This window comes from Larus michahellis, chromosome 7 (genome assembly GCF_964199755.1).
Source record: "Larus michahellis chromosome 7, bLarMic1.1, whole genome shotgun sequence".
Taxonomy (NCBI): Eukaryota; Metazoa; Chordata; class Aves; order Charadriiformes; family Laridae; genus Larus; species Larus michahellis.
Window position 1 is genome coordinate 24137739 of NC_133902.1, and position 70717 is coordinate 24208455.

The 70717-nt window shown below is 46.7% G+C and overlaps 1 protein-coding gene across 4 annotated transcripts; it reads left to right on the forward strand.

Moving 5' to 3' along the window:
* The first annotated feature begins 20178 nt into the window (after positions 1-20178).
* On the forward strand, positions 20179-46329 carry NAB1 (NGFI-A binding protein 1). 4 transcript variants are annotated; one of them, XM_074594496.1, is made up of 8 exons: positions 20179-20497; positions 25940-26773; positions 32352-32485; positions 33501-33552; positions 39016-39126; positions 41456-41597; positions 42780-42929; positions 44052-46329. In XM_074594496.1, exons 2-8 carry the CDS (start codon positions 25955-25957, stop codon positions 44141-44143), a joined length of 1500 nt encoding a protein of 499 aa, XP_074450597.1. In that variant the 5' UTR covers positions 20179-20497; positions 25940-25954; the 3' UTR covers positions 44144-46329. The 4 variants fall into 4 exon arrangements, with proteins under 4 accessions (XP_074450597.1, XP_074450596.1, XP_074450594.1 ...); XM_074594495.1 differs by having other exon boundaries at positions 20193-20497; positions 42780-42905; XM_074594493.1 differs by lacking the exon at positions 20179-20497 and adding an exon at positions 20916-21172.
* Positions 46330-70717: the final 24388 nt, after the last annotated feature.

The following is a 70717-nucleotide window of genomic DNA, read 5'->3' on the forward strand; positions in this document are numbered from 1 at the left end:
AGACACGTACCCGGGACTTCACTGGCAGCTGAACAGCCCTCACCAGTGAGAGACAGGCATCACCTTGCAGGACCAGTTGTCTTACTGCATCCCTCCCGTGGAGAAACAGAGGACTTACCCACTGTCGTGAACTTTAAAACATGGTTCCGTATTTGATTTAAGAAGCAAATGCTGAGAGAGCCTGGGAAGGAAAGAGAACTAATGGATGAAGTCTGTCCCTGGGTCTGCTATGAGAAGCCGCAGGAGGTGGTGCAGTTTTGTAAAGAGGCTACGGGAACAATGTCTTGTGTATGGATAAGTGCATGTGTGTCTGTCTTGTGCTTTCAGCTTTACCGTCATATTAACTTGTTGTTACATTTATACAGTAGCCTCCAGTGATTGTTCTGGGATTTGACGAAGCACTCTTGGAAAAATGAATTGCTAGCAGTGTTAAACAAATGTGAAAAGATTTATTCTCTTTCCAGTGGTTCTTCAAATGAAATTTTAGCCCTGATGTGCTCAGCTACCTTCATGATTAATTTCTGTATTGTCAGAAGAGCGTGTCAAGCTCTTTTGGATCGAGGGATGCTGGCTTGTATTAAGAAGATTCTGATAATGTCTTCCAATTACTTTGTAATCACACTTTTGCGTTTGATCGGCCAGGTGTATGTTTGGTAGGCACCTCTTCTGAACCGGTCCTGTCCACGAGCCAGTAACAGGATTAAACTGGCTCAAAACCTAGTCCTTTATGTTGATGCTCTGAGCTTGAGCAGAGTAATTTGTTAATAGCCAGTTATTTTGTGGAAACCTTCTTGTGAGGCTTCACGTGAGAAAATGCTCCCCAGGAATGTTAAAGAGAGGCGATAGCCTGCCTTAGCAAAGGTATGGAGGGCAGAAGAATTCAAGGGATCTGCTACCTTAGCCCCCCAGGGTGCAGGCATTGCCCGGCACGGTGCTGAGGAGAGCCCCTGTTAGAAATGATTGTTGCTGGCTTTAACCAAGTAAATGGTGAGAAAGACGGGGCAGCCTAAGCCACTCTATCGGCATGAAGGCGCAGGAAGGACAGTCCCTCTTATAGCTCTCAGGTGCAACACAAAGGTAGCCTGTGGCTCTCTGCTACCATTCGAGCTGTTAAGGTTTTGGGTGTCTTGCTGCTTCCTATTTTCTTTTACATGCATGCCCTGGCTGTTTCACCTCAGGCTGGCTGTTACTAGCACACCCATAACCAAGCACTTCCAAACTACCTAAAACTTTTCTCCTTGCTCTTTCAGAACCTGTCCAGTCTGGGTTGTTGACCGTTTCTTTTCGCAGCCTGCCATTGCTTACCCATGCACTGCTGTACCCCTTCACCTCACGCCCACGTGAAATCCACTGGTGTGCAATTGCCGTTACCAGCAAAGTATGCCAGCTTAGCATTCATCCCCTCCCTTCCCAGCACTTCTGGCGTTTTTAAATTTCTGCTTTTCCTGCTTCCAGGCGCAGTCCTCCTTCCTTACAAAGTTTATATTCATCTCCAGACAAGGCTGCTTAATGACTTTTTTTTCCTTATCACCTCAGAATTTTTTGACTGATGCATTTTTTCCTGTGTAAATATAAACATGTGAGAGACTAAGAAATAAGTGCTACTGAATGATTAGGTAGCGATATGTGAGTGGCTTTGCTTGATTAATGGATTTACATTGTACGTTGCCAATAGGCAGCTTTCCGGTGTCTTTCCCTAAAACAAGGTAATTTGCTTAAAGGGCTGTCTTTTGTAAAATACCGATAAGCAAGAGATACTTGGTGCGTGTGTGAACGCCTAGGTAGGGAGAGCCAGGATGTACAGTCATTTTGCCCCTGCTAGTCACAGCCGCTCCTGCAGGCACTTAAGGAATGCAGGATGTGCCCCAAATAGGTCCTTACAAATACTCCCCGCTGCACTCATTTCAGCCTTTCCCGGCATTCATATTAGCTCTTGCTGACAACAATAGGATTTTTGTGACGGTGACTGCAGCAGAGTACAAATGCCTTTTTTCCCCTCTCATGCCAGCTGGAAAGCAAAGGTAAAGACTTGCTATACTGACTCAGATGAAAGGTTGAACAAGCCCGGGCTCCTATCTCTGGCAGCGGCCAGAGAAGCTTCAAGAGAGTTGAAGAACAAAACAAGCATAAAGTAATACTGTTCCCCACTCCGAGCTCACTTTGCGAGTAAGGTTTCCAGCTCTGGCATCTATTCTGACAGGATAAGAAAGAATAACTTAAAGAAATGGGGTGGCAAGGCAAGAGGTGTTCTCTTTAAAGTACTAGCAGGGTTTAATTTTCGGATCTGGTGCGAAATGCAACAGAAGTACTTGCCAAATGCCCTTGCGATGGGACTTGTCCTAGGGCTTTACAGCATTGCACCTTGCTGTCTGTGCCCTGCTGTTCTGCTTCTGCTGGAGTCGGTGAGGTTCCTCTGGTGCCGAGGCTGCTGCCCAGCCCGTGCGAAAATCCTGCTGCTTCTGACTGCAGGGCACATCTCCGGAGCGTGAAAGAGCAGGAGAGCCCTGTCCTTGCTGTTAGCAGTTAGTGAGAGCTGTAATGTCGTCTTGGGTAGTTGAGACTGGGGAAGGACAAGTTTGCTGCGCAGGGAGACAGCCTGTTTCACAGCATGGTGTCATTTAGCACAGTGACTCGTGGATTGAGACCACCTTCTGAGAGTTAGGGCCGGTCCCTGTGGTTCCTACCACTTACTCATAACCAGCCTTGTATCATACTCCTGTTTCTTCATTGTGTGGAGCCACGGTCAGTCTGGTTATAAATCTGCTAAAGGTTGTGGCATCAGTACCATGCTCCTCTGAGGGCCTGGACAGTCCCACCTCAGGATTAGGCCTCCTGAACTACGTGTATATTTACTGCAGGAAATGCGTGAGAGATGGAGGCACAAGAGTGACTCCAGGTTGAAAGCCAAAACTCTGTTTCCTTGAGATGCCAGCTTTTTTAACTGCACAGCACTCTTCTGGCCTTTCCAGTTGTATAACATGGGTATTAAAGCAAAGGGATATTTTACGTGTACATCTGTCCATTTAGATGTCAAAGGGTTAAAGTTAACTGGAGAATGAGCTTCTGAGTTGGACGTATTCTTTCACTCCTGGAGAAACCTTTCTAAACTTTTAATCTCAAAAGCAGCATCGTCAGGAAGCATCGGCTTTTCTTCTGTGCCATGAAACCTCAAGTCTGAATTCCCAGAGCTGTATTTCCAAAGGAAAGTATCTATAGGCAGGTGTTCTTTGCCAGCTGACTTGGACCTTTGGCCGTTCCTAACTCGGAGCAGGCTTCCTCGGCATAGCGACGCACCGCAGAACTGGTAAGCTGGCAAACACCATTCCCTGCTTCAAAGAAGTTACAAGCACCAAACACACCAGGGGATCCTGCCAGCTCCATAAGCCAAACAGACTGCAGTCTAAGGAGGTCAGAAACAACTTAGACACACCTGGAAACACTCATAAAGCACTTGAGCCTCATCACTTTGTTGCTCAAGGTGGCCAGCAGCTCTTCAAACATTCATACAATGTGTGAGCCAGGCAGGTGTGGCTTCAGCAGCTTGGTTGCCCAAAAAAACCTCATCAGCCTAAAATTGCACAGCTAGCACTTGTCCGTTTCTTAATTTGTTCGTATATATGTCTCTATAGCCCTTGTATAGGGAGAGGAGATCCTGACTTTTTCAGGTACCTGGATGCAGAAAGAACAGGAATAAAAACATCCATGGCTGTGCTCAAAGAGGAGGGGGGGGGACGACACACACACCAGTGCCTGCTGGCACCAGGCTGGGAGAGCCCCAGAAACATTCTTCTCCACAGATGGGTGACCACTGCCAGCGCAGCTGTAGCCCTTCCCATCTACCCTGTCCACCATCGGCAACAGCATTGTCCAGCCCAAAATGGCCATATTCTCTGAACTGATTTTGCGTGGCCATGGGTCGCCTTTAGAAGAATGCCAGTTCTTGGAGAAAGACAGGGTACTGCCATTTATTGAGAATTAGACACTTTTAAAACATCTCTAAGTGACCAAAACTTGCAATGCTCAAAGTCATTGGCCAATGTTATGTAGGCATAGACTTGTCTGTAAATGTTTCCCGTTGTTGGATTTACTTCCTAGCTGCGCATTGAAGCCAGGTGTTATGTTAGTTTCTGTTGCTGTGAGTCATAGCACCACAGCCTTGAGAGACACATGGCTATGTCCACTGAAAATGGAGGAGGAATAGCAGAAATCAGAAGGCTGTGGAAGGGTTACCTCTTGTGTGCATAAAAACTAGCAGCTGGGGGAAACAGCAGCGGGGAGATTGCACAGGAGCAATGGCCAGAGTGTTCCTCAGCCTCTTTTAGCAGAAGGGTGGAACACATTTGGGTTCGCTGCACTCCCTTTATTTGAAGGATAATTAACCACTAAACTTTGAAGTCTTACCTTCATGGCTATGTGCGGTAAGGATGCTCAGAAACGGAGTGGAGTGCTGAGACCACACCACCACTCAGGGTGCAGCTGGGACGAGCTTTCAGTGGGCATCTGCACCAGCCGCTGCCGCTCTTCTTCAGGGCGCTCATAAATAGAATTTCTTCCCTCATGAGAAATACTGGTGAGATTTAAATTGTTTTGGTGATTTTGATACACAGCAGTGGTTTTATAGATACTGTGCTGTTATTGATTTAGTAGCATGGCTGACAAACCTCACTGTGCATTGCTTGATGCTCCTCAGAAGCAGATGTTCTTTGGACACAGTTTCTTGCTCCCTGATGCCGCAATACACCATGTTCTTTCCAGTGCGAAGGCAGCATTCCTCATATGTTCTGTACTGACATCTGCAAGAAAGAAAATCTTTGGTTCCAGGCTGAAATAATTCCTCTTTTGTGGAAGCTCTTTTGGTGTACTGGGAGCAAAACATGAGGCTAGAACCAGGCCTTCCGCTTAACTGGGCTTAGAGGTGTGCTTATTAGCACTAACCACGTTTTTTAACAACCATGGGGAGGCTGAACAACACCTTGGTAAATGAGTTATTTCACATTTAAGACTTGTGCTTTTACAACTGGTAGCGTCGCATCCTGAAATTGGGCTTACTGGTGGTGTGTGGGGCATGGCACGTGCAGCTGCAGGACCATATTTGACTTTTGGTACTTTTTGTTATTGCAAGTGTCAGCGTCATGCCTGAAATGAAATGATGGTTGTAATAAAGCCAGGCAAAGGTCCTCCTGCCGTCCTCAGTACTATTATCAGCACTGCTGGAAGAGGCGTTAGAGCATCTTGAAGGAGCTACCGGGGCAGAGCAAAGGTGATGCCAGGAATAGGCAGAGTGAGGATAAGGCCATGCAGTACCACCGTGATGGGATATGAGTGAGCTGGGCCTCAGGCGTCTTGGTTCGGCTGCCAGTCGAAGCCATGAGGCTTGTCTGCAAAATTGTGAACCTCAGGCAGCTAGGAACTGTGATGTCTTGCTTACAGCTGGTATATTCCCTGCCACAGAAATGGCATTAACTCCTTTAGTGACAATTTGTAGCACAAATCCTGGATGTTTAATTGGATTTATCATGGCTATTGGGAGCATAAATGTGTTTACAGATTTGTTGTGAAAGCTTTTTTGTGTGTTTTTCTCATAGCAAGTCAACTTCCATGTGGTGCAATTATGTTCAAGATGTTCCCTGTAGCACTGGAATAATGTCAGATTATACTGTGTGTGCATGTTGTTCTTCAAAAGGGTTTTATCTGAGGCACGATGCACCCTGTCGGAAGGAGAAAGGGAGCTTAGTCTTTCATGAAGAAAGCCATGCAAAGCTTAAAACACAAGAAATTCTGTCAAATCCTCTTGTGTTATTACAGAGAAATGCTTGTCTCTGTCTACTGAAATGTGAAACTTTTTCCCCATTAACTTCCTTCCTGTTCCATCCAACTCTGCCAGAACTAAGTCCATCCGTCTGCAGCTTCCTACTTGTGTGCTGCATCCTTTTCAGCACTGAAAGGTTGAAGCAAACGCAGTGAGACATTTCAGAGACAAGACTCTGGGGGGGGGCGGGGGAGAGATTACTTTCATTTGGTTTGGAAAGTTTCTTAGTTTATGTTTGGTTTGTCATCCTGTATAGTTTGGCCTAGAAACTTGCAGCGTGTTTGATGCAGTGGTACAGGAACCCCGCGTGAAGCCCACTCACGTTGCCGGCCACGGGGGTGCCGCCGAAGGGATGCTGTGATATGGGAACCGCTGTCAGACGTCGGGGGCTCCAGCAAACGGTGCTGCGCTAGGGATGAAGCTGGCCCCTAGTGCTCCCTGTCAAACCTGTATTTTATTTTTTTTAATATTAACTTGGGTAACAATGCGATTTAACAATGCAGTTTCCTGTCTGATGGCAGTTCAGATATTAAATGTCATATCTGCCTAAAACTTTCATTCTTAACTATGACAAGTTTTCCCAGTGCTTTTCTAAAAGAGACAGTTGTGTTTCATTCCCTGCTGAATGATAGTCAGAAACCAAAATTTGTGCTGTAACCCATTATTATTGTTATTAATTGTTGTTATTAGTAAGCCTTGTAGAAGAGCTACTCGGAACAGCAGCACAACAATGCTCCCACTGTGGGAAAGGTCAGGATTTTCAGATGCCACCATTTGGAGCCTGTAACCTATTACTCTGCGTGTTGGTCGCAGGTTTTCTTTTTCAAAGTCGCAGTGAAGGACAATCTCCGGGGACATGCCTCTGCTCTTTCTTGCAACCTCTTTAGTCCGTCCCCTCCTTACAATGCCTCTCTGTCCAAGGGGAAGCTGCCGAGCCCTTTGGCTGAGGTTGGCAACGCAGTGAACAATGCAGGCATTTGAAAATTAGAAAGCTCAAAAGTCGTATTCCTGTGACCAGAGAGATGGATGGAAAGATCAAAGAAGAGGACACAAACTTGAGACGGTGTAGTGGGCTCTGGCATCTTACGAAGCAAACAGAAGACGGGCTTGGTGCCTGTGATGCACAGAGCATCACTGTTGCAACAGATAGAATATCTGTGCTGCAAAAATATGTATAGAAAGGCAGGAGGAGCTTGTAGCCATGCTTAGTCTGCCTCTCATCGAGGAGGTCCTGGCAGTTACCAGCCTTTCTGTCATAAGTGCTAATGAGGTAAGGAAGAGGGAGAAAGGACACAAGTAGATCGAAATTAAGTAGAAGGGAAAATCCATATGGCAATTGCTTCCTACAAATGGAGATGAGGCATCTCTGGCAACCAGATTTCTGGTGGCCCCTACGCAGATTCGTGCCAGCTGAGAGTCTGGCCCCAGAAACCGAGTGTGGGGCTCGGCTGAGACCAGAGTAACTGTGTATGCAAGCTTCAGGTAATATTTCTCATTGGCTTAGTAAACCTAGATCTGCAGATTTACTTTGCTGATTGAAAATCTGGCCTCAATTTAAAAAAAAAAAAAAAAAAAAAAAAAGCCTGAAGCTCTGTGCAGGTATGTAAGAATGTACCCAAGAATGTAGAAACACACCTTTGTGGGCTTAATCGGGTAGATATTTTCCAGATTTTCCAGAACAGTTTGTACATTCAGAGGAAAACCACCATTAAAAAGCACAAAGTATGCTTTACAGAAGCTCGGTGTCCAGGCCATTTTACAGAATTCAGGTTTTTACTCTGCTTCAATCTGGTTAAAAAGCCTGAAAGATGAGCCATTGCTAAGTATTTCACAAGACTTGTGAGTCATGCAAAATCCTATCACATTTTTCCCTCTGGTTGAAATCACAGAAGTTACAAATGGTAAAAGAGCTATTAAATCACAGATGAAGAATGCTGCATGATGGGTTGGTAATAATAAATAAATAAAACCCCCTAGTTTTTCTTTTAGTTTATAATTTCCTGGGCATGAATTCAAGAGGTAAGAGCAAAGTATCACAGCTCACCCTCAAAAAGGAGTGGCATGCAGCTGTATCCCTTGGAGAGTCGCTATTCCTTCTCTTGGTTTCTTTACTGCCCCAGGCAAATGGAGATTTTAATACCACTCCTTTATCTAGCACAGTTAATTTCCCCACCCTAGACCAGCTCAACTTCTCTGGCAAGTATGTTGGGGGATGGTGGACCCAAGCTTTCATCTGCTTCCAAGTCTTCTGCTAACAAAATTACCCATTTGGGATCCCACAGAACCTGCTCCGTGCCTGGAGCGATCCAAGCAGGCAGGTAGGAGGTGACACTGCGTCCGTATACTCTGCTCTACCAGTGCTGCTACTTCTGTAGTGTTAGGATACCTGTATCCCCTGGATATTTTTATTACGAGAATAAATCCTGCCTGGAACTACCGCTGAGATCTGCGGGTAAGTGCTGGGCTGGCCTCTCAACTTTTGTTTTTTGTATTCTTATGCCACTGTAATTGTTAAAATTCTTCTCCTTTTATTTTCTTTTCCCTGAAACGCTGTGGTTGGGCTTCCCAGATGTTGTATTCTTAGTTGGTCAGAATTTCTAAAGACCAAGAAGGAACTGAAGGAAAGCACTAGGCAGGGGGTCTTACGTGACCATAAACCATAATCAGAGGAAAAGTCTCACTTTCTATTTCAGTCACTGTTTTTGGAGCATGTATTGGAGGTCAGAAATTACTTTTGGCACAAATAAAAGTAAATTCAAATAATAGGGAAAATATTTGCCATTTTTGCCAGTATTTGTTGAAAAAACTGAGGGGAAACAGTTATTTTTCATTGCTTACGTGGTTGAAATCTGTATGATTAGACTGGTTTTTAGCTGAGGGAAAATAGTGTAGTTCAGCGACTTTGCTTATGGCAGAGAGGGGAATAGTTCTGCTTCTCAGCAAACCTGAAACCTTCTTGCTATTAAGTAGATTTCTAATGGCTTCTCCTTGCTCCTTTCTTCAAGTTCACATTTTCACACAGTTTTTTCTTTCCCACAGTTACTTCATCCTCTCTCTAAGCAGTTCTTGCTGGAGAAAAAAAGAATGCAAAGAAAAGAAACGAAACTCAAATCACCGTAAGGTAGAACTGCTCACAGTGTTTAAGTGACAACCCTCAGAGCTAGCTCATTGCCACCAGCCGTACGATGGACAGCAGGAAACCCCAAACCCTGCTCCTCAGTTACGCGGCAGGGAGAAAGCAGCGCTCACCACGCGTGGCTGACAGGGTCCTCTTCTAGCATCTTGTAGCGGTTGATCTAGAGCCTAATCCACTTCTCTGTGCAACGTAAGGGGAGATGGTTAGCGGCAACCTTTGGGCATTCAGCTTCTTCCTTACTCCCCACCACTGTGTAGGATCTGCCATCTGATATTCCCTTTAGCAGTATGTGTGAAAGGTCACCAACACCCCTGAAACATCCTTCCATGTAAAATTAAACGTGTCCTCCTTTCAGATGGTTGCAAAATGCCACACATTGTAATGAACTGAGATACTAATTTATTGTAAAATATCCTTTGTGTATGTTAAGTTAATGACCTAGGTCTTGCCAATGCTAAAAATAAGTCTCAATATAGAAAAGGCTTATGGAATGGGCAAAATTGCTCATTTCCACAAAAAAAAAAAAATCATCTGTTGTCAAAACATGTATCCTGTAACATCTGTAGCTCTCTGTTTCTTGTGGAGTAACACCAGACCTACTTACCCCTGCTCCTGCAGGTTTAGTGAGCGATTGTAATGTCTTTGTGTAGTGAGGATGCTGAAGTAAGACTTCTGAAAGCATATACAAAGATGTATTTATTTAAAAAAAAAAAAATCAACTCGAGGTAAATACCCTGGCATGAAAAATTTTAATCCAAATGATTAAAGTTAGCAAGATCAAAGCACCTCAAAACAGGGTTTCATGACAGGAAATGTTAGGTAAGAGATGAAGCTCTCAGCCCTGCTAGTACTCATCACCTTAAGATGGATCAGCACCCTAAGAAGATCATATATTGTTCTGTCTCTGAAAAGCTGACAGCTAATTATGAAAACAAAAAGGCCTGTACGGCGATTATTGGAGTGAACCTTGCAGCTATCCACATATTACTCAAAGGTGACCATGTCTTTTCTGCTTTGTTTCTTAGCAAACCCCTTGGAAGAGGTTCTGCATGTATTTTAGTTGTGTTCGATACCTGTATGTGACCTTTCCCACCAATGTCAAACTCGCACAGAGGAAAGCAAGCTGCAGGCTTTGCTTTTGTCTGTCTGTTGCTAAAGCCTGTATTGGCCACCAGCTCCTTTCTGACAGATCACAAGGTTAGTCTTTGTTCCAGTTCATCCAGCTGTCACTGCTGCTCTCAGGCACCGCCACCTGGGTCATATAGCAGTGGAGGATCAATTTTGCTGCTCTACCTCACGGCAGCATCCAGAAGAAGAAAGAAGAAGAAAATGGTGGGACTCCTTACTCTAGATCCAGTGGAGGTAGCCACAAGAGTGGTCACAGCTGTCAGAGCCAGTGATACTGTGATGGGTGCTTCCAGCTGTCTCGGGGGGGTTTGCCTCAACAGAGGCGTGAGGTGACCAGCCGCCTTTGTGGATTAGAGGAAGAAAAGTTGTGGTTTATTTGTGTGTGTCAGTAGCACCGGGATATCCCAAGCATGGGCCCAAACCCCATTGTGCTGGATCCCGTTGACAAGACAACCCCAGTTTTAGGAGATGGGAGTCTGCTGTGTGGATACTGGCAGGTAGAGATGGCGGGAATCAGTTTGATGAAAAAACAGAGTTTAGCACAACAAAACAAAGTCCCCCTTTCCCAAGCAGAGTGGCTTGTTTGTAGGCATTATGGCAAGACTGCCTTAAAAGACAGCCAGATGCCTGTTTTATACCTTTGGACAGATGTTTTGCCACATGAAGAGCACTCTCTCTGAAATGCAAAGCGTCCGTTTCCTGGTTATTGTGCAGTGGGTTTTCCCTGTGCTGGCTTGTCACCATGGCACTGGACTGGGAAAGCTGCAGATCAAAAGCTTTACGGAGCTGTATGGCTGAGACGGTTCTGCTTTCATCATCCATTAAAAAACCAATCTAAATGGAAGATGAGAACCTGCCTGCTTTAGGTTCGTATGCAAGTCATTATAGGACCAGGCAACAGCAGGGTACTTTCTCAAAGATGAGTAGGTTGGGCCTCTTCAGGAAATCTGCAGCAAACAGGTCATTCAGAAATAACTTTTTGAGGCTATGGAAAGTGGGTGAAAAGAAATGGCTACTGAAAAGGAGAAAACGCCGATGAAAGGGAGTCTTTTATCTGATATCAGAAGCTGTTGGCTTTCATTCTGATCCTGTTGTTTTTGCTGTATGTGGCTTTTAGAGTGCCCTTAAATTGTCTTAAAAGGTTATTACTTTTCCAGTGGCATTAGAAAAGCTGAAATGATATTTGCAATGAGGGTAAGTTACTCTCTTGAGGTTTTGGCACCCACAGCTCCAGATTAACTGGAAATGTAGGCATTTAGTAAATCTGAAAATCAGTGCCTCTTAGCCCTACGTGCTCCGGAGAAGCCAACGTAAGTTTTGTCGGTAGGACCACAGCAGAAACACAGTATATACCACAAAAGGGGCATATATCTGGAAAAATTAAGCCATCCAGAATGAATGCCAGCTCATAGGGTGGTGGCCTCTCTTCTTTTTGTCCAGACTATCTCATCTGTGGAAGTCAGAGATGCCCTGCTGTTGGTTGCATTGATGGGAACAGCTAGGACTTCCCTTCCTGGTATTAGTTTTGGCTGACCAGAGATGTAATTCTTACAAGTTTCTGTAACTTAAAATGGCCTCAGGTTTCTAGTTCCCAAAAATAAAAGAGCTCCATTCAAGGTCTGAAGTAGATTAAAGCAATGACTGCTAATCCAGAACTGGTTCTTGAGATGCTCCATGAGTAGGGAGGTGGCTTCAACCGCAACGAGGCGAAAGGCCAGGTAGGACCTGGCAATCAAATACCATGGCAGGGGACAAAAGGATAATACCAGTGAGGTATGTGTACTTAGGTACGCCCATATGTACAGCTGTATCTCCATTACACAGAAATGTTCCCTGCCTTGCCAGCAGTTACTATCTCACTGTTTTCCTTACAGAAAGAAAATCCTTGACAGACTTGAAGTGATGAGTAATGACTCCGCTCTCTTCCATTCCAGCTGCCACACAGGCATGTACGTTGATCCCCTGTTGGGCCAGCAAATTTGAACATCTTAACCTTTTCTGGTTGTCCCACGTCTGCCCTATCACTTACCGGTTGCTCCCTGTTGCAGTATGGCAGGGTCTTCTCTCAACAGACACTACGATTGTTTTTACAAGAAGAAAGGAAATACTCTACTGAAAAACAGCAGTATATGTCTAGGGAAAGTGTCAGCACTTAAACCCGAGTCTTGCTTTTCCCTCTGAGTTGTCATTGCTGGATCCTCTGCCCTTCCTTACAAGTGGGTTTGAGGAGGTGGTTGTTTTGGCTGGAATTGGAGAGGCACAGGTGGTACCACCAGCTGTAAATTGGAGGAGGCACTTCCTGATTATGACCACTGCCTACACGCAGATCATTGCCAAGAGAGGAGCTGGAAGGCGCAGAAGCCTTCTCCTTACTTGGAAAAAAGGCCTGGAGGATAATCTTCACTCCCCTCTCCCGCAGGCTTTCACCTGTAGGCTTCGGGCTTCTTTGCAAGCACTTGGCTTCCCAAAATGCTGTGACGTGAATAATCCTCAGCCATCATTGAGACATGGATAAACTGAGGCATCGAGTATTTAAATTCATGCACCTGACATTTAGGCACTTGGGTCCATATAAAGGCACCGGGAGCTCTGGAGATGCAAACGCATGGCGCATTTGAAAGGCAGCTTACTTCTTAAAGGACTTCAACGTGGATTTAGATCCCTGCTTAACCATGGCAAAATAAGTGGTGAATGAGTAACTCCTTGATCTTTTCGAGGTCAAGATTTTGCCCTCTGGCTTTTAACCCTTGTGGCGAGAGGCTTGTGCCAAGCTGCAGAGCGAGCACATGCCAGGGTCTCCTGTGAGCAGTTTGGGATGTTGCTCTTGGGGAGGGTGTTTTTGGAGAGCACTGCTGGCCACCTGTGTAGGCAGGACCATCCTGGTCTGGACTGCAAGCACACACCGCCATTTGCAGTTAGGTATTTTTATTGCCAGGTTACAATTTTTTTTAATTATTGTCTGGTGCTCATGTCTCCACCTTCACATAATGAAGGCCTCTGCTGCTGGTCCTGACTTGCCTTGTCTTCAGGAAGTTTGGGGTGCTGTGTCTCCTTGTTTGCTGAAAGCCCTTTTCTTGGTCCCTCTTTTGGCCCATTGCCGCCTCACCATCTTGGTTTTCATCTTGTCTTCTAAAAGCAGGTCCACTGCACAGCGAGCGAGGGAGAGGCGTCGGAGGATTAACCCACCACCGCGTGCTCCTCGCCCACGCACACGAGGAGAGAGCCAGATTAAAAGATTAAAGTTACAAACTGAAAACCCCCTCGGGCTACTGATGAGATCTGAGCGGCTGGCTGCGAAGCCAAACTCCCACTCCGGAGGTGCAGTGCTGCGCGCGCTGTCGCTCACACCGGAGCTGCCGGCTCCCTCCATCCCTTCCTGCTGACAGCTCCGGCTATTTTTACAGACCAAGAATTAAATAATAAACTAGTTTTGCCCTGAAGGAGGGACCTGAGCAATACTCAGCAATACCTGGGGGCTCAGGGGGATGTTTTTATGCTCACCCTCATTGCATTCCTGAGACTGTGGGGTTTGCAGCCTCCACTGGTGCCTGGTTTGCCAGTGATGCAGCCACTGGATCACCTTGGTTGGGATGAGAGCCAGGGCTGGTGATCGGCAGCCACTGATGGTGGCAACGATGTGACACAGGGAGGGTTGCAAGTCCTTTGGTGCTTTTCCGCCGCTCCAGAGAGGTCTCATACAAGCCTCACCCTATCAAACCTACTGCTAGATATGCCCGCAGTTTTATATCCCTTTCTGATGCTTATTACTGTATTTTCTTTCTTCCCCTCCCCCCCGGGCCCCGTATCTGCAGTAGGACTGGGCAAAGAATGGCCTTTTTGGCTTTTATGGCTGAAAGGCAGAGAAGTAAAACTGTCCCAAACCACAATACTATTTCTCTGCCTGTGTCTGTAGGTATGATACAAAATGAAATGAAATTATTTTTACTTGACCAAAGCAGTGAGTCTGAGCCAAGATGATGATTCCATTTAATACTTGGCATGCTGAGCTCTCAAAAGTAATTTTTCCCCTTTTTTTTTTGTTGCTGTTGTTTTTAAGTTTTGGGGTGCTTTTTATCAGAAACAGACCATTTGAAAACAAAAAGTTCACCTCTGCTATTTTGAAAATGTTAAAATGGTGTATTTTGACATCTCAGAAGTTCCTCCTCCTCCCTGTACTTTTCAGATGAATCTTTTTGTCAGACAGAGACACAGACTGAACCTGCGAAGATGTTCAGTTCCTCCAGGGCTCCATGTTTCATCACATTTCCCAGCTATCGGCTGGGATTTTGCCCAGCTCTTCCCAAGTGCTTAGGTGACACCAGAGTGGAATGAGCACCCGTACCTTGTCGCCCTTGCAAGAAACAGTGTGGTGGTGCGTGTGGTGGCCAGGCAAGCAGTTGATAGTTCGACTATCAACGGCCCTTTGTGCAGCCCTTCCCACCTTCAGCTGTAGAAGCCTGCATTGCTCGGGTCTCTGCCCCAGGGGAGGACAGCAGCAGGACCTGTGTTTCCCGAAGGATTGAAATGGGCACGGCTCAAATACCACACAGGCACAAGTCTAAAGTGGCGTGGTTTCCAGGTTCGTCCCTGTTTTGATGAAGACTAAATGAGAAGTTTCAGCAAAGCGTTGTTTTATGAATGGTAAGCTTACACAGGTCTTTGTCGGTGATGAATCTGTATCCTTGAACAGATTATAATTAGTGTACTATCTTATTTACATAGAATTGATCTAATTCAGATGACTAGATGAAATTCTTTGATCTTCAGGGTACAAGAGGTGAGACTATGATCACTTTAAACAGTTGCTCCTGGCCATAAAATCTACTCATTTGAAAATCAATAGAAAGATATCACTTGCAGCGTTGATGAGATAATTTCCTCTGCTACTCAGCCCTGACCCTGTTCTCCTGGTTCTCACCCTCCTGTCAAGTTTAAATGTCTTTTTTTTTCTTGAAGTTCCACTCCACCCAATCCTGCACAGCTCTCTGTGGCGGGGTGTGGGGGACACCGTCCTTTTCATTTGAAGCCACTTTCTGATTTACGTGCACCTGGCACGCACTCTTCTTCAGAACTCTTTTCCTGACCATGCATTCAGTCAGGTGTTGGAGCTGCCAAAAATACACCCCGCTCCATATTTGTTCTGCGTTGCGTTGGATGAATGTATAGGTATAGCGTGGTGGAGACTGTAAACTGTCTAGGGCATGGTCTCCAACAAGTGCTGTCGTCTGTTCAGCAAGTCCTGGCCGTTGCACAACGGTATGAATATTTATGATGCTAAATAATAATCCTTGCCTCTGCGCCAGCACTCTCCTTCAGCAGATCTAGAATCGCTTCACTGAGGAAGCAGTCAAATCATTATCCTAATTTCCAGGTGGGGAAACTGAGGTACTGGAAGGTGAAATAACTTGTCTGACACCAGCAAAGGAGATCTAGAAGGGGAGTGCAGCCCTCTCTGGCCCCAGCTACAAGGGCCTAGCCACTAGACCCTGCAGCCTCTTGGATGACAGCTAATAAAAATCCATGTTTATGCAATGCATTTTTGTTTTCTTCATTAACAGCAAACAATTTGAGTGTTTTCTTCACAGGCATTAATAACCTCCCTGAGAAATACGTTTCAACATGCATTTTCAGCAGCACTCCTGCATGTGTTGTGCCCCAGTTAGCCGCGGTGACCTGCGAGGAGGAGGCAGACCGGGACGACGGGGAGAGGCGGCACCTTCGTCCCCGTGCCCCACTCCTCCTCCTCCGCCACCCCTCCGCTCCTCCGGTGGCAGTCGGAGAGGCTGGGGACCGACCACGGAGATGTTCTATGTGGAGCTCCTCGGGGAGCTGTACCAGCTGCTGTGTTGGCAGCCTTAGAGCTGCCTCTGGGTCTGACTTGCCGTCTTGTCTCCTTGAATATAATTGCTTGCTGCTAATTTATTTTTTTTTTCTTTCCCTTTGGTTCTGTGGCACTCGTACCCTACTCAGATTCCTCGTCAATCTTGCAATCTGGGGCGTCTGAGGAAATAGAGAACTGATCATCTGCACATTTCTTCTGTATATTATGAAAGTGTCCCCATGCCATGTGTGATTCCAATCTTTTTTTTTTTGTTTAATCAGACAGAACATCAAGGTGTCAGACTGTACTGGCGAGGTCTGCGCGCTGAGCCGGGAAGGAAGGAGCCACTTCTGCAGACATAGTCCCTGCTCCCAGCTCCATAGAGGTGACGGCACCTCCGTCGCTTCCCCCTTTCTAACCCTGTGCTTTACCTCCCCATGCCCCGTACGGCTCAGCCTTGCAAATTTTCTGTGGCAGAGCATGTTCTCTCTCTTGCAGAGCCCGCTGGGGCAGGGCTGCTTGAACAGCTGTTCAGAACAAGGGGAGTCCTTGAGGAGCTGCAGAACGTGTCTGCCTGGAAACCTGCGTGTGCCGTGGATGAGCCCATTTCTCATTCTTTGGAGGTCTTGAGGAACCAAATCACTTCATGGAAGTGGCTAGAATTTTAAGCAGAGGCTTTTTTCTCACTTCTCTGTATAAATGATACCCACCCGGGTACCTTGGGACGGTGACAGAAAAAGCACTTATAGAAGGTTGGGTGGGTTTATTTGGGTGTAAGTACGTGTGCTCTTTGTTTGTGACACTGAATGTTCATCACAAGCTTTTCAGCACTCTGTAGGGCCTGTGTCATGAAGATGATCAGACTAGATAGTCCTCACGCTAGGTAAAGGTCTTAACATTTGGCATTTATTCCCTAGCTTGTAAGCATTTTAGGAAAGACAGACGGTCTGAAATAGAGGTTGTCTTCTGAGCTGAAGTTCTACTACCTCCATGACTGGATCCACCTGATTTATTTACTTTCTTGGCGTTACAATTTCTTGCTTTCACCTGCCCACTCTCGGTGCACTACAAGCATTTCAAACCCAGAACTCTCTCCATCCCGCCCTTCCCCTCTGTGCACGGCAGACGCCTCCTGAAGGAGACTTTTACCTCCAGATGTCAGGACATTTGGGAGAAGGACCGTCCTCTGCGGGCTGTAAGCGGAAGCAGTACCTGGGCAGGAAAGTATTTGAATTTTAATGATAGGACAGTGCTAAAAAACACTGTAAAAACACTTCCTTGCTTTTTGCTGGGGAAGTCTCAATTTGTCTCATCGGCTGCCTCTGGCTTTTTGCCCGGCGTTCTCAGATCTATTGGTGAAGGGAGACAGCAGAGCGCGTTTGTCCTATTCCTCTTCCCCAGCACCAGATGCCAGACTGGAGCAGATATGCCACCGTCCCTGGTCTGAGCACGCACTGCAGAGGGGGCTACAGTCTACTCACCCCTCTCCTACGTCTGCCCTGACACATTCAGTAGCCCCGCACAGGGCTGAGTTACACCTCGGTCCCCGGCAGCTGCCGGAAGCTCAGCATCTCTGCACATCCATTCGAACGCTCCCGAGGAAGCGCCGTTAGTCTCTCTAGGATGGGCACGCACAGTTCCAGGTGTGCAGGATCTCTGGCCGAGTCCCAGCACGGGATCACACTGGGTGGACTTTCAGAGGTGTCCTGGGAACTTCTTTCGAGAGAAGGCATTTGCGTCGAGCAGCCCTGGCGAAAATTTGACTTCCCATCCTGATGTGCACCGTCCCTGCTCCTTTTCCCCGTAGGAGCAGCTGCATTTCTGTTGCACAGGATGCATGGTATATCAGGCATTTAGGACAAAAAGTCTATAGAAGTGTGATTCTAATAATATTTTACAGCTTTAATTACCATGATTGTAGTGCCTAGAGGCGTATGCAAAAACATTTTGAGTGGGAGGAGAGAAGGCAGCGCTGTGAACATTTTTGTGGTTTTGCTGGGCAATGCGCAATTGAGTTTTCTCATGGGAACCACAGCATGCCAGGGAGAAAAGCTGCCTCTACCTCCTCGTCTGCTCCGTCGGGATACTGGCTCACACCCCAAAGCCGAGGAGACAACCACAGTTGCTTCGGTTTCAGGCAAGAGCTGGGCTGACCATGCCTTTGCTTTGCAGAGGGGCTCCAGGTGCAGACGCTACCCATTTTCTGCCGGCAACGGGTGTTTTTTCCTTGGGCGACACCCCCTCCTGTACCCTCAGCGGCCGTTTCGCCCGCGGGGTGATTTCAGGATTGGGCAACTGCTGATTTGTGGCATCGATTTGCCAGCAGCCTCAAGAGCAGCGCGCCTGTTTCTGGGTCAGCGTACGCAACACGGACGGAGCCCCCCACTCCCACCAGCTGCCCACCCGTCCCTGCCATCCACGGGGAGGGCACAAGGGGACGGATAGAGGGGTCCTCCAGCGCCCACCGCGCCGCCCTCCAGCACCCTTCCCCACAGCAGGCTGCACGGCACTGTCACTTCGCGCGAGGCCTACTGACAATCTTGACTAAAAAATAGGAAAATACCCCATGCAGGAAGGCAAGTTTTTAGAGTTTAGGTGTTGCAAAATAAAAATGACGTGAAATAAAGATGCCTGCATTTCCCTAGCTACAGAATGCGGTCCTGCATCTTCAGAAAACTTTTTTTTAACCTGCACTCCTGGATCATATATTAATTTTCAGATGTATTTATGTAGTTTCTGTGACAGTGATTTGCCACAGGTTCATCACTGAGATGCTACAAAGCTGGGAGCCTTCTATTTGAAAAACTGGAAGAGTAATTTGATTTTATCTGGACGTGGCCACCAAAGAGCCAGCCCACGACTCGGCTTCCCGGCCGGCCGGTCCCAGCTCAGAGGAACAGCCACGAGGTACAATGCAGCCTTCTGCTACCCACCGTATTGACGGGAAGGCAACGAAACCTGAGCGGAAACCCTGAGTGATAAGGATTCCTGGCTACGGGAAGAGTCGGACATTGGCTACAAGCCAAGCGTATTTTATTGAGGCTCATTTTCCTCACTAATTTTTTCATCCGTTTTCTATTGTTACCTGCACTAAACAGAATTTACATTATTAAAACCTCTTATTTTAATCAACTCTCCATCAGTTAAATAAATACATGGTATCATTTCTCCTCACTTGACTTGACACTTGGTATTTTGTACAGACTTAAAAAAAAAATACGAAGAAACTCTAATGAAATCCCAGTATCTTAAAAAAGGGGCATTTGTTTTGACCCTAGCCTGGACAAGACTCCTGTGAGGAGCAACAATTCCATTTCCCGCGGCCACGTTACATTTCGTATGTTGAGTTTTTAAGAAGAAAAATCTGCCACTGGGTTATCAAATGGCCAATGGTGATTAGCTCGTGAAGCTGTGGATGGAGATCCTCGACATCGCCACCTCAAGTACCCCGAGCTGCCACCAGCAGCTGGCATCATGGCTACACCCCGGAGGAACAAAAGGCGGCCAAAAAGGAAGATCAGCTTTATTTCTGCTCGGTGTTTTGAGTTCTGCCACGCATGTCACGGGCTGCGGTGTACCGTCACCTCCCGTGCCGGGGTCTCTCGCCAGCTCTAAGGATGTCCTTCCTGCCGGCGGCGCTCGGCGGGGCGGTGGGAGCAGGGGGGCAGCTCTCCAGGCGCGGGGAGGCCCAAGACCATCAGGCGGTAACACCAAACGACGGCCACGGAGCCGTTCCCACGCACCTCCCGCTTGGATAACGGCTGCACCCATTGCCGGGGCAGGCGCGGGGCAGGGAGGGGGAGGAGGACGTGGATGAGGAAGGCGCCGCTCGCCCCGGAGAGGTGATGCGTGCTGCCCCGCAACCTGGGCGATGGGTGACTCAGGCCGGCGAGTCTTCTCCTGGCCGGTCCCCTGCCCAGCCGGCTGGAAGGTGTCACCCGCTCCACGCCGCCCAGATCCCGCTGCTTCCGCCGGCGGGGCGTCACCCAGCCTGTCCCCGGAGGGTGCCCCGGTCGGCGGGGCGGGGCGGGGCGGGGCGGGGCGGCCGCGGCGGGGCGCGCTGCCGGTGCGGCGGGGAAGCGGGGGGGGAGCGGGAGGGGAGCGGGAGGGGGGCGGCCCCCGCCGGGCGCTGCGTCAGGCGGCGGCCGCGCGTGGGCGGGCGGCGGCAGCGCGCGCGGGATCTCCCCATGTGACCGCGCGGGAGGGGGCGGTGTGTGCGCGGGGCGGGGGCCGGCGGCGGGGACGGGGCACCGGGGGGGTGGGGGGGCGGGGGCGGCGCTAGGCCGCTCCCTCCCGCTCCCCCGCCCGCCCGCTCGGCCTCCGCGCACGGCAGGCGCGGCCGCGACGAGGCGAGCTGCGCGGGGTGGCCCGCCTGGCCTCCCCCACCCCCCCGCTCCTCGCCCCCCGCCTCGGCGGCAGCAGCGAGGCGGTGGCGGGGACCGGCTCGCCCACCCGCCCCGTCGATGGGAAAGGAGGAGCCTGGGCCGGCGGCGCGCAGGCGGGGGGGGCGCTGGCAGGAACTTCGGCGGGGCTGAGTCTGCGGAGCCGGGACGGCATCGAGGGAAGCCCCGGGCGGCCGGTGGCGACGGCAGCCTACTGCAGAGTACGTGCGGGACGGGACGGGGCCGCGGGGGCTGGGGCAGCCCGGAGCCGGCCCCGGGGGGGACGGCCGGAAGGAGCGGGCGGGGGGTGCGTGGGTGATTCCCGGAGAAATCCGGCGCGGGGGGGGCGCGGGGGGCGGAAAGTACAGCAACGTCCCTGCCGTCTCCGCTGCTGCGGTGCGGGGGCGGCGGGGAGGGACGGGACGGGCGGGACGGGACGGGACGGGACCGGGCGGGGGCGGCGCCCCGCCGGCGGGCTGCCGGCCCAGCGCAGGGGTACCGGGGCGGGAGTGGGGGAGCGGCGCTGTGGTACCGGCCGCCCCCCCTCCATCCCCCGGCTTTGCAGTGCGGTGCCCCTCCGCGGCCTCCCCCCCAGCGCAGTGGTTCACCCCCTCCTTCCGCCCCGCGGCCGTTGGCGGGACGTGAGGGCTGTCCGGGGCCGGTGGCTCCAGGCGCCGCCGGCCGGCCCGGGCCGGGGGGAGACCGCCCCGCCTGTCCGCCGCCCGGGAACCCGTGTAGCCGTTACGGAGGAGCGGCCGCCGGGGAAGCTTCGGGGCCCCAGCTCGGGGGTGTTCCTGTCAGCGGGCTTGGCGGCTGCCCCCCCGCCCCCGCGTCGGCTCTCTTCCGCGGCCTGCCCGGGGCCGGCGGCGGCCGTGTCGCGGCGGGCATGCCGGGCGGTAGGTAACCCTCCCCGGGCCGCGCTCGGGTGGGACGCTCGCACCGATCGGGTGGGAGTCGTGAAGTATTTGGGCTCTTTTTTCTTTTTTTTTTTTTTTTTTTCCAGCCCTTACACGGGTTTGTGGGGGGTTTTTTTGCACGTTTCAAGTTTCTTATTAGTTGAGGTGAGATATGCATCTGTATTTGAATGTGAAGCTCACTTAATAGATTGTATTTTGGCACATCTCGGAGCTAGACAAGAGTTTTTAATTTGTGAAGTCTCGCTTCTGCAGCTACATGTAATTTTCTTCTCCTGCTAAAAGTCCTTTGGAAACGCTGCAAAAATGTAATGAATATGCAAAGCAGCCAAGCTCTCAAATCCAAATCCGGTTTGTCTTCAGAGACTTTTCAAAACGCCCAAAGTGATCAAGATATATTATGAAATAATCACTTTTTCCTAAAATACAGGAATGTGATGTTTCGCACTTTCTCCTTGTGCGTATTCCTAATTTAATTGGTGACAGCTCAAATATAATTCACCTGAAATAAAAATCTCTAAAAATCGGTTTAGGGTTGCTCAATTGCTCTTACTTCTAGTGCAGCCTTAAAAAGCAGGAAAACTGCTAGCGAAGTCGTTGCCCCACGCTTACATCCCCCAACTCCCGCGTTTTCCTTCTCCCAATCCCTCACCCACGCCCACCACCTGCTCGCTGCAGCCGTGTATCTTCCTGCCACCTCCGGGAAACGTGCCGCTCCGAACTCGGACCAGGCAGAATGGGGAGAAACGTTTGTTTTCCCCTGCTTAAAGATGTTGAGCTGGGCTGCTGCCGCCGCTGGTTGTCTTGATAGAGGGAGCCAGTTGCAGGAATAGGTTGCGATTCCTGCACTGATTGTTTACAAATACTTGGTAGTGCTCTGTGGTGTCTCTGTGGTTGTTGTTTTGCTTTTTTCCAGGAGTTATGTTTGTGGTCAGAATTAAGGTGACATCCCGCGTTTGGAGAGGAGGGCATGGCGTGTGGGGTGGGAGGCTGTGGATGTGGATGAGGTAATGTGGAAGATGAGAACGCGTGGCTGTGGGTTGCAAAGGCTGAGTGAAAAATCTAACTTGTGATTGCCGGGTTCTTCTGTGGCCATAACAGCATGCAACCTTGCATGTATTTTAAACAGCTTTTGTCTGTGGCGGGGAATTTCCTAGCTTCTTTGTTCATTCTATATGTGTAAAATGTAAAAGACAGCTGCTTTTCCCTTTGTGTTCCCACACTCCTTACGGGTATGGACGATGAGCAAAGAAAGGGGAGAAGCAGCAGCTCAACTGCCATCGCTGTGTTCATTTATTGCTGCAGACCTTCCCATGCCAGCTTCACATGCCTGCCTTTTGCCATAAAAGGGTTTGCAGCTGGCCGTACCTTAGAAGATCTACTTGCTTGCTCCTAAGGCAGCAGATCATTCTGGTGAGCTTCTTAGGGTTTGCCAGAGGACGTTACCAGGCTGTTACTCCTGAACCGGGTTTGTTTGGGATCACAGATCAGAAAGCCTAAAGCTCACTGAGCAGGCTGTAGAAGAGGGGGAACACACGCGGTGCCCCAGCATTTTACCCGAGGTGCTCTCCCTGGTGAGGAGCATACTCAAGTCTCCTGGCTGTGAGCTCGCCCCGCGTCTTCTTGTTGCGTAATCACTTCTCGTGCTCACCCGTTGCCCCAAAAGTACAGCCCCAGCTGCACTAAATGAGAACAGCAGTGATGGAAAGCAGTACTTTATGTCTCTTAGATGCAATTTAAAGGTCACCTGAAAGATGTGTGGTGCTGAGACTTGAGTGGGTGTGCTTAGCACGGCTTTGCCGTAGCTGGATAGGTAAGCAAAGCTAGGCAGCAACAGCAATGCCATGTGTCCTTTGGGTTAATGGTCTCTTCTCATGCTGGCAGTGCTGCGCTGCTTTCTCAGCAAGCCTTGTTTGTTGCTTGTCCTCCTCTTAAGCCTCATCTTACTCCTCCAGGTTGACTAGCTTACCTGCTGTCCCGGCTTTGTGGGCTGTGAGCTGAGCCGAACCAGTGGAGTGGGCTGGTAGTGTCTGGAAAAGCAACATAGCTGGTGGCGTGGCGAGGCTGTCTCGGGGAGGGGAGGTAGCCTTCCCCTTGTAAAAGTTTAGAAATACTTGGGATGTCGTTGAGGTGAGTGCGGAACAAACTCGGTCTAACGAGAGGAGAAAAGAGGTCAAAAGGAGAAGTGTTTGGAAATGTAATGCAGAAATTGGTGGCAATCTTAAATGGAAAATTCGCGTGGCCCTCTCAGGAGTTGCTGTACTAAATTTGGAAAACAGAATTTGTCTTTAAAGTACAAAACAAAGGGGTTTCAGTCTTGCTTTAAATGCAAATCTCAACGCAGTCTGAACTGTGGACTCGCTACTGACGCCTCCATAGTACATATTAATCCAGTTTTATCTGTCATGAGGAGATTTGTTGATTAGAAGCCTCTAGGTAAAGGCTGCTCATGGACTGTTGCTGCTCTTCCAGCCTGTGGGCTGGAAAAATGAGCTCCATGCCTTGCCTGCAGCTCTTGGGCTGTGTGTAATTTCGCTGCCACCATCCTCCCTGGATTCAATTTAGCTCTCTGCACAAAGTCCATTTATGTAGATTTATGTAGATTTTGTGCCAAGATGGATGACTCTCGGAGCAAACGGGTATTCTTCTAACAGTTATGTAAGTTAATTTGTGGTATTGATGGTAGAAAGTCAGCATCATTTGAAATGGGAGGGTAGGAACAGTTTACTGAAATGCCACTAAACCATAAGCTGTTAGTTTTGTTTGTCTTGTCAAAGTTTGTATGGAACGGGAGGATTTTTCTAAGAACGTCTGTGAAGTAATGACAGTTTTTAAAATACTGAATTATGTCCTGTTTTCAGGATTACCTTAAGTGAGTGATTTTCCTCATTTTCCTTTCATTTCCACATCTTTGAGTGTAGATAGTAATTAATTGTTTTTTTGCAACTATTATTTTTGAAAGCTAAAATGTATTTCTAAAATAAATAGCTCTTAAATGTTTCCAGTTTGACCCTGAGTTCCGAAGTGTGCAGTTTATTAGCTCTTGAGCTCACCAGCCGCTCCTTGAGGTGGCTGCTCAGATCTAAACGGCTTTTGCTGTCCATTCTGTTTTACAAATACCAGTGTACAAAGAATGATACGTGCAGCTGGTGGTTTGGGGTTTTTTGTACTTTTGTGGTGTTTTTTTTCCGGGGCTTTTCTTCCTGAAGAGACCGGCTGTAGGTATTCTGTTCCTGTTGCACTTATTTTTGTAAGGGTGGCCTCCTAATTTTATTTTTCTCTAGTAGAGTTTAATCAAAGTTTTTTAGCAAAAGCCTGATCTTTCAGATGCCCCCTGAACAGAAGTTGAGTTCTGTTTGTTACACCTGTACATTTATTTTGAATCGCTGAAGAAAAAGCGCATATTATAAAAAAAAAAAAAAAAAAAAAAAAAAGCCAAAGTGCAAATTGTAAAAATAGTTTCTGCTTTAGTTTTACTTTTGATTATCAGTCTCCCAATGCCCCTAAGCATACATACATTCTTGCATTGGAGTTTTGGGGGGAGGGGGGTTGCACGTTATTAAAATAGTTTCCCCTCAATGTGTGCAAATCGTTCTGTCAGTGCTGATTTTTAGGTTTCTACTGCGCGTTTTTTAAAGTACAATGTGATGGTAGAGCTAGAGTAATGTTAGCAGACCAGCTCCATGTTTTAGTTCTGTTGCTTTCCCAACCAACCGTAAATTACATGCTTTAGACCTTATTGATTGGTGGTTTAGCGTAATACTGGAAATTACTCGCTTGTAGTTGTGAAAGCCATCGTAGAGTGAAGAGGTATGTGTGATCTTAGAATTCTCTGAAGAGTTTGTTATTTGCAGGCTAACTGGGGATAACGGGTTTTATGAAGTTGAAACTCGTGCAAATGTTTTTTCTGCAGCCATAAGGGTAGAACACTGCTGCAGTTTGTCTGTTGGGAGCCCTTACAGCGCAATTGCTGCATTGCTGAATAGTATTTCATGGCGTAAGTATCAATGACACGCAGGCCTGTTAGCAAATGCAGCAGGCAGGTGAATTCAAAGTAATGTTTTTAAACTATATGTGTTGGAATCCATCAGTATTTTTGCTTTGTCTGTGGATATTGCTGCCATAATTAAGATCAGCAGAGACACTAGATCCTTTTTCTGTGAAATGGGGGGAAACTGTAGAAGTACTTGGTTCTGAAACACCATTTTGCTGATCCAGCTTCATTAATCCTCTGGGGTTCTGTGAAGCACTTTTCCTTGCTTTCCTTTTACAGCCCTCCACACTGCTATGGGGGAAACGATTTGGAATTAAGGAAAATCGAAACTGATGAGCTTTTTTTCTTCAGGGGATCACGTATTCAGTAATTCTTAGGAGTGTTTTGTGATCATTTTGATCTGAAGACATAAAAGAGAGTCAAGTAGAAGCAGTGAGCAATATTGAATGACATTCTTGGGAACAAACATGAAGTGAGAATGCTGAAAACAAGCTGGCTTCATGTTTGAATCATCTTTTTTGTAGGTGCATCGCAACTATCTGCTGATTTGTTTTTTCACAAATGTTTCCATTAAGTTAACTAGTAAAAAACCAGAGCTATTGCCCCTTTTTTCATTTCCATACGTGCTGTTATAATGAGAGAAAGGAATCCTGTCCTCTGAGTTGACAGCCTTACAGAAGGATTGGCGGTGGGGGGAATGCCTCTGGATGTCGGCGTTCTCATGCTCATCTTCTCTCTGTTTTTACTCCTTGCAGGTTCTGTCATCCGTGATGGCGTCAGCTCTACCCAGAACCCTTGGGGAATTGCAGCTGTATCGAATACTACAAAAAGCAAATCTCTTATTCTACTTCGATGCCTTTATTCAGCAGGGTGGTGATGATGTCCAGCAGCTCTGTGAAGCAGGTGAAGAGGAGTTTTTGGAGATAATGGCTCTCGTAGGCATGGCTAGCAAGCCCCTTCATGTCCGAAGGCTGCAGAAGGCTTTGAGGGACTGGGTCACAAACCCTGGTCTTTTTAACCAGCCTCTCACCTCCTTACCGGTCAGCAGCATTCCAATATATAAGCTGCCGGAAGGGTCTCCTGCGTGGCTGGGGATATCCTGCAGCAGTTATGAAAGGAACAGTAGCACCAGAGAGCCTCACCTGAAGATTCCAAAATGCGCTGCCACGACGTGCGTGCAAAGCGTGGGCGCAAGCAAATCCGATGTGGTGGGGAACTTATCGCTGCAGAGCGGCAGCGAACCGAGACTCTGGCAAGGACACCACACCACAGAGAGCGAACACAGCCTTTCCCCGGCTGACCTCGGCTCTCCGGCTTCACCAAAGGAAAACAGTGAGACCCTGGATGCCGCTGCTGCTCTGTCAGTTGCTGAATGTGTAGAACGTATGGTTCCCTCCCTGCCCAAAAGTGACTCCAATGAAGTCAAGGAGTTACTGAAAACAAATAAGAAACTGGCAAAGATGATTGGTCACATCTTTGAGATGAGTGATGAGGACCCTCACAAAGAGGAGGAGATCAGGAAGTACAGTGCAATATATGGCAGATTTGACTCGAAAAGAAAGGATGGCAAGCATCTCACCCTCCACGAGGTAATATACCTTGAGCGACAGTGTGCTTCCTCCCCTAGTCCTACACCTTTTATGAGATGTTGTTCACAGGGTACACTTTTTGTACGGGCAGTTCTCAGCGGGTGACGAGAGTTGTGTGTTTTACAGGAGCTATAGGCAGTCCTGCCCTGGGATGGAAATCTTGGGTGCAGTAGAAGTACCCTTTCCTGGGTGGGTGCGTGCATGTGTGCGCTGATGACTTCAACTTGGCGTCATCAGACTGCTCGGTCACTGGTGTGGCCTGTCAGACAGAGGGTTTAAACAGTTTTGTTCTGAAACAGCAAACCAGTGTTGAACTGAGTGTGGCCCTTGGGATTTTAGGTATTCGGCACTTTTTTAAAGCGGTACTGTCTTGGTGCTCCTTTGCAGCTTTGAGAGTAGTCAGATTGTTTGGAAGATTAGTAACTAAAATTGCTTGTGTCTGGTAACAGGATCACCTGGCTTGGTTACTGCCCTCTGCTGTCTTCCCTCTCCTCCAGACCCTGCTGTGTAGCTTGTGCCCTCGAGGTAAAAAGGATTCTGCTGATGAGGTCTCTAAACCCAGTGGGGTGGGATTTTTTTTTTGTGTGCGTGAATTGGGATGAAGCCTGATTATACAACCTGCGGGGTTTTTTGGACACAGTAGTCTTAAGCCGGTCAAGTGAAGTGCAGACTATGTGAGGAGGAAGGGAAAGGACCCTCTCTGGTATAGGTGGGTGGCTGTAATTTGAAGGTTAGTCCTTTAATACCTGCGTAGCATCTGTTCCCTCTTGTCCTTAAAAGTCCACGCGGGCCTCCTTTGCCTCTCTTCTGGCATTCTTGAGGCTCACACTGCGTATGTTGTAACGCAATAGGTGTGTCTGTGTGGGGAATAGTTCCCTAGTGCCAAAGTACAGTACAAGAGGAGAACAAAATTCAAAGCAGTGCCAAAACGCTGTTGATATGAATGCTGCATCAGCATTTTCACAGTTAACAGTGATTGCAAAATTTCAGTTGGATTTAAAATTTGGCATGTAAGGCTTAGCTCCCAAAAGGAAAGGCAATGTTTATATTACAGGAGTGCCAAAAAGACTGTACTGGCTTTAGCCTTTTTTCGCTTCAAGAAGAAGTTTTGTAGGTGTGTGATCCATAGCATAAGACTAGGTTCTCTTTATGGTTCTGAGCAGAAGGGCAGAAGAAATCAAGGCGTGTTTCTTTACATTTTTGTTTATGTATTTACATTTATAAGGCAACTGCACACCACCAGCAGTTACTTCACTAGGGCTTTTACTACAGACTGGGGAGATGCTTCCAAGGGAACTTGTTAGTAGTCAGCCGCATTTGTACCGCAGAGTTTTAGTTGTGCAGCTTTCACTTATGTGCTTTGTGGCTTTATGTTGAACACTTATAATCTATGAATTCATCCAGTGTGCAAGAACAGATCTCATCCTACTCTCCTGACCTTGCGGAAGTCTCTCCCGTAACAGAACAAGTTGCGTATGAGATGGAGGGCTTTTGCAGTCTCTTATATGGGGTAGCGGCTGCAGAAAATAGGCTGAAATCTGGGCAGACTTCTCAAAGGACAATTTCTTGGCATCTAGCAGTGTAATGGGAAGTGGGTGCCAGGGCCAGCTGTTGTCAGGTGTGTGGTAACCTCACGAGCAGCTCTACAAAGCTGGAAGAGTGAATAGTGGGGTGGTAGTTTGAAGGAGCAGTGTAGCAAAGAACTGGAAGAAAGGATGACTGCTCTGCCGCCTTTATTTTTTTTAGTACTGCACTACAGATCTTTACTACATCATTGTAAAACCATGTTTAAAAATGGAATGAGAGCATGGTTTGGCTTTAGGAAATATTTCTATCGCTATTATGATTAAGGGCACAAGATCAAAGGAGTATGTGGTTGACTTATGCCTCACTTACGCATATGGGGCCTCGCAGAACTTGATGGGAACTGCACTCATGCAAACAAGAAGAATTTGCTCATAATTGGTTTACTGTTTGCTTAAAGAGGCCGGATTTTACAAAGTTTTGTCTTGAATGGTTTTCTCTCCGTTTTCATTTTAAAGCAGAAAATATACAAATAGTAGCAATGAGAGCATTTTTTTTGTTTAAAATCTGCTAAACCAGAGTTTGCCTTTTGTAAGCTGAACTTCAGTGGATTTCTGTTTTTGATGGCTTAAACAATTTGCTGCTCAGAAGGAAGGACCTTAAACAACCAGGGAGGTAAGTTTCTGCTTGTCCAGAGACTGTGTTTCTGCACGTGTTACTACATTCCAAGGCTGTCATTCTGCCTCGCAGTTCAAGGTTTCTCCTTGCAGCTGGCAAGGAGCAGCTGAATAAACTTCACTGAATTTAAAAAGCTTAAGTAGGGGTTAGCTTCTTAATGTAAAGATCAGGGTATCTGTCTCCTCTAGCAGAGTGGAGCTGCATGCAAATTAAACTCAAACTTGATGGAATTATTTGGTGGCGAATCAGTGAGAATGTTCTCTGTTTCAGTACGAACACTGGAGGGTCTCAGAGGGCCTGAGCAGCCATTAGAGACCAGTGAGAGCTGTAGACACTGAGCTGGTTTGGAAGCCTGTGCTATTGGTAGGAGTATTTGCATAGGGCACTGATCTAGCATAAAATCTGATGCGGAATCTTTCCAAGATGTTTCAGAACTAATAAGTGTACCGTCCTTAATCCATCCTATTGTCTCGATATGACACAGCTTTTCAAGCATGGAGGGCGCTTTATGTTTAAAGTTGGACTGGAGGAGGGATGAGTACAAGGCATGCCCTTGAACTTGGTGACCCAGGCATGTTTGAGTCAGATTTGTAACTTGCGTGTTAATATTTCAGTGCTTGCCTCGGTACCTATAAAACTGAAAAAAATCCTGTTTAATCGTCTGAGAAACAGGAATAAGAAAGGCAAGTGATAAATTCTGTCTAGCTTGGTCTTTTCCTTTTCTTTTGCTGACTCACCAAAACAGTAGGGCTTGGTATTTAATTATGTTTTTTTTAGTGGGGGAATCTATGAACCCCATCAGATGGGAATATACCCGTGCTTCTTCGTAGAGCCGGTATGGTTATGTGCTGCTCCGTGTCATTAAGGCTTCCAGCAAACAGAATCTTTATTTTTAGGCATGCAAAATGCTTTCTATCTCTAGTATTATGCCTCCTGAAAAAGGCAGGAAGCCATGATGCACTTCAATTCAGTAAGTCTGGATGTGACCTGAAAGAAGAAACTAGGAAAAACAAACAAACAAACATTTGGCTTTTCTCATATATTAGGATAAACAGCATTTGCCTATAACTACCCAAAGCATTTTCAGTCATTTCAGCTCTTTGCAACCTTTCAACACTTTATTGAGGGATTAAAAAAGCATCTTGAATTATTTTGTAACTATTAGCCATATTATTCATCCTCAGCAAAGTAATAGCTATCACTGTTACAGAACTTAATGCCTGCTTTGGATGGTAATTCTTCTCATCAGTGTTGTATTAATCTTTTTTTTTTTTTGTATCTACTTTTTTCCCTGTGTTTTTTTATGAAAAGATAGGACCAGTTGTTCTACAATGTCTGTCTCAGGGGTAATAGTTTGTTATTTTTGTACATTGTTTTGTAGGAACATAGTAACCTAGAGATGTTTCACAGATTAAACCTAAACTTTCCACCCTTGTACATCTGATCTCTCTGAGATTTTTATTTTTTTTTTTTTGGTCTGTATAGAGACTAAAGGATCAAGCAACATCCCAAGTTTGCCTGTTAAAGACATGTTTGCACTCTGATTAGTATTCAGGTATTGCAGGAAATGCCGTACTCAGATCAGAGGCTTTTATGCTAAACACAGGAAAAAATGCTTGTGAAATATTAGGAACAGCAGGTCTGTGTGAGGTTTTACTAGAAATACTCCATGGGCACAGGCCACTGAGAGAATCTCAGCTCTTCTGATACATGTTTTTGTTTTTTCAACCTCCCTGGAGAACAAGTGTCACATTGGGCAAAATATAATTTTTTTTTTTCTAATTTGGATGTCATCAAGCACTGTGGCGAAGGACAGCATGGTTGCCTGTTGTTCATGTCTTATGCATCCTTCAGGGATGGAGCGTGCTGGGTTTTGGGTGAGGTGCTGGCCTCCGTGATTTAATTCACAGGTGACGTTCTGCAGGGTGGTAGACAGTGGGGTAAAGCAGCAAGTTTCTTTGTCTTCTCCCAAGAGATGCTGTTTAACTGCAGACCTGCTGGTCTGTCCTCAGCTTCACCTTCCCTCCACTTCCATGAAAAGTGCTTCTTGTAAGAGCAGTGTTTTTGGTGTCTGAGGCCACGCGTGTGTGGTCCTGCCCATCCTCAGCCGCATAACCTCGTGTGCTGAACCACGGCTGTTCTTTGCACTTGCCAGATCAAGGTTTGTGCCATGTCGGCCCATCATGAATATGCTGACTGTGCTTTGAAAACCTAGCTGCTTGGTAATATTCACTAGCCCGAGATGGATACAGAACATACTGTTGACGGTAGTAGCAAAGCTTAGGTTGTGCTCCTTTGCGAGAAGCCAAGCCCATTCAAAGCAGCTTAATTTCCAGAAATAAAGAGTAGAAGAGTTGTGGGCACTTGGGAAAAATACCAAAAATACCTGTAGTGTTCAGTTGGCCTCTTGCTGTTACGCCTCATTACAAATGCTGGCTGTTCTTCAGCTGAGGAAGAAGTGAAAACGTCTCTTCAGCCCCTGCTTACTGTGGAAGGAGCGGGGAATCTTCTCTCCAGCGCCTCGGTTTCAGTGTCTCTCATTGCATTAATATTTTTGTTGTTGGTCCACACTGTTGACCATAGGTTTTTCAGACAGTGCTATTGTTAAGCTGGTATAATTCATGACAGTATCACCACTTCCTACGGGCTTCTGAAGAGCATTGTGAAACCGTTTTGAGCCTTAACTTTAAAGTGTTTTTTTTCCTCTCTTTATGAAACTATTGCCAGCAGCAGAGGCACTAGAAATGTGTCCTGGCAGGCTGAGGAAAACATCCTTGTTGCAAGTTACATTTGATTCATGTCTGAAGATAGTCTTCACAAACATGAGGGTGAGAAACACAGCTAAAAAAAGTTTAATCGTTTCTTAAACCATCACCTTCTACAGAATTTATGCTGCATTCACCAGGGAAAGCCATCTGTACCCACACTGTCAGGGTTTTTTTGTGGGTTTGTGTTTGGTTGTTTTTTTTTTTTTCCCCCTGAGTCCTGGGCATATTGCGTTTATAAAAATAGTATTCCCTGTAAACCAGGCTTTGGGAGCCAAACACTGTGAACCTTCAGAGCTACTGTTTTATACTGAGATTTAATTAATGCTGGGATAAGGCACAAGCAGCGCACACTGAGACAGTCTTACAATAATGTTTTACTTTAAAGGACAGTAAATGCACCAACTACATTTATATCTTTTCTCAGAGGCTTACCTGGCTTGGTAAGGGTATAAAAGAGAAGAAACCCTCCAGGGTTTAGTATACAATTATAGGTAATTTTACTTGCCATTGACATTTTTTTATTATTTCAGAAGAACAGGTACTTTTATGAGCACAACGGGTGAAAGTATACAAAACCATAAATCCCTGTTTTTGTGTTTAATTTGCAGCTAACAGTTAATGAAGCAGCCGCTCAGCTGTGTGTAAAAGATAACGCGTTGTTGACCAGGAGAGATGAACTCTTCGCACTAGCTCGGCAAATCTCTCGAGAAGTTACATACAAGTATACTTACAGGACCACCAAGTAAGATTTTAATTAACTCAAAGGACGTTTACTTTCAGGGAGCTAATCAGTCTGATAGCATTTCTTTTGAAGCACTAGAGACGCTTCCTTCTTGCTCTTTAGCTAGCAAAGTGCTCTTCTGAGGAGGGTAGGAAAATGCCATTTAAGTCGTGAAGCTTTTAAACTGCTAAGATTTAGCTGTCTTGAATTACCTTTTTATTTCCTCTCTAGTTTTCCAGATTTTGTGATGATAGTGCTCGTTGAGAGACATCTGAGAGGCTGGCGATTTCAAGTATTTAAGGCATTTGTGTATTTCAAGTTAATGTAAATAGGCAGAGTAGCCAAAGTTGCTTGATGTATCAATTATTTTTTTTCCAAACACAGATTTGGCTTGTTAGTTTCCAGAGAATGAAAAAGACAAGATCATAGGGAGTGACTTACAAACTTGCTCTAAAAGAACTGAAGCTAGTCCTAATTTTTGCTGTTACTGTTCTGTTAAATTAACTGCCCTTGTGAAAAAGTGACGAAGGCTTAACAGCTTTTAAAGACAATTAAAACATTACTGTGAATACATATGATTGAAAGTCTTGATACTTTCTATATATTGTTCTTAAACGTTAACTCCCTGATATGTGTAATACAGTATCCTTTCAAAATACATTTTCTTACACTTCTAGGAGCTTTTTATGGTTTTCCCTTGCTCCCCTTTCTTCCATAGTGATTAATGTAAATACACATCCGTTCTGGGTAAGCAATGCCAAAGGCATTTCTGTAATTTTCTGTGCTCAGGTAGCTTTGCTTTCTGTTAGGAAGAAAAGTGCATGAGTTTCTCGACACCTTTGAAAAGGACACAAGGCCCTTATATTCCTCTATATTTGAGTGACATTTACTGCCAAGTCCAAGTGAATTGAAGGCTTTTTCTGTGTATCTCACTTGTTCTTGCTTGATTAATTTTTCAATCATGTTTTTCATGATTATTTCTGATGGTCAGGGTTAATGTGTTGTTTACTGATAGTGTATGTGTCTTCTCTTCTAGATCTAAATGTGGAGAAAGGGATGAGCTGTCACCAAAGAGAATCAAGATAGAGGTACAGTAATGTGACTTCTGTATTTTGACCTATGCATGCTAAAATTCGCTTTTGTTTTGAAGGGATCTGTGTTAAGGAAATTTGTCAAAAAAACATCTGACAGACAGTTGATGGGTGTGAGAGAGAGAGGGGGAGAACATCACCACCGTCTCTGCAAATGTCTTCTGCTTGATGGAGAAACCTGTAGGAACAAGGGTAAAGAGTAGGATTTACTTCATGGTAAAGTTACTGTCAGGGTTTTGCACTCTTGAGTAGGAGGGAGAGGAGTGGGACTTACTGACTTCCTGTAGTGGAATAAGCTCAACTGCTGTAGCATGTCTTTCCGTAAGGCCTCCTGCTTTTAAGTCAGTGTGGGGTAGGGTTTTCTTAATTTGCTAGAGTCTGCTTTTGATCATGTCCAGAATCCAGAGTTCTGGGTAAGGATTGATAGCAGAATACTAGCCATCTCTGACTATGCTATAAATTATAAAACTGATCACATTGAAAAGTTAAAAGCTGACAAATTGTTGTGCCTGTAGATATTAATTTACAGGTTTTGTAACTATTTTTCTGTAAAAAGCACATGTATACATGGCTAATGTATACACCTGTGCAAGGTGTTGCTTAGGGAGATGCTGGGAGTTTCTTGTTAGGAGCAGTTTCTCCTAAGAAGAAGCTCCTAACACGTTCTTCAGTTACCACTGCTGGAAAGTAAATTTGAGGCCTTTTAATAAAAAAAAAAATAAAAAATAATTAAGTATGTATACCTATATATATAGGAATAGCAGATCCTCCTTTTTAATTTATTTTTTAAACAAGTTACTGTTTCGTGGGTATCTAATTCATCCTTAATGTTGTGAAGTTTTTTTATTGTACTTTTTATTCCAAAAGATGTAGGTTAAATAGGCATTAGAAGGTAAGCTAGGCCTGAGCTAGATTTGTATTTGACACGGCTATGTAATATATTCTTTAACTGTAGAGGAAAGTTGCAACGTATTCTGGAATGCTTTTCTCATACGTAACTCATTCTGTGATAAATGATGCACTAAATGCAAGGCTTTCATTTTTTTTTGGTAGTGTGAGACTTTGTTACCTGTACAAAGGCTTTTCCTGTGAAGCAAACCCCAGTGTGAGCCGCTAGTTTTGAAAAGGCACTTATGAATAGCTGTAGAGGAGTTATTTTAATTTTTTTTATTTATTAAGTTCCATCAGTCTGTGTACAGTTGTAGTTTGAGTTTACGTAATATAAAATAAATAAAATAAAACATACATGTGCACTTTTTACTGGTAGCCTTGGTGATAAGTCAGTAAGGATTTGCTTTGACCGATTCTGGTTCTTCGATCCACAAAAAAGAGCAGGGAAAAGCTATGTTAAATGGTTGTGTCCACCTTCACCATTATCTGCCTTGACCAACGCGTTGCAGGATGGTTGCTTGAGTCTCCCCTCTTTTGTCCAGCGTAGTCCTAATTTATAAGAGCTGTTGGGGAGCTGCCGCTCCTCTGCTTGAAATAGTTCACTGACTAATATATTAGATTTCAGCATTAGGAAGTTTTTCCTTCGTTCAGTAATAATTGACGATGAGCAAGTATCTAAAATGACACACTACAAGGGAGGTGCTTTTTTCCACAGGATCTTCATTGAAGGAAGAAGTAAAATTAAAATCCTGAAAAATACAGGCTGAAACATCGTGTTTTGGAGAGCAGGAAATTTGGGCAGCTTTAGGGAATGTGCATTCACTCATTTTCTGTGTGGTGAAATCTTGAGAGTCTGGAAGACCTGCTTTCTGTAGGCACTGTTTAGTTCAGTAATTCTGAGAGCGGATGTTCACTTGGTTTTCTTTTTATCTAAAATTACCAGTCATATTTTAAAATGCTTGTGAAAATTTCATGTCCTAACTGTAAAAATTAGTATTTCATAAATATGACTTTTTTCCACAATAAGAAATTTTAAAAAAATAGCTTAATGAAATAATTCATTTGATAGCATTATTAATTTTGAAATGAACAGTGTTGTTATCAGCATAAATGTCTTTTTCCATACAAATTTGGGAGTCTTCTAAGGAGTAAACCATTACTTCAGTGCATTATAATTCTGAGGTACACTGTAAATCATGGACTTTTCTTCAAAGATACTAAAAAAGGATGCTGTACTACACAGTACATCACTTCTACATGTAGTGTTTTTGGTTCTTGGGGCTTGCATTTTGCAAAAAAAAAAAAAAAGTCTTAGTAGTACATTTGGGGATTTTGGGGGGGTGGTAAGTTTGTTTTTAGAAAGGTGGAGGTAAAAATGAAAATGGTAGCAAATGCTGCAGATTTTTTTTCTGTTCCGGATAAGAATTCCTTTTCCTATTTTTAAGGTTGTAATGCTTAATTGTGGCTCTCTTAGCTCACCATCGTGCTAATACCATGCAGAGCATCTGAACATGGGTGATTTTTTTTGTTGTTGTTGTAACTAGCTCTGTCTTTTTCGTTTTTCTTTCCTTTTTTTTTTTTTTCTTTTGGTAAAGGTCATTTTGCCTTTCTGTTTTAAGGCTGAACTCTGTATTTTGATTCACCATTCCTTTACCCATTAGTCATTAATGTCTCTGCAAAGCGTGGTCTAAAATACTAGTGCTTGAATTTGGAAAGTCTTCACACCCTGTGTGCATCGTGTAAAAGATTACTTAAAAAAAAAAAAAGGATGAGTTAATTTCCTGATATGTAATAACACTTAAAAAAACCTCCAGAGAGACTCTGAAGGTCATCCCTGAGCAGAGCTGTGTGTGCAAGCTGCACCATTGCCGGGTTACAGCCACCATTGTAAATTTATCCTCTTCGTGAATATGAAACTCACACAGGCATTACAAAGAAACAATATGCCATGAATTACATCAAATTACCTGTAAAAGCCTTTCTCTTCCCCTGTGAGCTCTCCCCCTCTTATTCGTAGAGTGGGTGGGCGAGCTGTGGGAGTGAAGTGTGGAGCGGAGAAGGGAAAAAATTCCAGGCAAATGACAGACTAAAGGCGTGGAGGCAGTGAAAAAGGGAATGGAGTGAATTGGGATTTGGAAGCAGATTATAAAAAAGGGGTTATCGTTCCTAAATCTGCACTGGACAAAGAGCAGCACAGGAGAATGGGGATGGAAATGGCTTATCCTCCTGCCGAGCAGGGATCCCTCCTGCCTAGGTGTTGCAGGGCGGGGGGACCCCTTATTTTGTCATCTTCCGTGACTCAGTACCGGCATCGCTCAAAGCGATGAGCTGTTGTGGCACCAGCTTAGAAAGCAAAACAAGTCACAGGTATATCACGCAGAAGTTGTGGAGGGAGAGGCTGTGTTGGGGTTGATGAGGTTCCCCTTCAGAGTCGCTTCGAACAGCCAAGACAGCAAAGACAGAGTTTTAAAAATATTCTTGCCGTCTGTGGTATAAAGGACAGTTGAACAAGAGGGATGGGGAGAGCTTGCAAAAGCTGGTTTCACAAAGCGCAGTGGGAGTCGGGGGCACAGGCAGGGAGGCCTGAGTGGAGGCTGGGAGGAAGCGTCTTCCCTCAGTGCCGGTACAGGTGGAGGGAGAGGAGAGAAAAGGCCCACCTCCACCATTGCTGAGGGGGTTGTAAAGAAAACCAGTGCAAGTGTAGGATTTGTGTTTTTTCACAAAAACAGCAAAAGCAGTAGAAGCTACTGTTTGCATAGGAAAAATGTCATTAGAGGGAGCAAAAAAGCACATGTGGGACTGAGAACATCTGCTGCACGAAGCTGCTTGAAAAACAACCGAGCAGCAGCGTGGCAAAACAAAAATGCTGCGCTGCACGCAGCAGGCTCTTCTGACCGCAGAGGGAGAAGGAGCTGCCGGGCAAACCTGGTCCTGCCTGGCCCAGCGGCTCCTCCTCAGCCCTCACCGAAGGGGCAGGGGGGAGGAGAACGGCCGGCAGCGGGGAAGGGCTCGGGGAAGGTGATCCAGAGCTGCATCGTCATCCGAGAGGTGTCTGTGTGACTGACGGGTGACAGTCAAGGCAAGAGGCAGCAGCGGGCAGCTGGCCCCGCTTTTGGGAAACAGCCTTTGGTTTTGTATTGGCAAGTGATCAGAGATGCGTTGTAAAGAGCTGTGTTACCTGTTATGTTGCAAAAATAGAATCCTGAGTGATAGGTTTTTGTGTATTCAGTTTCTCATCTTCCTACATATAATCAGGTCTTCCAGACAAATTCAGGTCTAACTATGAAAATGGTCAGGGCTTGTGGAAGTGTGCTGCAAAGCCTTTGTTTCTAGAGGATGAGGTTTTGTGGCAATTTACCTGGTTATGAAATTTTGCATGTGTTTTTCCCTGAGGGAGTATGTTGGGTGGATAAAAGTAATATGCAGTGTTTGGACATATTTTTTCCTGAGCACAAAGAATAGCTTTATTGGCATTATGTTGCACTAAGGGTCTGGCCACCTGACGCGGGTCTGACCATCTCCCTGCGGGCAGCCTGCCAGGGGCATGGAGCTTGTAAGTCCTTCCCCTGTGGTTTTTCTGAAAGATCACTTTTCTTGTTCTTGGGCTGTAATTTGTCCAGCTATTATCGAAAATGTTATTTACATGCACGTGCTTCTAGAATCCACAAGGAAAATATACCTCATTTGGTGTACTTTTGGTACCTGGGTCTACGGATCCTCAGTGACAGATGTCACTGTTTTCAGGTTTGGGGTCTGTCTTAAGATCTCTGGCTGCTTCTCATGTTTAAACAGTCACCTATACTGTGCTTTTGTAAACATTTCTGGGTGTTCCTCTATTTTACATGAGCTTTCCTTTTATAATGCCAAGCAGGATAAATTTCTCATCTTGAACCTTTGCTTCGATGATTAATTTATTTTAATGGAGTCTGGCAGGCTTTCACAGGAACTTTATTTGCTTTACATATGCAAGCTGCAAAAGAGATTTGCATGTCATAAGCATTTGAGACTGAAAGACTTATTGAATCATTATTTCCCATAGTATATAAAGTCTTTGCTACCCTGCTTTTAAAATAGTGATATTTCATTTTGTGATACTAGCATAGGTACTGTGTGAAATACATTGAATTTCGGGAGGCTTTGCTTGGTTTCTCACGGTTAGTATATCCAGCTGCCGTACCTTATTCTCAACTACATATAGACTTGATTTTTGAGGATCTCTAAAGCTGCTGTAATGAGTGACAGAAACCATGGGCCTGAATCTGCCTGGCAAGGCTGACTGTAAACTAGTTTAATGTCAGTGACAACAGTAGTCTGGATTCACCTGAAACTGTGAGAGAGGAGATGTGATTGTGTTTGCCGTTTTAGATATACAGCAGTTGTTGTAGAGGGGCTGTGTGTGTTTTATGTGCAAACTTAAATGAAGTGGATAGCATGAACGTGTAAATTGCAGTCCAGAATTTTCACAGAAGTTCAGGAATGTGTTTTTGGTTTTTTGAGTATACAGAGAGGGTAAAGAAAAAACCAATAATATATCTCTCTTGGTGTTTGGTTTCTTCTTATGCTCAATAGGATGGTTATCCTGATTTCCAGGACACAGTCCAGACACTCTATCAGCAAGACAAAATGCCACTCGCTTTGGCTAAAGGAAAGAGTGAAGACCCAACAGCTCTTAATTCCCAGGTAAATCAACTACACTACACTGTGAATAATAGAGGCCATGTCTTTGTACGTTGATTTGGAGGTATTGTTTTGATGGCTGAAGTAATTACTGTCAATTTTCAAAGGCTACCTAGCTTAGCTGTGATTGCATCACTCTTAATTTGGGTTTACCTTCAGAAACTATTCTGATACAGTGCTACAGCTTTACCCTTGTTAGTTCCAAGGAGGTAAGATCAAGTGTAGTAAGCTTGAAAATACGTGATTGCCTGTTGGGAGCAAGTAGGGTACTATTGGTACAGTATGTGCTGTGTTACTTGTGTTATTAGCTATAAATGGAAAGTTCAAGTTACTGAGTCTACTGAGAAATAGAGTAGGCGATCTTGGAGTCCTCAGTTCTGACGTTTCTTGTAAGAAGAAAGGCCAATATATTTAGGAAATAGTGAGCCTCTGGATCTGAGAGGAGAAATCGCCTTTCTAAATAACATCTAGCCTGGTGGAAGTGCAGTATTTTCAAGTATCCAGAAAGCTTTTTATAAATGAAGACAGGTTTCCGATTATTTCTTTGTCTTTTCTGTACTGTGTCCCAGCCTTGAGGCAAAATACGTATCTCCTACTGCCAGTTGATGTCAAGGAGGGATTTTATGCTAAGTTGTAACAAGTTTTATTTTGTATAGCTGGTTTGGGCAAACGTAATCACTGAATTTTCATGTAAGATTACATTTTGGAGTTACACTCGTGTTTTCTGAGACTAGATGTGTTACCCTGTCTCTTACCTTCTATTGCAAAGTAATGTACAGTCATACAATCTGTTCATTGTGATATATCAAAAAGCAATTGTGCTACGTGTTCTGATGTCACACAGTGATTAAATGAACTTAATTTTTGCAAGCTTATTTTCGTCTTGTATACGCTTTAAAGTTTTCTTTGGTCGCTGCTACATAGCAATGAACTAGAGATTTATTTTAAGCTTAAATGCATCTGCAACTCTACAGGTTTTTCTGTGATGAGAAGCGTCATTGCAGTTTAAAATTTATCCCAGTTAAATAACAGTGACTTAGAAATGTTTTATTCTTTTAGAAATTTATTTTACAGTTCAAAAGGTCTAACAGGAGTGACAGAGTAGCAAAGTTAAAGCACACTTGAAAGTAAACTATTTGAAAATAGTTTCTTTTTTCACCTACCTCCCAAGACCAAGCTTGAGCTATCAGTGTTCTTCTGCAGAACCTGATGAGCTCTAAGCCAGAGTAAGTAAATACTGGTCGTGTCATTACCCTGCTGCCAGGGTCATCGCTGTGCTGGAGAACCTCAGACTTTGCTGGTCTCTTGTGTTGTCATTGCATTTGTAAATTGTTAAACTATGCTGAGTAAGCAGACTTTGGTGGGAAGTCAGGGCTTTCATCCTCTCCCAAGAAAAGTTACGTCCTCTGCAATTAATAGGCCTCAGTACTAGTTGAAACAATTCCATCATTACCAGAAAGAGAAATGAATTTTTTCCTATCAGTCGCAGCTGTTAAGTTCGTACACTTTCTGTTCTTATGCTCACTGTGGCTTTTCTAAATCAACTTTCTTGACTTGTGATTTTCTTTTTAGTTTTGCAAGATGCTTATTTACATTCTCAAGAACAAGATTATATTGAAAGTTAGAATTCTCTTGGCATTAAAGTCAATGACAAACATTAAGACGCCATTTCCTCCCACGTTGCACTGCATTGTTTAGTTTCACTCTCTAGAGGTGTATAGGTCTTGTTCTTCTTCTAGACAGACGTTTCACACCTTTATCCCCCACAAACATACTGTCATCCTACACGTTCAGAATGGCAGATTTTTAAGCTTGTGTAGTGCTGTTTCCTAAAATAAAGATTCCAAGATGTCTGGTGAAATCTTGGCATAAGTTTTTAGCAGATGTTGCCATTGCTCTTGGAATACTTTGTGAAGACATGTATTTGAACAGAACTAACTGGATAATTAAGACATTATTTTTTTGCTTTTCTTGATATTCTCTTCACATAACCTGCAGTCCTAAAGTGCAGAAAGTGTTTTTTGTGTGTTTTTGAAGCAGATAATTTAATGTTGCATTTCTGCGTGGATGAACTACAGCAGCTTGCATTTTAAGTATTCTTGAGTGACTCAGATGTACAGTATGAAAATCTTCATGGGTGCAAAAATATTTTGTTTGCTTGATGGTTTTGAAGAAACTGTAAAGCACACATCTGTACATATGAGTCAACAAAAACCTATATCTAGGCTTTTAGTCTTTTTGATTTGATATTGTTTTTTTCCCTGTGTTTTGACTCACTATATGTATGTATATATAGAGAAGGTTGTTTTGGTTTTTTTTGCTTTATTTGCAGTCAGAAAAGGTGATGGCAAAACAGATGGAGTTTCTTTGCAACCAGGCTGCATTAGAGAGACGTCTTTCCACAGGGTGTTACAGACAAAACTCAGAAGAGCACAGCCCCAATGGCATGTCATTAGATAATGCTGACGGACAAGGTACGGTAGCTCCCAGGCATGGCGTTGCCGCTTAGCGAATGCATTTGATATTATGCAACCTTTGTCAATGGTGTTATTTATCTAGTGTAGAACACTGAGCACTGAATGGACAAGACAAGATCTCTGCCCTGGAGTGCTTGCAGTCTAAATAGTGCAATCAGATGTACAGTCAGGTTACTCGTAATGCACCTGGGCAAACTGCTTTCCCTATGGATAACGTGAGAGGGAAGAGGTAGGGTGCGCTGCTATTGTTGAGGGCAGAACTTGGCTCTAGCTTTATTCTAAGTTTTGAAAATAGCGCAGAATGTTGCATTTTGTTTGTGTTCTTGCTCTGTGGAAATCGAAAGTAAAGCAGGTAATGTAGTTGGTACCCCTTTTTGTGTACCTGTTTGTGCAGTCTCAGAACAAAACCTGAGGAGCTAGCTATGTAAATTACTTAGAACTAAGCAGATTCTAATGATGTTCTTAGTAGCTTGTTGTTCTTCAAAAAGCTTACAGTTTTGTGGTTATCTCTTTGATTTACCAACTGGCTATTCCTTAGCTTGAATTAATTTTAGGAGTGTTTGTTTTGCTTCTGTTGGGTTTTCTTTTTTTTACTGTTGTGAAATGAGACAAAATGTTACAAACATGAGAAATACAAACAGAAGTTCTTTTATCTGTTTTTTAAGAGCTAGTTTGTTTAAGGAGGGGGGAAGACAAGCAGTGGAGGGAGAAATGAACGGAATTGATATAACTAAGCATTAAAACGTAGGTTTTCATTTGTGTGTAGCAATGTGTCATTTGTGTCAAGCAATGTAGTACACAAGTACACAGGAAGAATTAGGTGTGCGGATTCAGCTCTTCTTGATAGTGCAAGTTGCTTTTACACTACTTATCCATTCTGCAGTGGGAGTGTGAATTTTTAGGATCTCAAAGGGTTTTTTGATCAGAATAAGAGAGATTTTTTACTTTTTTTTTTTTTTTATCTGGCTGTGTCCCTTTCTCGCAGTGCCTGTGGAACAGTCTGCAAAGCAGCATATTTACATAAGCCTTGTTTTGCCAGAAGTCTTTCCTGAGCAGCTGGAATTTAGGATATGCTTTTGCTGATAGAATTAGTATGTCTTTAAGTCTCTACCTGTTGTTTTTTTTTTTAATATTGTTTTGCTTTTAATGCATCAATGTTTTGCTGTGAATAACTTGCAGGTGAAAGACCGCTGAATCTCCGAATGTCAAATCTGCCAAGTAGGCAGTTGCAGCACATTTCACTTGATGGAGAGCAGCATGTTGGAAAACCTCTGTGCAGTGATTTGATCCGGCTTTACCCCAGTGGTGAGGCAAAGTCCCAGTCCTCGGGTTAGTCCTGTCCATTGTAAATTACCCACCATTTCTTAAAAAGCCTGTGATGAACCTTACTGATACATGATGTCTCTGAGTGAAGAAGCCAGTAGCTCAGCCTGGCATGCTTCCTGTGTAACCTTTAAATCAAGGCTTTAGACAAAACTTTGAGGAGTGTTACTGGCTAATCTAGAATCAGATTGAATATTAATTGGGGAAAGCTTAAAGGATACAGTAACTAGGGTTCGATAAGCAAGTTCTGGCATGTGTCTGTCTTCAGAGAGCAGTATTGAACCGAACTAGTGCTGTCGTTATAATGCAGTTTAATTATAATGTGGCTTCACTCTGTATAAAGGAACCAGGCTTTTTTTTTTTTATAAAAAAACTTGTTATTCTGGTTTATAAGGACCTAGCACTGTTCTGTTCCGTGAACAAAATTGTGCAGTAAGTATTTTGAACTGGGTTTCCCTTTCACTGACTTCTGCTCACTGGCAGACTTGTCATTTACCTCTGGCTGGCATCAGGAGACACTCATTCTAAGTTTGATAGAAGACAGCAAGAATTCCTTTGTGAAATCTGTATGGCTGGTTAAAGTTTAATACTTGGCACACTGAGATAAAGCCAGAAATTCTTGAGACTTTTGCAACTTTAGGAATAATAAAATCCTACCCGAGTTTGGAATATGCAATGGAAAAGAGGTTATTAGAAAGAAAAGATGGAAAAGCAGTTGTCTTGAAGACCGGGCAGAATCTTGCATCTTCCCCTTTGGTATATTGCAGTCTTAGCTCACCTTTTTTGCAGTTTGTCCCGGTGATAATTCACGTAGTGAAATTTCTAGTTGGGGATTTTTACCAGTTCCCTTTCAAAATGCAAGTGAAGAGTGCATCTCTACAAGGCCCCGCTCCCGGGGCGAATTGAAGCAAATCAGTGGTGATTACTCTGTCATCGCTGCAATGTAACTCAGGTGGTTTTAACCCAGCTGGGTTCAAGCCCAGTAGGAGAAGGCAGAATTTATCGCTTCAACTGTTAGTATCCATATGCTTCGTGGACCTTTTTCTTGAATTAAGAACAGAATATATTTGTTTCCAAGCAGTGGTTTTAACGTCTTTTTTTCTTTGTTTCTTTCTTTTTTTAATGCAGAAGGCCTCGGTATTTTAAAGGATTTTCCTCATTCGGCTTTTAACAATGTAGAAAGGAAGGTCATAAAAACAGAACCTGAAGACACAAGATAGTCATTCTGCTCTGGAAAACCGTGTCATAGTAAAGAATGAAACTTCACAAGAGAAAAAAAACCAGCCTTAATAACCAGTGTTGCCTCATTCAAATAAGAGATTTCAATAGCCAAAGCCTAAGAACTGGTACAGTAATCTGTGGAAACATGAAAGCAAGAGACACTGCAAACTAAAACAGTAATACAGGTGGATAAACATTCCTGTAAAAGTGGTTTTATAACGTGGGAAGATTCACAAATTAATATTGTGGGTCTTCATTATTTAAGAATGTATTATGTATTTGTATAACTTATCAAAGTAAATCTAGATGTCGGGACGTGTATTGAGTCCAGTAGATGTGGCTACAGTTCATTTTACTTGAAATTTCAGTGTCTACTTTAAGTGTACCTAGCGTACATATGGTTGTTAAACGTTTGAATTGAAAATCCTTGGAGAATTAGAAATGCGAACCTCGTGACACAATTAACAGCAAGTTTGCAACAATATTTGTAGAAAAAAAGAAAAATGCATAAAATATTTCATGGTTTAAAATGTTATGTGGATATAGCATTTGATAGACCTAGACCCTGATTCTGTATTATAGCGGACGTACTTGACACTTAACTGTTGTTACATCACTTGCAATGGTTTCAGCAGCCTTTGTGTAACACACTCACAGCGTAATACCTACCTACAGTTCAGGAGTGTGGAAAATGCCAGGTGGAGTATGGAAGAGTCCATGTGACTGGCTGCCATTCCGTTGGGAAAAACTATGGGTTTATATACTGTACAACTGCTAAACACTCATTTGGTAGGAAACCCGAGAGACCGAGTAGCATGGACAGGGCTGCAAAAATTGTGATTCAGACCATTATGACTTTTTTAGACTTCTCTGTGGATCTTTTTTAGGAGAAAAAAAAAAAATGCATCCTAGGTGTGGCAAAGATGAAATATGATGCAGGATTTATGCATCGGTGTAAAAGGTTGCACTTGATATCCAGAAACCGTAAGATCTTTTGGAGGAGAGAGGCAAGGAGTTACGTCTTTAACATGTGACTCCTTATTAAGTGCTGTCCAGCCCACGTGATTCTATGAATATACCGTATACTGCATACAGTATGCCAATACGTTTCTTTATATATGTGATTAATTAACATCTGTATTCTTTATTTATTTGACAGTTTTTATTTTTTGTACATTTTCACTTTTGCAGATGTCATTTTTATCTAAGGAGAAGTAGTTGGCATATAACTTTGGAATTTACCCTGGTGTGTTTGTGTGCATCCATTTTTCCTCTGCGCAACTCCCTCAATACGAGTTGCTTCCCTGCGGCCAAAATAGTTATATGCCTCAGTTTCTGAATACAATTTTTGCCTATGACGTGTTCTGGAGGGGAAAGGGAGGGCTGAAGAAAGTAAGTTACCATGCCCGTGGGTAAACTTCCACATTCAGGTGTGCACTTCGTGTCTGCAGTTCGCTCTGTGTCATAGGTGTGTATTAACGATTCAGTCACAGTCTACGTTGTACTGAAACGGTCAGCAAAATGTGAGCTCAAATGTCTACACTGCAGTCTCTTATCACTGTAAACGTATCTAATTATTTTATCACTTTTGATTTGTGGAACAAAGCTTTATAGTAGAAACACCAGTAAACAACTTTTTATACTATTAAAATGTTTGGTTTTTTTAAAAAAAATGTTTCTTGAACTGTATGGTACTGTTTCACTTACTGAAGTATCTTACTTTAAGCAATGGAGTTCGCAGCTTTGCTGTTAGAAATAAGAGATTGAATGTGTAGTTATATTTCCTCTTTCCTGTTGTGTGAGCTAGTACTACGGATAAGATGTTTCTTCAGTTTGTAACGTTAGCCAGTGCCCTGGTTAGTACCTGAGCAGCTTTCACGAGACGCGTATGGAACTTGTTAAAGGACAGCTTAAGGTTTGAACTGTACAGCTTGAGTGACAGAAGGTGCCAAGCAACGAGGCTTTAGAGATGCAGGAAATGTTCTGTTATTTCAACATCTGGCACGAGCAAAAGTTGTGCGTGGATCGCAGAAGAAGCTCGTAAGCTTGCTGGTCTCTTCGATTGAAGTGAGAGGAAGGAAAAAGAACTTGCGAAGCAGCACGCTCTTTCAGTTGAGTCCAGAATTTATTTTGTAAACACTAATGTATTAAATTTGCTATAAATTAAAGGTATATAACAGTTATATTTTTGAGTTGTAAATACAGTACTTTGTGTCACCACCAGTTGGTTATCTCTAGAATGATATTTCAGTTTATAGTCCAACAGGCCATTTCAGTCTCAATAAGCTGGAAGCAATTTTTTTTACTGGTTTGCAGCTGTACGATTATTATTTTTTTTTCTTTTTTACCTGGGCCGGGGGGGGGGGGAAGGTGGGAGGTACATTCCGAGATTGCACATACATTTGGTAATCGCAAATATTCAAGCATTGGTCTTTCCGTGACAAAGGTCTGGGTGGACTGCAAGTTGGCTAGCCTCTGGAGGCGCAGGTGAAGGCTTGCCCTCGTCTGCTCTGGAAGGGTTGCTAGATTCAGGGTACTCTGGATCAAAGGCCAGCCCTGCACATGATGCCTGTTCTTATTCACATGTTTATATTGTTGCTTACAAAATAAAATTCACCGTGAGAACTCTTCGGTTTCCCCGGGGTTTTTCCTTCTTTTTTTTTTTATTTTTTTTTTTTTATTTATTGTGTTTTCTAAAAGCAGATGTTAATTTTCTGGGTATAAGGGAGGAGAGGGAGTAGCGTGAACTGCAGCCCTCACTGGAGGAAGCCTTTTCCTGCTCTTGCGGTTGAATCCGTGTTGATGGGTGGCCTTGGTACATGCGCAGCCTGCGGGGCTTCAGTGGGCCGAGGCAAAGAGGGAGGAACTAAAGCCCCGGCAGGGCCTGCAGCATGGCTCTCTTATTCAGTGCCCTCTTGCTTTTGCGCGTGCTCATACTTGCACGAGAATCCGCACAAAGCGGCTCTGCTGGGAGGCGATACCGGGCAGTCACAAGTGGTCTTTGGGAACTGAGGAGACAAAGCATCGCTGCCCAGCCCTATGGCTGCCCTCAGCAGTTGTCTTTGGTGATCCACCGTGTTCTAATGTGCTTTCTAAATGGTGGCCCACATCTCCATGGTCAAGTGCTGAAGTGGTGTTGGAGGACAGAAACTGAATGGGAGGTGGGGTATAAAAAGCGAAGAGGAACAAACCAGGGAGCAAAAATATCAAAGAGAAGTTGGGGGGAACCCCGCCAAAAACCTTCAAGAATGGCCAGGCTGCGGAGATGACGTAGAAGTCAGGCATGATGCAAAGCAGAGGGGAGAATCCACTCAGCCCGATGGGATCAGAGCAGGCTCCCGCCCCACTGCCTTCTCCCAGCCCAGAGGAGATTAAAACACGGGAAATGGGAACCAATGGCGTAATGTTTGCTGGGTCTTGTCTGCACTTCCAGTGTGATCTTCCCCTGTTCTGGGAGAGGAAACGGGAGGAGGAAGGAAGGTGCTGGGCACCGTTGGCTTGAAGGTGCAAGGAGGGAGCAGAACATGGCACAAGTTATTTATTGCACACGAGTATAAATGGAAAACCTTTAGATACTTGGGGTTTTTTTAACTTGATCTAGGCTAAGGAGCGACTGACTAAAGTTCAGTAAAAGCAGAGCGATGCTGGACGGGCATGGTCCTACCAGGGCCCGCAGTGCGCCAGGCCCACTGGATTGTGTCTCATCAAGGTGCTGTGGAGCCCAACGCTTCGAGCGGGGAAGCACTGTTGGATTAAACAGCTGTTACAGAAGGGTCATGAAGGTTAATTTGAAATTTCAGGAGGTGTCTGTTTTCTCATACAGTCAAAAAAACTGGGTGTTGTTTAAATTTTTATTGCTGGCTACCTGCCTAAAGCTCCTGTGTCTTTTTTTCTAAATCAGCAGTTTATATGAGGGTCAGCGGGGAACCCGCTTGTGGCCGTGCCTTTCCTCCTGGCGATGGCTTTGCCCGTGACAACAGCTGCAGAACTCATTTCCTCCACGTTTTCTTTTTAAAATACAGAAAACTCGCACACAAACACCAGTTTCAGACATGGTGATGAAACGTCTTCCAGCGGCCCCTAGTTAAAGCGCAAACGCTCATTACTGCAGTAATTGGGCTTTGGTAAGGCTTTGGCTGGGATCTGGGCTCCTGAGGCGGTGGGGAGAGCACACCGTGCTCGGGGCCCCCAGCTCCGCTCCTTCCCTTGAGCGCAGAGGGATTTTCCAGCTGAAAAATCGGCAGCGTCCTGAGCACCTTCATGCTGGCCGCGGGTGGGCTGGGCTGTGGTTTCGGGGTGCCGGCTGGCAGGAGCGGGGGTGTCCGCTCCCCCAGCTATGCCTCCACCCAGGCTAGGAGGGGTCGGGCTGTGGAGCTCGCTGGCTGTCTCCTTAAGGAGGAAAATGAGGAGAAATGCCGTGAGGCTCTTTTCTGCTGTACAGAAGGGTTGAAAAGATGTTGTGCTGCAGTGATTCAGTGGGGAAAGGATAAATCCCTCACATACACCTACGCACCACCACGAGAAAGAACTCCGTGGGCAGAGAAGGAGCAGAACATGAAATATGAATTTCCTCGAGCTGCTCAGGAGGGATGGCTTTCCAGAGCCCTTCCTCCATTGGCTCTGCACTCCCTCTGCCCGGCTGCCCAGCTGTGCCCGGATGAAGGTCTGCCTGTGCCCAGGGAAGGCCCCCAGGCAGCCCCATCGCTTGCACCTGCAGCTTTGGTGGAGGGCAAGCTCCCTTCTCACGTGGTTTTGGGCTGCAGTTCCCACCCAAGGAGATGGGTCAAGGCTGGCCGCCCATCCCTGCACAAGCTGGCAGCTCCAGCAGGCAGCAGCCCCGGGGCTGAGGGAGGCGGTGGAGGTGGCCCCCGCTATGGAAAAGCTTGGAAAGCCCTAACGTAGCCTACTGCCAAGTCTTTGTGTCATCAGGTGGTGCCCCAGACAAAACCAGGTGGTTTTGTTTTGGGTCATCAGGTGGTGCTCACTCCAAAAACACCCCTCCCGGCCCAGTCCATGGTACTCCTGACTCCCTGTCCTTTGGGTAAGTCCACAAAGAATACCGCTCTTGGGTGGAGGGGTTGCTTGGGGCTGAAAAGGTTGGAGTGGAGATGCTGAAAAGGTTGATGAGTGCTTTTGCCCACTGAACAAAATATTTGGAGGTCTTCAAAGCGTGTCGGTCTGTGACGTGAACCATCTGTGACGGCCTCTGGCAGAGCGGGGCCGTGCAGAGCCTGGAGCACGTGTGGAGTCCCCCAGAGGAGCTGCCGTAGTGAAGGCAGTCGCTGCTGGTTCACGTAGGTTTAGTTTACATTGCACGGTTCTTACTCGATTTTGTTTGCTTTCTTAAATATTTTATATTACTTCTCAGTAAGTTGGAATTCCTCCTGTATCTTTAGAGCATGTGTGTATGCAGTTAATTTCCTGTTACCTTGGGGATTTCAGGCAGCTTCGTTCTCAGAGCTATTTAGAAAATTATTTAATCACCTTGGAAAATCCTATGTAGCCAAAAAATCCTGTGTTTACTTATTACTCGGTTGTAAATTGGAGGTGCAAAACATAGCAGTACTGGGTTGTAAAACTGCACATAAGCCTCCATTGAAATCCAGTGCCAAAAGTAAAAAAAAAAAAAAAAAAAAAAAAAAGAAAGTTAACTCTTTGCATGCACTGACACAAATGCAAATGAATTTTTCTCATCACAAGGTTGGGCAGGAATTTCCAAGATTTCTGCGGAGCCGAGTAACCCCAGAGGTTCAGGGTAGCTCATCGGTGACACCGAGTCAGGACGTGATCGTATTTACGTGTTTTGAAACCCCGTAATGACTCACCCGTATGCCATTAAAAGTTTGCGCTTCATAAATGTGTGTTTGGCTGCTGAAAAGGGGCAGCGTCAAACACCCACGGGCTCTCGGGAAGGCAGCCCTTCCTCCCACCCTTGCCTCCGACGGGCAGGCAGGGTACGGGGGCACGGGCACCGGGATGCCGCAGGGCAGGGGGGTGCAGGCACTGGGATGCCACTGGGCGGTGGGTGCTGCCTGTGCCCTTGGCCCATCTCCTGCTTATCCCCAAAAGGGGATTTGCGTGGACATGAAACCGCTGCCCAAGGGGCCCTTGGGTTCAGCATGTGAAGGTTCAGCGTCGCCGTGCTGTAAAAAGAAGCGCGAGGTGGTGCCCCCCCTAAACACAGAAATGCCAGGGGACACTCTTTACGTTGCACAATGACGGGTTAAAGCCACTGGTCTCTGTGCTTTGCGGCACAGTTTGCTTGACCCCGTGCGTGTGTAAGAACCACCTTGTTTATAAGGAACAAAATCCATCTTTTTCCCTGTACACAACACAAACCTCCCCAGGTGGCTGGTGAGCCCCCAGCTGATTCCGGGAGGGGACACGGTCCCAGCCTGGGGGTGACGTTGCCGAGGGCTCTGGCTGGTTTTGGGGAGTGGTGTGGGCAGCCTCGGGGTCCGCCTGGCGCTCGCTCAGGAGCTCCTGCCTCGCCGCCGCGCAGAGCTGAGCTCAGCAGCATCCTTCCGTATCTCCCCTCCCTGGCTCGCTTCCAGCCTCTCCCGCGTGCGCCCGGTTATTACTGTAGCATCCAGCATGTTTTACTTCATATTCATCTCTTTTGCACATACCGGCCCACTCACATATTAGATCTGAATCTCTTTTTTTTTTTTTTCTTCCTTTTTTTTTTTTTTTTTTTTTTTTTTTTTTTTGCTTGTTGCTCGGCAAAGCGGTGAGGCACGACACGCCGCCTGTTGTGACACATCCTGACAGGTCTCGGCGGCACGGCGCGGTACGGCACGGAGCAGCCGTCTCCGCGGCGCCCAGGCTGCCTCACCGGCCGGACCCACCAGCTCCCGGCAGCAGGCCACCTTTGGGGAAGTGGAGGATGTTGGATGCTGTGGATGGTGATGGCACCAAAGGCGTCTTGGCTTTTGATACACACCTCTTGCCAAAGCAGGGAGAAAGGCATGGAAAACCGCAGCCGTTTGGTACGCCCAAAGCCGTGCTGTCGTCTTCGTAGATAATATTCTGGCTTTTCTTTCTCATGGGGGATGGTGGCCACGTTAGCTGAAGATGACTCTGTAGGGCTGGCTGGGGCCGCGTAGGATTCCTTGCTGTATTGCTAGCTTTGAAAGGGGAAATGCTAGAAACAGCATTGAGTACACGGTTTTCAAATGATTTTGGTGAGTTAAGCGTGTGGCCCATTTTAAAGGGCTATCACTGCACATCTCAAGAAGATAGGAAAAGCTTTTAAAGCTTGATAGCAACGATGAATTGCAAATGGCAGGGAGAGCGGATGGTATCTTCTGGCGGAGGGGCTGTGGTGGTGGCTGGGGAAGGCAGTCCCGGCGCACGCCTTCAGCAGGGGTGGCATCTCTCCAGCTGGGTTTTTCTCTTTTTTGTATCTTCTGAAAACTTGTTTTTCTAGTTGCTGATTTTCCTTTTCTGGAGTGACCTACTCAAAAGGCCAAAAAGTACTTCTGCTGGCTGGTGGAGTCTGGGTTTTATTTAAATTTGTAGAGGAAAAAGTTGATATTCAAAGTGGCCATTTTAAAGTATGCATCCATTGCGGGAGAGGTTAGGAAAAAATTCTTCACAGAAAGAGTGGTCAGATGCTGGAATAGGCTGCCCAGGGAGGTGGTGGAGTCACCATCCCTGAATGTGTTTAAGACTCGTTTAGATGTGGTGTTAGCGGATATGGTGTAGGGGAGAACTTTGTAGAGTGGGGTTGGCGGTTGGACTCACTGATCCCAAGGGTCTTTTCCAACCTAAGTGATTCTATGATTCTATGTCTGATGTCTCTGTAGATGTTGTAATTATGAGATAAAGAAGTCATATCAGTGCTTGAAACCCAAGTTTAAATCTCATCCTCATGCAAACCATCTTCTCTCAGTGTCCGAAACAATCCGCTGGGTGTCCATGGAGCGGGGTCCCGCCTCATTTCCCAAAGGCTGTTCATTTCTTCCCTCAAACAGAGATTAGCAGACTTGAAGATGAGCGGACACCGTGCAAATTGCCTCGCTGCCTCCCTGCTTACCTGGAGCCATTTAATTTTGCCTTTGCTGTACCGAGCACTGGCTGGATGATGCTGGGTCTCCAGGTGGACACTTGTTGCGGGGTCTTTGGGGTTTTTTTCTAGCCATTTCCATGCATTTGGGGGAAATCAAAGAGGTTTGATGTGAACTCCACAGCTGAGACGGAGCCAGCGAAGAAGGTGGCGAGCCTGCATTTGGTGCAGGGAGGAAAAAAAGCCCTGCAAACCAAACTGAAAGGCTTTTAATTAAAACAAAAGATTAGATCAACGAAGTATTACAACAGGTGGTTAAATCCTGCGGCTAAACAGCCTGTGCTTTGTTCTCCCAGTCTGATGCATGAAGAGAAACTTTCTACAGGGCAAAGAAGGGATCCTGAATACATGGCATTAAAAGTTTATTACTGGTAACACGGCAAAATTGCCCCCCCCCTTTCACAGGGAGAAAGCAGAGACATGTAAATGCGCGGCTTACATTGACAGGGCCTCCTGAGTGATGTCAAAAGTTTGCATTCCCATGGGATGGAAAGGGACTGATGGGGTTTGCTCTTCGCTGCGGCTGTGCGAGGGGCTGCCGGCGCCCCGCTTGCTCCCAAGGGCCGCGCCGCTGGCAGGGGAGAGCGGGGACACGGGTCCCTTGTGGCCGGTGCCTGGCTGGCGGTGAGGCACAGCCTCCCGCCCCGCCGCTGTACGCCCTGTTCGTTACGCCGCTGTGAAGTTACTTCGCTCCTCACGGGCTGCGGTATTTGCAAAGCGCTTTGAACTATGGTGAGGGCTTCTGGGCAGTTCTGCAGCCACCCTGGGGAAGAGGTAGGATGTGTCACCTGCTGCTGCTTACCTGGCTCCCCACCCCACGCCGTGCTGCGAAACTCCCTACCAGGGATGCCTTGTTCTTTGGGGAGGAGCTACACCTTGATTTTCAGAACTGTTGAGCAATATTTCGAGTCTCCTGCTCTTGGACACTTAGACTCATACAGCTAGAGGGAGATGATGGTGAGAAGCCGTGTGCACCCAACAGCGCGTGCATCCAGTCATCCAACACCCACACAGGCATCCCCTACAGCTCGTGGCTTTTTAAAGCTCAAGGCGAGAAGTCTCCTGGATCATGCTGGGCAACACGGTCTGCATGACAGGAGACACCCGGGCCACCAGCACGCTTCCCCTTGATTGTGCCGGTAGGTTGGCTCCCTACCAAAGAACCTGTCTGGAGCGTGTCCTCCCTGCTCCAGAGCTGCTGCAGGTCGCCCCTGTGGCTCAGGGCGAGGGCAGGTGATGCGCGGGGTGTTGGCAGCTCCAGGGGATGAAGTCGGTGCGATGGGGACGTGCCCTCGCTGCAGGCGAGCAGCGCAGACAAGCCCAAAGGCATTCCCAGCCCGGCTTGTGAGTCCTTCTCCAGTGGTGCCTGAGCATCTTAGGCTACGGTCCTTCCATCCCTCAGTCCTTCCCTGAGGACTCAGGGAAACGGGTGAATGTTGTGTTTGCTCTTACAACCACAAATGATACCATGAAAAAGAATTACTGTTCAGAACAGTTATAATTTTCCTTCGAATTAAGGCTGGAGGTGTAGTGAGGTGGGGGGGAAGAAAAAAGAGACCCACGACCAAACTGTTTTGGTTGCTTGCTTGCTTTGCTCTACAGTCCGTGTCCAACAGAATTTGGGGGAACATTTATCTTCCTGAAAGACAACCTTTCATCAGACAAAAGCCCAACCCAAAACCCTCTTATAAATGTTCCAGAGGGAGGAATTGGATTAGTTATGGCCTGGGCACAGGGGGAAAAAAAAGAATCAGAGCTATCATCTGGTGCTTTTAAAGCATCTGCTAAGCCACCATTTTAGGAGGCAGGTAAGTATAGTAGGTCCCAGAGGAGGGATGCTGCTCTCCCATCGAGTGGGTACCAGCAGGCAGAGCCCCAGCTCGGAGCAGAGCTGACGGAGCAGGAGCCCCAAGAAGTGGTGCTGTGCCGAGGCTCGGCGCCGCCTGCTATTTTTCGCGGGATGAGGAAAACGCCTGACCCGGGGGCTCCTTCCCCCCGGGAGAGGACAGATGGTCTCCCGGTGAAGGCGTGGGACTGGGAATCGGGAGCTCTGGATGCCTTTCCTGGCTACATCAGAAACTTGCTATGTGGCACCACCTACTTATGTGCCCACGTTTCCTCCTCCTCCTTCCCCCTCGCTCACTGCTTTTTCCAGACCTTTCACCTCACTGCTCGAATGTGGGTTTTTTTTCTTTCACAGGGTGCTTTTTGCAGACTCAAAAGCCTCCCAGCATGCTGTCACCAGTACCTGGACCAGACGCCCACTCCTGCCCAGGCTCCTCCCCTCTCCTCGCTCTTCCCATCAATCTCTGCCTTCCCCTCAGAGAAATGCTGCCGTTCAACGTCTCCTCCAGATACCGCTTGTGGCCAGAACTTCTCCTTGCTCTACTTTTGGAGCACGGCTATGGGTTTTGCCGCACGTGGTGCGCTCGGAGGCTGGGGCGATTGGGATGCCGAGGGCAGAGCCGGCACCGGGCGCGGAGGCAGGTGGGCAGCGGGCAGGGTTCAGCCCCCGTGCCGTCAAGGCTGCTGGCAGGAGTGTCGTGATATCGGTGGATGTGACTCACAGCAGAGCAGCCTGACTCAGCTTACGGCTTTTTTGCTCTGGATGGACGAAAACCTTCAGAGCCGGGTGCTGCTCCTCCTCTTGGGTGCGTTTGTCCCGAGGCTCTGGGGTTCGCTGTAATTTGCTGCTTCGGGGTGATGCTCTCCGTTTTTGGCTAGAAGCGTGTGCTTCATGGAGCAGACACTGCCTAGCTAATAAGCTCAGTGCACGCTTTCTTACTCCCCAAAGATGATCGGTGTGACATGACACTCTGCCTCCCCTTCCCAAGGGCTCCTTCCAAAGGCGTCACTTTCCGTGCTCCATCCAGGCTGCGGCTGTCAATGTCCATTGATTTTAAGTGACTAATCCCAACATTGAGGTTATTTATTGCTGCCTCAAAAGGATGAGACGCCTGCTCCAAAGCAAAAACATCTACAAGATTTCTCAAGCCAGGTCCAGGCTGGGTTGCCCAGCGCATGTTGCTGCTCCCGGTCACCCAGGGGATGGATCAAGGTGACGAGCCATGGTTAGCAGTGCCAAAACGTCAGCAGTGTGAAACCCTTCTGGGGAATCTTTCACAGTTGCTGTTACTGCTTGCCACCCAGAACGAGCACTGGGGACCGTTTGAGGCTCCATTGGAGGCACAAACAGCATTTCAAAGCTGCTCCTGCTCCAGACGAGACTTGGAGCTCCCTCCTGCTCCAACCCATCTTCACACGGCTCATGTCCCTCCACAAGCTCTGTTCCGGCAGCCCCATCCCTTCAGGTCCCACTCGGTCGGTTTCTACCTTGGGAACATGCAATGGTGACTCCATGTCTTCAAATCCTGGTGGATGCCTCCCCTCGATAGACTGAGCGTAGCTCTGCTCGGGCACAGCAGCCACCCATTTAATTCAGGGCTTTTCATGATGAACTGTGGGGATGCAACAGCCACCGTAGCCCTTGCCTTCAGCAAGGCTTTTGGTGGGCTCCTAGTTGATAGCCTCACAAATGAGTTGAGAGGATGTCTCCTGGATGCAAACGCCCAGAAGGGCTGCAAAGGCCAGAGGTCCACATCCAAGTAGGAGTGTGCTTAAAGAGGAGACCGGAGGCATTTCCTAGGACCACCCATCCTTCCTCCAAAACACAAGGGTAAGGACAACTAGCTCATCTAGTCTGCAGAGAAAAGCTGGGAACGAGGGAGAGGAGTGACGCCTGCAGGATAAGGGGATGCCGGCGTATAAACCCTGAACCTACAGCTCGAAGCTGTAATTTTTCAGGAGCGACCAGCGGTGCCGAGCACGGGGTCCCGACGCTGGCGGCGTCCCCACTTGCTGCGGAAGAGCACGTAGAGCAGAGCAGCTTGTGAAAGTGCGGCAGAGCAAAAGGTGAACCGCAGGACTGGTTGAAAATATCTCTACTTTTCATAACCCAATAACATGTCTTGCATGTAAATTAGGTGTTTGATGTGTTCCCACCACCATCAGCAGGATTTTTATCTGCCTGCAAGAAAGGGAGCTGGGTAAGGACCTTGTGTTACTGAATAATCCTGTGAGAGAGGAGAATATAAGAACTAATTAAATTAAATCTTATTTAATACTTGGCTCAGGGTTAGGATGGTGATAAAAGAAGAGAAATTGTTTCCTTGTTGTAATATGGTAGAGCGTTAATTAAAAAAAAAAAAAAGCCCCAAATTGTGATGCCAAGTTGCATTAATATCCAGCTGTTGTGCTTTGCCTCTGCTGAAAGGGTCCTTTAAAATATATGGCTTTAAGTTTGCATAAATAAAAGCAACGGTCAAGGCTGAGGGGTGGCAATCAAAAGGGAAAGCAGAGAGGCTCTGCAGTACAGGGGCAGGAGGCGAGGTTTCTCAAGGAGCTTGGCTCTCCAGAAGAGAACACAAACCCGAGGTCCTCCCCACCTCTCCTGCTGCAGCCTCCAGCGAGGAAGCACGCCGGCACAGTGGAGATGGCGGGGCTTCTTCTTTCCCTACCCAGCAAAAGAGATGGCCAATCAAGCTGATGAGAAATACAAGGGAATATGACTTCATCCCTAAGCTTGTAATTTTGTAATCCAAAAACGAAGGATTCTAAAATGTCTTTTGACCTTCTTAAAAATTTATTTTATGAAATTCACATCAAAATATTTTATTTTGATATTTTTATAAAAATATTTTATTTTATTTTGATGGTTTAATCATAAATTTAAGGAAGAATCTTAGGTTATTTGTCTTCAAACCTCCTCGATGAAACTGAAATGTGCCTTCAAAATAATCTGGTTTTACTAAATCTGCATATATATTTTTTTCACATGGAGATCTGCTGGTTCAGAAGGAATTCAGCAAATCTGTGTGCTAGCACATTGCTAAACAAATTAGTCTTTCACAGAAGTAATTTGAAGGTGATGTTTTGGAAAAGCAGTAAGTGACAGAGGTATAAAGCTCATCAGATTTCAGAGTTCTTATGAAATGTCACAAAGGAAAATAATCTATAGCTGCTGAATGAGAACAAACCCAAATATTTTCAGTTTTCCATGAATTGGAATTTTGGAAGAATCAATTTTTTTAGAACTTTGAGGAAAATTTGTTTGCGCGACTCAAAATGATGTTAGTGCATAGGGATGTTTTGCCATTCCAACACGTCGTGTCACAGCTGGGAAGGCAGCGCGTTACGTGGCTTACAACCACTGACACATCATAATATGACACAAGAGCTTCAACAGTTATTATTTTTTTTAATTAAGAGTGGTTTGGGCTCGATACTGATTAAACTACCTTGCCTTTGTTTCCAGATGAAAGTGTCTCTTGTTCGTGTTGGAACAAAACGGTTTGACAGCTTTGCTAGGGCACAAACAGGAGCCACTTTGATCTAGAACAAAGAAAAGATGTCTCAAATAGTACCAGATAACAGCTGCTCTTTGTGATTGTAATGGAAAATAAAATGAGAATATTTCAACTATTCTCCTTGTCATAATATGACATGATACAATAACTACTTCTGACATGTAATCTAATAGGTAAAAATAATATTATTAGGTGGGAACTCCATAAAATAAGAATGATATTTTTTTTTAATGAGGAATCCTTCATTTATAAAGTGTCAATTTTCATCAATACGCATGTTTCGTCAACAGTTGAATTCTGTTGCGAGTGCCTTTGCGATGGAAAATTCTTGGTTTGGCCAAAGATTAAGAAACGGCTCTCACTAGCTTGGAGTCCTTGGTGCGCAGCCGCCTGGGATACAGAGATGTTCTTGCAGATGTGCCCCGTGTCAGGGGACAATGTAAGAGCTCCGCTCGGCTGGGACTAGGAGGGGGATGCTGATGTCCATTAAAAAGTGGGGAAGCTGCAGGTTTTCTTCCCAAGAGAGACTTACTTGTTCAGTCTTTTTCCGAAACTGCATGCAAACATCCTCTGGGGTCTTAATTTATGGCTTTGTGGTCTTAATTTACGCCTTTGTGGTCTTAATTTAGAGCTTTGACTGATGTCTCTCCATGCTGAAGAAAGCTGTTATAGGAGGGGGGGTTTCCTTAGCCCGCTGGAGTTGGGCTCTCGCTTTCCTCACTCCAAACCCAAAGATTCCTGGTTGCCAACAGCCGTGGCCTCGTGTAGCCACCACGCATTGAACGTCCCCCCTTGTCCCCTCACAGGCTCCCGGGGCAGGCAGGGACCCGACGTGGCCCTTCCCTGTCCCCTGCAGCCTGGCCATCGGCACGCTCGGTTGCAGAGCCAGGACCAGAGAAGCTTCCTGGGATCTGGGGGAAGACTCAAAAGCCACAGTCTGCTCCCAACAGCAGGTGAAGTCAGCTGAAACTTCAGGAGCTGTCAGTGGGGTTTCTGGCCAGTCTTGGCCTCGGGTGCTCCAGTGAGGAGCAGCGAATAAAACCTTAATTATTTTGTGTATGTAAATTGTCTCCCGAAACAGGCGTTTGGCAACCCTAATGGTTTTCTGCATGCCGGGGTGTAGCCAGGCACTAAAATAAGTCAGTCTGTAGGAGGAATGGGAGGTGGGAGATAGGGAAAACTCTTTTTATATTACTCTCCTTGCTATATTAAGAGGCATCGTTCCCTTTCCTGGCTCGAGAAAAAGCTCTCCCTCGGCTTGCAGACATTCCCTCATCCTGGTTTAACTGCTCAGAAACCAGGATTTAAAAATCCTCATTTTTGGCATCATCCCCTGTATCCCTGTGACCCGTGGGGACGTGAGGAGGTCTCAGCTAAATCCAGCCGCAGGGCAAGGCCGTGGTGGTGCCGTTAGCGGGTGCCGGGGCTTGGCGTCTGCCCCACGTCCCATCTCGGCGGCCACTTGCAGACAGAGAGAACCTGAGGCGCTGGACGCTGTGGAGAGGTCCTGCTCCTCCCAGAGAAGGGTGTGATGGCCCAGAGGGACCTCTTGCTTCTTGCTTTCCTTTTTTTTTTTCCTTTTCTTCCCCTCCTCCTCAAAGCTTGCAGCTGGGTGTTGCTAGGGGTGAGGCTGCTGGGGCGGGGTGGATAACGTTGGACGTGCGTGTTTTAAATAATGGCGCCGAGCCCGGAGTTTTTGTTGTTTTTTTTTTTTTTGGATGGGTGCCACCGTACTATTGTGGAAATCCAGAGAAATAAATAGCAAATAAGTGACTCCGACTCTTTGCTTGGTGTCTCTGCTCACGGCTAGTTACTCCTTATAGCTGTACTGCATCCCGTAACTATGACGATTTGCAACCCCTTCGAGCAGCCCTATCGCACCCGTCCTTGGAAACGAATCAATAAGCTGTTTAATCTGCGACACCCTCACATACAGAGAGAGGTCTATCTGCTCAGTTTACCCGACTTCTCTACCTCGCCGGGAGCCTGTTGTGCTGCTGGAAGCTGACACGAGCGAGGAGGAACCGAGAGCAGGCTGTTTTCTTCCCGAAGCGAGTGGGAGTAGGCAGCGGGCGACGCTGTGCCCCCGCTCGTCGCTGCTGTTGTTTTCCACCCGAGAGAGGGGGAAGAGACGCAGACATCACGAAAGCTGGATCGCACTAAACCGCTGCTTCTCCCCCACCCCCTGCCAAAGCCTAAACCCATCCCAATCCATCAAGCTGCTCAGAGTAGTAATTAATGAGTGTACATCGTTCCCAAATAGAAAAGCTCAGGTGAAAAGCGGAGCAGGGAAAGGCGACAGCCGACAGCCCCAGGTGCCCGCCAGGAGCCCGGCGTGTCCGGCAAGGCCAGCCAGGGGAAGGCCGGCCGGGGGCCAGGGACCCCTGTGCTCCTCACCATGGAGGAGATGTCCAGGAGCAGAGGCTGTGCCCAGGGCCAGGGGATGCTCAATAACCCACACCACCCCCCCAAGCCATTCCACTGCGTGTAAAGATGTGTTGTTGTTTTTCCACAAAGCCTAAATATTGAGTTGCAGTGGAGGTGACGGTACCTTTTATTTCACCAGGGTTTAGGATAAAAAGCAAGTCAGGGGAGTGATTCCACAGAGGCGTATGCATATTTATTCACCCTACTCAGAAGCGTAGATGTTTGTGGGATACAGCCTTAACACAGCATCTGAAAATACACTGCTTGTCTAGCTATTGCTACCAACATCTACCCGTAACAATAGCATCATCATTTCTACACAAATCTACCTCAAGAGAGAAAACGCAGAGGAGACCCCGCAGTAAAGACTGCCCGGCTCATGAGCCAGCAGCTCCACTGGAGCAAAACTCTGCATCCCAAACCCACTCCCCTTTCCCTCAGAAATGCAAAGGGAGTAAATTGTGAGGGTTGGGGGGGCTCTGTGGTTTGGCCTCATACCGAGACATGGCGGGGGTCCCCGCCTCTCTGTTTTTGGTAGAGGTAGGGATGTCGTTCAAATGACCGGGCTGTGAGGAGGAGGAGGGAATGGGATGCTCTGACTCTTCCGCATGGGAGTGATTGCTCTTTTCTGGGGCTGTCTACTACGACACGTCACACCTAGGGCCAGTAGACAGCTAGTCCCTGTAAAATGATGGCAACTTTCAGGAGTGCAGGAAACACATCAAAGAGTTTCTATCGAGACCAACTTGATAATGGCAAGTTAACTTTGTAAAATGGGGCTTTTCCAATGAGCTGATTCCTCAGTGGTGGTTAGAGAATTTTTCCCTTTGTTCGCATTGTGTAAACACTGATTTACTCAGGCGTATTTTATAGCCTAATATAGCATTCTATCGAGTTTGAATACTAATTCCAGAAATGATCCATTTCTGTTGTCGGAGGAAAACCCCACCAATTTTCCACCATAGGGACTGTGTCTACCTTGTGCTTGGTGTAAGAACGAGCTGTCCAATAGAGCCTCCAATGCTGGGAGACAGCTGATCCGGTATTTTTCAAAAGGCATGTTTCTACAGGTAGCACGTAGGCCATTTGTTCACCATTACATCCATACAAATGTCATCCTGTATTTTGTTCCGCTTTTTTTTTTTCTCCTTCATTCCCCAATCACTCACTTTCTTTTAAGCTCTTTCGAAAAGGGCTCCCGATGCTGTACAGACCCCCAGCCTGACAGTGTGAATATCGTACGTCCAAGATTTCCTCCTACAACATCAGGTGTTCTTTGCGGGTTAGAGAGCAGAGCCCTCACCAGACGACTTTGCTATAAAGCCTGAGGAGATCTGCTCTGACAGGGGCAGGCGATCCCCGCGCAGAGCCTGCTTACAGCGCTGCTGCCTTCTGATGCTCAGGTCTATTTTTGGAGCACTTGAAGTCTTGAATGTGTTAGGCTCTGAGATGCCATTTTGCTTTCTCTCAAAATAAATTCACAGTCTTTGTGGTCGAGGGCAAAAACGCCGAGTTTGTATTTTTCTTTCCATTGTTTAATAGAAAGCAGAAGAACCGTCCTTCAAAGCTATTCTTTATATGCCTTTCAAAGAAGAAGGAAAAGGCACAAGGCTCTTTTTGGTCTGCAGATCACCTTGGATTCCCATCTGCCATACCCACACCACCCTTTCACTCTTTGGTGAGCGGAACCAGATACATTCATTTTTTACTCTTTTTTTTTTTACATTTAGCTGCCCAGCTGAAATCAAGGTGGCAGTGGCAGCACAGCTGGGAGAGGGACAGCAGCTGGCCCTTGTTCTCTAGGGGCTTTGCTAATCACATTTCCTCCGGGCAGGGTGAGATGCAGCCTGTACCTCCTTGGGTTCCCATGTCAGGGTCTTTGGTAAAATTTCTCTTCTGAAAAGAAGACAAAAGCATATTTAAGCAGTTGCCATGTTTCAGCCTGTTTTCTTGTTGAGGACTTTCTTTGGGACGGATGCAAGAGGATGGATGCTATCACACCACCTAAGGCTTTGGTGAGGCCTTCCACGTTGTTACTGGCAGTCATCTGGTAGTTACTGGAAGTCTTCTGCTAGAAGACAAAGGTGGGTGAGCCTGGCTTTTGTGTTGCTGCTCGGGTGAGCTTTGCCTGTTGTCAGCTTGTCCTGTGCGATGCTGGTCTTCGTGTCAGCAGTCCCACGATAGCAATTCAGCCTCTGTTTGTGGCTGAGGGTGCCCGACAAGGGGACTTGTTCTGCTGTGCAAGCAAAAAAGCCACTTCATTCACTGTGGGCACAGCTGGGTCACGTACCACCTCTATGGGAGATGCTCTGGGTTTCCTCGCTGTTGTAACTAGATGGGAAGTGAGAAGATACACGGTGCTTAGGGACGTGCTTTAGTAGTGGACGTGGCAGTGTTAGGTTAACAGTTGGACTCAATGATCTTCTAAGATAAATAAGAACCAGCATTTAGACATTAAAGAGGTGGGATAATACCCCATAAGGTGTAAACTGCCACCGGGGTTTCATCTAAAGGACTGGCTCTCAGGTGTGGCTATGCACAGATTAATTGAGATGTTTAATCAGGCTTACTGTAATCAGGTTTGCTAGTGTCAGTGCGAAAGCCTTCCTGGCTGCCTTTGTTTGTTTAGAAATGGCATTAATCAATGTTAATTAAATAGACCAGGACCACATTCAAAGTGAAATTAGCTGTTCTCAAGCTAAATAAATGTTCAAGAAAGGGTTTAGGCTGGTTTAAGAGTCAGTGGCTGGGGGGACAGAGAGAGCTGGGGGTGGAAGGAGCACCATGACCCCCGTCCCTGCATCGGGCGTCCGTGGGCTGCCTCCCCTCTGCGGAGCAGGGCCGTGCCTCTTGTGGAGCGCTGCCTCACAACAAGCGCATTTTTACTCCTCCGAATCGATGTAATTCCTGCTGCGAGTGGTGCCAGCCGTCCCTGCCTGCATTTACGTGCCCGCGGTTGGATTTTGCATGGTGTGTACCGACGTTGTTTCTTGACACACGGCTTTCTCCCTGCGCTGTAGCGAGTGGGAGCAAATGTTCCCCCGTTCAGAAGTGGTCAAGGTGCTTTCGGCGGCTCTGTATGGGGAGGGAGGGCTCGTGGTGAGAGCCGCCAAGTGCCGAGATGCTACAGCCGCGGCGCAGAAGCGAGCCTGAAAGCCGGTGTTTAAAGACCACAGATGTGTGAGCCTCCACCAAAGAGAAGCAAATATCCCATCTTATCCCAAGAGGGGTTCAGCCTCAAACCCCAACAATGTGCATCTCAGTCCCAAATAAAATTTGCAAAGAAAAGATTCTTAAACCGCCCCCCCCCAATTATAAACAAACAGGAACTGTTGTGCAAGACCCTGGGAAGGCTGTGAATCTTTAACATCCGTGCTGGCTTGCTGCAAACCTCTGCTCCAAGAGGCAAAACCACCCACCTCCGTGCCCACCCGCCTGCGCGGCTGTCATGGTCCTTCCACCTCCTGCAGCCCAGGATGCGGGAGATGATTAATGTCGGTGGGGCGGGCATGCGAGAAGTGTTTGTCTTGATCTTAAATAAATAAGACACGTATGGAAATAATTGAATAAACGGCTGTGTTTTAACTGCAGCTCCGCCGGGGTGTATCATTGAGAGCTGATGTGTTAGGAGTAAGAGGGGAAAATGGGCAGCTTTATGATTCTTTTTGATTCTACTAATATATGGCATATAATCTGTAGGCCTGGAAGACAAAAGATCTCCTTCTTGAGCCTTCATTCCTTCACTGCTTCCCACTCAGAAGTGCTGCAAGGGACCGGCACGGTCTGCGTGCTGCTTTCTGAGCCCCGTGCTCAGCAGTGCTGATGGCCATCAACGCACTAAAACCATTTGAGACTGTTGAGACTTAAGTTGCCTTATAATATCTTCTCCTTAAAGCCCCTGGTATCACAGAGTGCAGCTCTGGCTATTCAAAAGACTTGATTCAACTGCCAGTGAAGCTGGTGAAAATTTGGGTTAGGCCCAAGGCGGTGTTTTTTCCAGGCTGGTGAAATGTGCTGTTCTCTCCAACTTGCACGCGTTGCTCCCATTGAGCATAAAAAAGCAGGGAGAAAGCGCAATGCAATTGAAATCCAATCACGCGGTGTTTTTTCTATCCCTTTCTCTTCCTCCTCCCCCAGTTCTCCTGAAAACAAACAAAAACGAAATGAAAGAAAATGAACAAAAACAAGCAGGGGGGAAAAAAGGGAGAAGGGGTTGTTCAGTACCGAAGCGCCACATAATTACACGTTTCCTGGAAAAGAGGCCCGGTGGGGCATTACCCCCGCCTGCTGAGCCCTGCCGAGCTCCCCGCGCCGCTCAGCCTGTTTTTGGTACTTTTTGGAGTGTCTGGGATTGGGGCACAGCTCTATTTTAGGGCTGGTCACCCTCCTGATGCAGATGTTATTCCTGCGATAAATTAAGCGATTGAAATATGCGTGTCACTCATCCGAGATGTTTGAAATAATAATCAGCGCGCTCCCGGCGATGCAGCGCGCAGTGGTCTCCCGCGACGCAGGGCTGGGAGGTAGGGTGCTACCCCTCTCGCCGGCTGCTGGGGAGAGCTGAGATCAGCCCAGCCGGGGGCAGCGAGCGCCCGGCCCCCCTGACTTTGTTTAAATAAACCTCCGGCTCCCGGAGCTCCTTTAACACTGGGCTGCGCTTTGCAGGGGAGATGGGTTGTGCACAGGCACCCCCACCCCACTGCTGCCGGGCGCAGGGGCAGCGCTGAGACCCGTTAGGAGCATGGATGGATGGATGGATGGATGGAGAAAATAAAACGGTGAGCCCAAGCCTCAGCCACTGGGAAGCTTTGAATCCAGCAGCGAGATTCGGCTTTCAGTTACTGATCTGCTGTGCAGAAGGGAGTTAATCTGGATTTATACCCAGGGAGCAAAAGGAAGCAATTTGGCCCTGGGTTTCCCATCTCTAATTGCACGCCTGCAGCCTGTTCTCGCAGGGAGATGACAGGAGATTTGCCACCGACCTCAGCAAGCTCAGGTGTAGGCTCCAAGTTTCCCATCTTTATTTTTTTTCTTAATATTTAGTATTTTAGGCATGTCTTGGAATGATCCTTGTGACAACTTCATGAAACCCATCTGGCTCCTATCTCTTTTTTCTTTTTTCTTTTTTTTTTTTTTTTAATTATTTCTCACATGCATCTGTGCAAATCTAAATAAGCTATCGATGGTGAAATAACACACACTGTAAAAGCGTGAACTCTGTCTGCTCGGTGCTTATTACCACCAAGTGCAAAGCCACTAAGAAAGGTGTTTCTAACTGGGCCTCCTGTCCCCGATAATTCAGGTGGTATTTGTGCAGACAAATCAGGGCACCAAAGCATTTATTTGCTTTTAGTGACAGGCACCATCTGCTGCATGCCTGCGAAGCGTTCAGGAAGGGATCCTGCCCGCCCGCCGCACGCAGAGAGGCTGTGGCAATGAGAATAATAACGGTGGATTTATCAGCAATATTTGGAGGCAGATGAGGGCAGAGGGTACGTCTGCGAGGGCAAGTGCAGGCACGGCCAGCGGTCCTGCCTGCTGGGAGTGGAGGGGCAGGGGGGTTAGCTCCGGCACAGGATGGCGTGACCTGGCCAACAGCTTCCAGGTGGGAGCGAGCATCTCCCGAGGATCCACGCTTATCCAGGGCAGCATCCCCCCAAACCAGGTCACGGCTTAAAGAGATTGCAGGCTTGGAAATGTTCCCCGATGGCTTTCGTGGATTCACCCACAAGTGCTACCTGCAGATAGATTGCCGGGCGAAAATACCCACTTGGGAGGAATTTGGGTACCCCTGGGGCACCCAGATTTGGGATAGTGAGGGACCATAAACCTGCTGGGTAGTGGGTGTGAAATCTTTGACAAGCACGGCATCTCGGTGGTAGCCTGGGTGTCGTTACTGCCTTCCGCTGTGACAGCAGCCGAATGGCACAGCCCCCGAGGTGCCCAGGACCGATCATCCCCGACGCCTTAATTAAGCTGTGCTGCTGGTGGCAGGCTGGCTCCCGCTCCTGCTGAAATGGGCACGTTAAGGTTTGGCACCACCACGTCGCCATCTGCAAAGCGAGGGAGAGGGTATGGCGCTGGTAGGGGTGGGAAAAGGCTGCGTGGTAAAGCACTGCAAGGGGAGCTGATGGAAAGGGTTTCGGAGCATCGCTGTGACTCTGTGTCTCAGAATAATGCTATCCCTGCTATAGCTATATATTTTTTTTAATTATTATTATTTCTTATTTTTTTCTTTAGAGCACAACAGGACTTTTTAAGAGGAAATAGCTACTCTTCTTTTGGGATAAGTAAGCAATTCACTCCTGGAAGAAGTTCCCAGGAATTTTTTGCTCTCGCACGCCTGTGCATCACAGCAGGGTCAGCTCCCCGTGCAAGTCAAATTCATGCAAAACAACATACATGTAGGCTCTAGTCTACTGGGCTTAGATCAGAGACGGATCAGATGACTCACAGGAATCTATGGAAATAGATCAAAGTAGCAGCACACGTTTGAAGAGAGCGCTTGCGTTCGGCAGGGAGCGGGGTTTTTTTGACAGCGGCTGGGAGCGTGAGTCAGAGCGTGGGCCGGCGTGGGTGGCTGCGGGGGCGGCTGCATCTGTGGGTGTCGGACCGAGACAGACGCAGATAGATGGCTGCAATTAAGTAGTTAGCGAAATGACTGTAATAGTAAAATGAATTTAAAGGTGCAGGTTGCAAACGCGGCACTCCTAAATAGCTCCTTCCCGGCAGCTCGGGGGCCCGGTGGGCGTTTCCCGTCGGATGCTCCGCTCCAGGAGCCAGTTATCCCTGCTGATGTGGGAGGCAAGTTGGGCGGCTGCTTGCTGGAAACCGGCTGATTTCCAGCTGCCGTGGAGGGCACGGGACGGGTGGTGAAGGCCTGCCCGGGGCCGCGGGCACTGACCCCGGCACACTCCTGCCAGGGAAGGAGAGCGGAGGGGAGGAAGGGATGCCAAGCAGAGCTGGTGAAGCAACAAGGAGAGGAGAACAGACCTACATTTACTGGGAATAGTTGCAAAACGCCCACACACTTCTGTGGGACTAGGATTGTGCCCAGAGCTCACAGAAAAGCTGAAGTTGGTGGGGATTTTCTTACGGTGCCCATCGCTATTGCTTCTAAAGACTGGCACTGGATCCCACTCCTGACATGACCCCGATACTCTGGTCCAGAAAGGCTGCTCTTGGGCTGTATCTCTGCCTTCGCAGCGAACGCAAACTTGCAATTAACTGCCACTGAGGGACCTGGATTCGGCTCCTTTGCTACTGGTCTTGGTGTCCCCATGATGGCAGCGGTGCCCGTGTTACACCAGCTTGCTGACTCCATCCCCGCGGGACCCCACCTCTCGGCAGCCCCATATGGGAGCTCCCTGGAGGGGGGATGCGGAGCGAGACTCGTTTCCTCGCTGCTATTTTTAGGTATTGCTATTTCATGCCCTGCCAATCAGATTTGACAAGTCTGCATGGCAGGAGTGTCGCGGTTTAGGCACGTGCGAGAAATCTGATTAAAATAAACAAATCAAGAAAGCCCTCACTCGATAAGCGACAAAGAAAATGCAAATCTTGTGGCCGCAAACCTGCACACCCAGCTAAATCTCCACGCGTGACCTGGGCGAGAGATCGGTGGTACCAGATACCTGCTTTGGATGGATTTTTTTTGACGTTTAAGCTCCATTTCCACACAGCGGTGCTGCTGACTTAATTCATAGTATCAATGTACTCGAGTCTGTTAGTAATTTTTACGCATTTGAGGGGGAAAAATTAAAGAAGTAATCCTCCAAGGCCAGCTTTGCCATTCTGTAAAAATGAGGTAGGAGGGACTGTATTTAGTGATGAATCCTGCTGTATTCAGTGATGAATTGTAATTAGATTTGCTGCCAACAAGGGCAAATGGCTTGGTCGTCTTATGAGCCGTGAGGATCTCATGTGCCAGAACACAGCTCCCAGAAGAGACATCCTCCTGGGTCCTACAGGTGGCTTCCTGCACATTTCCAGACTGCACAGATCGGCCAGTTGGGGATTACCTGTGGTGCTCCAGAAAACCTCTTATCTTCTGGTGGAAACCGTCCCTGTTTATTAACAGTATTTCAATAAAGAACTTCCACGGATTTTTTTTTTTTAAGATATTGCTTGGTAAATACCTGTTATTGCCCTGCCCCCCCCTCGCTGGCCCTGCAAGGAGACATGGATAGTGGGGATTTCCTTCTCTGAGCACATGGCTGTGGAAGGAAGGTTTTATAATTTATTGATTTTTTTTTTTTTTAATTTCTTTTTCTTTGAGATGTTCTGCACAGACGAGAGACCAAAGGATCGCTCTTCACTCTGATTGCTACACAGAGCACATTTTAGCAGGGAGAAAAAGTGTTATTTTGAATAATTAAAAAAAAACCCCAGCCCCTCTTGAAGTAGTAGATGTGTAAAATTAATGTATTTTTAAAAGCGTTGGTATAAGTGCTTCTAAATGTGTCCACTGTAGCATGCGCTGCCCACGCAGTTGCAGCGTTTCCCAGCGCGGGTGAGCAACACTGTCCTCTGCCGAGTGTTGTCAGAGCTGTGCACGGCCACCCCCAACACGGCCACCACCAGCTCCAGCGCCCGAGTCTCGCTTGGTTTCAGGAGAAGTCCTGGGTGCAACAATTTGCTTTTTGTAGCTAAACAAAGTCGCACTGAAACGGTTGCCCGGTCCGGTACATTTACAGGGGGTTATCCCTGCCGGCGGGAAGGACAGACACCCGGTGATGCGTTGGGAGACTTTCAGGCTGGGTGATGTACGGAGGCGAGGAGCTGTATGGAGGTGAGCTGAAACTCTGGTGCCCACCTCACTCGCTGCAATTCCTGCGACGTTGCCTGCAAGCAATTTCATGGGATATAAGTTACTGGAGATAGTCCAGGTTTACTTAGTACACAGCTTCTTATTTTCCCTTCTCGTTTTCAACAATCTCTGGTCTACAGAGTTATCACCCATTGCGGTTTAAAATACTTATATTTCAAACTACGGATTGGAAAGGAGAGAAATTAAATTGCAACGTGATTTTTTTGGAGGCAAATTTCTATTCCTGTCTGTTCTCGGATTGGGGGGCAATTACAGTGTATCGGAGCTTGGAGTTTCATTTACCATCTTTGATTGTCAGGCAGTCAGATGCGCGCCTTTCCCCACCTCTCAGACCTGTAATTTAGCTGCTGCTCTGCCATGACACTTGACTCTGTTTTAATTACAATGATCACTCAATCTGGAAAGCTATTTCAAGGGGGCTGAGGGCTGGGCGTCCTGAGCCCTCTCCTGCTCGGAGGCTCTGCCCGGAGCCAGGGTGGTGGCCGTGCACCCTGGAAGGAGGGTTTTGCATCTCATGGGGGAAGTGGTGCAGGTTTAAAACCAGGTTGGGATGACCGCAAAACAGCCTGAGTTCTGGGACACAGGGTAGAGCCCGGAGCCATTAACCAGCAGCATTTTCTGCTTTCTGTTTTTGTGTAAAATCAGGTTTTTATTATTATTGTACTTTTTTTTTTTCCCCTTCAGTGGCAACTGAAGATGTGTTTTGCAAGGACGATGAGCGAGAGCTCACCGGGGTGTGCTGCACGCCAGCCGTGCCAGCAGACAGCCTCCCTGACCCGCCATGCCGTGCCCATGCTGTGCCGTGCTTGTGCCGTGCCGTGCCCGCCGCATCCCCGCTCACCCTGTCCCACGCACAGCCCTCGCCCCGGCCTCCTCACACTGACTCACCCTCCCGTGCGCCTTCGCACGCTGCTCTTTGCTGCTTCTCCACTCCCTGCCTCTGCCTTTTTTCCTTTTCTATCATAGCGTAGAATCATAGAATCCCAGGTTGGAAGGGACCTCAAGGATCATCTGGCCCAACCTTTCTTGGGAAAAGCACAGTCTGGACAAGCTGGCCCAGCACCCTGTCCAGCTGAATCCTCAAAGTGTCCAGTGATGGGGAATCCACCACTGCCCCGGGGAGATTATTCCAATGGCAGACTGTTCTCATTGTGAAACATTTTCCTCCTGTGTCCAATTGGAATCTCCCCTGGAGTAACTTGTACCCATTACCCCTCGTCTTTTCCATGTGACTCCTTGTAAAAAGGGAGTCTCCATCTTCTTTGTAGCCACCCTTTAAATACCGTAACACTGTGATAAGGTCTCCCCTAGGCCTTCTTCTCTCAAGGTTGAGCAAACCCAATTCTCTCAGCCTTTCCTCATATGGCAGGCCTCCCAAGTCTTTGATCATCTTTGTGGCCCTTCTCTGGACCCTCTCCAGCCTGTCTGTATCTTTTTTGTATAGCAGGGACCAAAACTGAACACAGTATTCCAGGGGTGGCCTGACAAGTGCTGAGTAGAGTGGGACAATGACTTCTTTATCTCTGCTGGCGATGCCCTTGTTGATGCAACCTGGCATCCCGTTGGCTTTCTTTGCCCCTGCAGCACGCTGTTCACTCACACTGAGCTGCTTGTCCGTTAGGACCCCAGGTCCCTTTCCACAGAGCTGCTCCCCAGCCGGGTAGATACCAGCCTGTGCTGCACTCCTGGATTATGTTTTCCCTGGTGCAAGACCTTACACTTGTCCTTGTTGAACTTCATGAGGTTCTTGTTAGCCCACTCTTCCAGCCTATCCAGGTCTTCCTGCAGGGTGGCTCTGCCTTCTGAAGTGTCCACTTCCCCACTCAGTTTGGTATCGTCAGCAAATTTCATCAGTGCACACTTGATCCCATCACCCAGATCA

Coding starts and splice junctions, on each gene's coding strand:
- NAB1 (XM_074594496.1), top strand. CDS start 25,955: ATGGCGTCAGCTCTACCCAGAACCCTTGGGGAATTGCAGCTGTATCGA. Junction 33,553..39,015: donor CAAAGAGAATCAAGATAGAG/GTACAGTAATGT, acceptor TATGCTCAATAG/GATGGTTATCCTGATTTCCA. Junction 42,930..44,051: donor GGCAAAGTCCCAGTCCTCGG/GTTAGTCCTGTC, acceptor TTTTTAATGCAG/AAGGCCTCGGTATTTTAAAG.